This window comes from Glycine max, chromosome 9 (assembly GCF_000004515.6).
Source record: "Glycine max cultivar Williams 82 chromosome 9, Glycine_max_v4.0, whole genome shotgun sequence".
NCBI classification, from domain to species: Eukaryota; Viridiplantae; Streptophyta; class Magnoliopsida; order Fabales; family Fabaceae; genus Glycine; species Glycine max.
Genome location: NC_038245.2, coordinates 33,447,133 through 33,519,221, shown reverse-complemented (window position 1 = coordinate 33,519,221; position 72,089 = coordinate 33,447,133). Strand labels below are relative to the sequence as shown.

General features: G+C 36.9%; 1 protein-coding gene and 1 pseudogene across 4 annotated transcripts; one reads left to right on the top strand and one right to left on the bottom strand.

Annotated features, from left to right (window-relative positions):
• Nucleotides 1–28,766: 28,766 nt before the first annotated feature.
• On the bottom strand, nucleotides 28,767–35,277 carry LOC102663853 (ABC transporter G family member 40). 4 transcript variants are annotated; one of them, XM_041004857.1, is made up of 10 exons: nucleotides 34,784–35,277; nucleotides 33,959–34,072; nucleotides 33,651–33,851; nucleotides 32,854–32,978; nucleotides 32,299–32,399; nucleotides 30,515–30,568; nucleotides 30,329–30,419; nucleotides 29,891–30,244; nucleotides 29,623–29,721; nucleotides 28,767–29,495 (listed from the first exon to the last, which is right to left on the bottom strand). In XM_041004857.1, the coding sequence occupies exons 4-8, from the start codon at nucleotides 32,912–32,914 to the stop codon at nucleotides 30,024–30,026; spliced, it is 528 nt and encodes a 175-aa protein (XP_040860791.1). In that variant the 5' UTR covers nucleotides 32,915–32,978; nucleotides 33,651–33,851; nucleotides 33,959–34,072; nucleotides 34,784–35,277; the 3' UTR covers nucleotides 28,767–29,495; nucleotides 29,623–29,721; nucleotides 29,891–30,023. The 4 variants fall into 4 exon arrangements, with proteins under 4 accessions (XP_040860791.1, XP_040860793.1, XP_040860794.1 ...); XM_041004859.1 differs by having other exon boundaries at nucleotides 32,854–32,959; XM_041004858.1 differs by having other exon boundaries at nucleotides 28,768–29,495; nucleotides 29,936–30,244.
• Nucleotides 35,278–45,196: 9,919 nt separating this feature from the next.
• On the top strand, nucleotides 45,197–55,916 carry LOC112997874 (heavy metal-associated isoprenylated plant protein 12-like; annotated as a pseudogene).
• The last annotated feature ends 16,173 nt before the right edge of the window (nucleotides 55,917–72,089 follow it).

Here is a 72,089-nt window from a genome sequence, read left to right as displayed (position 1 = left end):
TGTTGAACTCCCTATCACAATCAAGCTTAGAACATGGATATATTGACATTTTTATGCAAGACTCTATTGCATCCTTGAGATATTAATTTATTGTTCATTGATAATTTACTATCTAGTCAAAGTTTTGTGACTTGAAACTTATGGGAAAGTAATCAACATGTATTTTGTGTTTGCATATGAGTTCCATATCCATTTCAATGAGGAGCACCTACATTTGATGCAGGTGAAGCCTTTGCCTTGATGATGACATCCTTTGTTGCTCTTATAGAGGTAATTTCTTTCTTTAGACCTTTCCTATCAATTTTGAATTTGGAACAAGAGTTCTCTTTTATTTATTAATTAATTGGTATCGTCCTTCATATGTAATACATCCTTTGTTTTTCTAATGCAAAAAGTCTAATTTTTACTTATTTTATGGTAGGATATGTGTGAGTAAGTTGAAAATGAGTAATATTTATACCTTACAGTTTCATAACTATCATTTTAATTGGTTTCTAGAATAATATTATGTATGAGATTGTAAGTAATGTGATATTGTAATGAAAATTATATTTTTAAATATTTTAATTTAAAATTAATATATTCTTTTGTAAATTGGTTCTGGTTAGTTTATTCTAAAAATAAACAAAATGTTAAAAAATTGCAAAAGACAACATCGGTTGGTCTAAAATCGATGTAGAAAGTAGTCTTACAACATCGATTTTGCCAAAACCGATGTTGTAAGACTATTTTCTAGATCGGTTTTGGCCAAAACCGATGCCATAAGCACATTCAACATTGGTTTTGCCAAAAACCAATGTAAGAGCACTTTCTACAATTTTTTTAAAACCAATGTAGAAAGTGCTTTAGAATACACAATTCTACGTTGGTTTTTTAAGAATCGATGTCGTGTAATGTATGTTAACATCAGTTTTTAACATTGATAATGTGGCGTCCCTAAATTAATGACTGGTTTAATAGTAATAATTTAAATAACAAAAACCATGGTAAATTTTTTTTTCTTCTTTTCCCTTTTCATATCTTTCTCTTTTTCACAATAACTAGGTGTAGAAGGAAAATCCTCACTATAAAGTCCTGAATGGCCAGTTCACAACTCTATTCGGAGTCAGTTCTTTCTTACCGTTCATAATTCTCTAAATTATTTTGCTGTTTCAAAAGGAAGAATATACCAGCCATTACTTTAGGTCGTCACGTGAAAATAAAAGGATAAAATACAGTCGATAAACTCTTTTACAAATAAAGTTGCTAATGCTTTCTTTTCAAATAACAAGATTGATCATAAATACATTCATCATTTTAAAGCTGTCCAAAATATGGGAGTTTTACAAAATATATAGTGTCATCCAGAGCAAAGGTATCCACAGTGGTGGCTTCAACCACATGTATACAATCATCAAATTCCTATACATCAGGTCTACCCATACAAAAACAAAAGAGTAAACCTAACAGTTAGTCCTAGATACACCCACCCTCAAAAGGTATACAAAACTAGTCCGAAGAGCTGTCCACTAGGATGAAGAGCCTCCGCTGATCGCCATCTCCCCCGGGCCACTATCCTCCGTAGAATCTGCCTCAGATGCCGACATGACTTCCTCGGGAGAATCCACCTCAAGAAGTGGATCCTCATCACCCTCTAGAAAGTCAAGAGCATCCACAGCAGGCTCAGGAGGTAGCTCCTCGGGATCCTCCTCAAGGTCTTCCTCGGACGACGTTACCTCAATCAATTGGACTGGCTCCACTAGACGATATGGTGTAGGCGTGGGTAGTATCCACTCCACCGTGCGCTGAAGCGTCCGTGCAGGTTCATCTGGATGCACCAAAGAAGTAGCCGTGAATCGAATGGTGCCCCGAAATCGGCACCTCGTGTTGCCTTCGAGGGTCTCCCAAGCTCCCTCTAGGCACTCCATCTCCACTCGATCATGGATTAGCTGTGCCGCCATCACGATCTACAAGAAGGAAAAGAAAGGGGTAGACTCTTTCACAAGAATCTAACTATGCCGCAACACAATGCGTCTCATAACCACTACATGCAATTAAAAGGGGTATCTTAAGGCTTTTCATCTCTGGTAATCGATTACACAGCCTTGGTAATCGATTACCAGAGGCTAAACTCGAATTACACAGCCTCAGGACATGAAATATGCAAAAATGCACTGTGTAATCGATTACACATACCTGGTAATCGATTACCAGTGACCCATTCCTCTGTGTAATCGATTACACAGGCTGGTAATCGATTACTAGAGGCCTCCACCATCTCCCAGTTCCCTTTTTAAGCCTGGTAATCGATTACACCCCTTGGTAATCGATTACCAGAGGCTTCCCTAGCTTCCTGACCTCGTTTTCAAGCCTGGTAATCGATTACACCCCGTGGTAATCGATTACCAGAGACCATCTTAGCCTCCTATCTTCATTTTTAAGCCTTGTAATCGATTACCCACCCTTGGTAATCGATTACCAGAGGCCACAACCCATATATCACACAAAATTCACAGTTGGCCAACCACCACAAGCCTCCTTGCTTTGTGGTCTTTGTTCCTTTTATCTGTTGACTGCCAGGAGCTCGCCTGTTTAGGTACATCACAGGTTCTCACTGACTAACTATGCCCGGGTTGGGTCGGGATTGGTCAAGCTTGGTTTTGGGCAATAGCACCCCACCTGACGTCCCCAAGGTCTCCTGACCCCCGCGACATATCTCCAGGTACCACTCTGTGGTCAACGAATAAAAGCAGGAAGTTTCACCCTTCTACACTTCCTCATCTCAAGCTTGTAGGATTATGGGGTACCCATCACATGTGGTACTAGGTGGCAGTCGGGCGATGGTGCACAACAAGTTTTCCACATCCACAAAGCGCGCATAAACCCACCATCCCCTGTTGCCCACCTCCAACTGAGCTCACGTACTCCCACGTAGCCCATATCCTCGTTTCTCTCAACACTGGGTCCCCATCAATCCTCCCAAGTTTCCCCAACATCAAAGTAATACAACATTCAAACAGCACAAGCTATCACAGCCAAACAAAACAGGGCAAAGGCAGAAAACTCTGCCCAAAACACCAACCAAATCACATCTTTTCTCACTTAAAGACCCCAGTAACAATTCATTTGTTCCGGTTCATTAACCGTTGGATCGACTCGAAAATTTTACTGGAAGTCTCTAGTACATAAGCCTACATTTTGACCGTTGGGATCTACTAGCAAACATCCAGAACTCATTCCGCACTACTCTTTCCACAGCCAATCACACACAAGCATTTTTCTGCACTTGTGCAAAATTCTGCTGCACAATTTCACAGCAAAAATCTGCACAAAGTGCAGATTTCGAAAACCACACTTCCCCTCATCCAATCTTGCCCAAATCAAATCCTACAAGTCCCAAATCATGTATCAATCCTGTCTAAACCAAAGCCAAGCTTCAAACCACAGCAACACAAAATCTAGGTGTCCAAAACCCCTCAATTTAATGGATTTTCTAGGCTTGAGAAGTGAAATTTAGAATGAGGTAAATTTGAAGCAAACTCTCACCTCAAACAAGTCCATAACATCAATCTAAACTTGCTCAAACTGGATTTACACCTAAAATTCCACCGAATCAAAATTTGACTCCTCAACGCCCAATTTTGCCCTAGAAATGGCTCTTGGTTCACTTTGGTCATTTGTTTTTCTCCCTAGCACAGTCCAAGCTTTCTCGTAAGTCCTAAATGACATTTCAAGCTAGAATTAACTCACTTTAACCTCCATTTACCACAGAATTCAGACTTAACCTTCCAACTCTCAAAGCCTCACTTTTTTTCCACTCATAACATCACATTCTCACTTTCTAACCCTAGGTTAACTCTACCCTTCACCTCTATCAGTTTTCCATAAGCAATTTCAGCATATAAACATCACAAACATCATCACAAAAACCCTAAAACATAATGGGTATGTCTAACTCATCCAAACATGGCAAGTTCAACAAGCTTTCAACAAGAGTCTTCACAAATAACTATCATGAAGCAGAAAACTAACAAAACTACCCATCATATCTCCCAAAACCCATACCCACAAAAATCAAAGGAGAAAGAAGTCCACCCAAACCTGAAATTTCGAAGTCCCACTCGTAGACACGCACTTCACGACTCCGAAAATGCCCTCCTTTCGCGATTTGGAGCAGAAATGGGCACCAAAGGTTGAAGCTTTGTTTGGAGCTTCAATGGAGAATGAGGGAGAAAGAAAGGCAACGTGAGGGAGAGGGAGAGAGAAGGCTTCTGCAATTTTTTCTGCTAAGTGAAGAGAGAGAGAGTTGCTTTTTGGTTTTTAAAAGGCTTTTTCCTCTTTTCTTATTATTTTATTTAAGCTATGCCACATGTCTCCATTTGAGTGGAGCAAGAAGGGCCCACTTTTCCTTTTGATTGTGACTCATACTCAGCCACAAACAGTGAGAAAAATCTGACCTTGATACGCTAAAATCCTGCCTTGGTTTGCGTGCCATTTCTCTGGTTCCAGTTCCTCGCGTTTCTTTGCGTCCGTCGGGGCCAGTTTTCGAAAGTAAGCAATATATATATATCAAAACGCTCAGAATAAAACCCCGAGCGTGGTTCAGAGATTGGTTTTGTTAAATTTTAAGTTGCACGCAAAACGATGATTTTTAACTAATTAATTAAGAATTAACCCATAACCTCCCAGTTATGGATTTCTCTTCCTTAATTAGCCTAACCTGCGTATCTTGCCCCCACTATTCCTACCCTTACCAAGAACATATATGCATATACACTGAATAATACTTATATATATATAATCATTCAAAATACATCGTTTTCAAAAATTCCAGGGAGAAATTTCCAGGATGTTACAGATAATGTTAACATCGATTTAACCAATGTTGAAAGTCGAAAACAATCGATGTTAAAAGTCTATTTTCTAGTAGTGACAATATTATCAAATGTCTAAAAGTAGTAAAATTGATTCATTTAGCACCATCAACATAATATTCTAAAATAGACTAATACAAATTAAAACAAAATATTCTACAACAAAATTTACTATAATAGTCTGAAACACAATTGTTTCCTACAAATTAATTTCTTGCAACCAGATTTGCTACACCCACATTTGTTGCAACCAAATTTCCTGAAACAAATGAACAAAATATGATCCATTAATATTATAAACATGATAAAAAAATGAATAAGAAAAAAAGGTGAAACAAATAATAATGTACTTGAAAATAATACTTTAAGAAGTTCCAACACTAGTAATTCTAACACTTGGAGTCCCAATACTCGCACTATTTAAAGTCAAACCAAACAACTCTAAAAATTTAAGCACAACCCTGTTAGCACAAAAATTAATTGATATTTTATATAAATATAAAAAATGAAATAGGAGATTGCACACCTGATTCAATCTTTTCCGCTACATTTATTTCAACTTGCAAGTCATTAACATTTTGCTTAGTAGACTAAGCCAATTTTGGCATAAATGAAAGCTTTAATAGTAGTAGAACTCAAGGAACTACGAAATGAATTTAGAATTCTACCCCCTATACTAAATGCAGACTCAAATGAGACAGTAGATAAGGAATAACCAATATATCCCTAGCCATACAGGAAATAATATAAATATTTAGATGCTTTCAATTTCCACCAATTCAAAATGTTAGATTCAGTGTGGTCATCTTCAATATCATCCTCCAAATACCTATCTAACTCTTTTTTTTACACCTCACTCTTTTTTTTCTTCATTTTCATTCTAAATTCATTATCCGAATCATCACCTTTATCATCTTTGTCATCATTATGTTGTGAGGCCATGCTTGAAGCCAATGTACTAGAATTGGTTGAATTGCTACCATAATGAGAAATGGGATGCTCTAGTACATATTGCTGAATCAATTTATAAATGAGGCCTTTCAATTTTTTCATCATGTCCATGCTCTTCTAAACACCATACATATGATTATAACAAAATTTAATGCACTCACATTTATAATGAGGAGTAAGAAAAACAACAAGCAAAAGGTGGTTAGTTCCACCACTTTCCCAATATTTGTTAAACTTTAACTGCATATTTGTTATCATCCTTTGTATTACTAAGTCATCACTATGCCTCCACTTATTTAGTGATTTTTGAATACTAACCAACTTCTTAAAAAAATGTGTTAGTAGTAACATGCAATGCCCAGAAAAAGAAAGAGTTGCATCATAGAAAGTCTTCAAAAAGCTAATAAAAACACAAGCATGTTGCCAATCAATCTCTTTGGGACATCCTTCCCCTTCACTAGGTATAAGATTCAACACATATGCAGCCTTAACATACTTATAGCGATAAAATGCATGCTCATATTTTTCAGCAATATCTAACATCAAATAAGTAAAGTTCCACCTAGTTGGTACATCAAGTATTAACATGGCCTTAGTGGATACACTTACTTCTTGAGCACACCTCTTAAAACTTGCAAATTTACTTGGAGAAGACTTCACAAACTTACATGCGACTCTTATTTTTCTAATGGATAGGTCAATTTCTTTCAATCCATCACTAACAATTAAATTCAAAATATGAGTAGAACATCGCATATGCATGAACTTTCCACTCAACAAAGTATGTCCATTCCAAACACTCAATGCTCTAGCTAAATATGATATAATCAAGTTATTAGCACTTGCATTATCCACTGTTACACAACAAACTTTTGAAATTCCTCATTCTTTTAAACAATTCTCTAGGGTTATCCATATGGTTTCACCTTTGCAGTTAGAAATCAAACAAAATTTTAATATTTTTTTTATTCAACTTCCACCCTTCATCAATGTAATGAGTTGTCACACACATGCTTCAACTTCTCCTTTTCATCATTAAACACATGCAGGCAATATCTAACAATAGTGACACAAGAAGGAATCACTACTAAAAAAGTAACTTTTTACAATGCACTTTCCAAGACGGTTCCCGAAAACCATCTTAATATATAAAGTAGTGGTATTTTTGTAAATAACAAAATACATATGATGATGGTTTTATCAAAACCGTGTTAAAAATGATTTTTGAAAGACGATTTTAATAAAAACATCTTAAAAATCAAGTATTCAAAGACAGTTTTAAGAAAACCCTATTTGAAATTAGTGTCATTCTCGCGCATCGGCTCTATTCTCGTTGTGACGCTTAGTTCTTAAGTATTTAAAGACTATTTACACTCACTACTTCTACTTCCATAGGATCTTCTCCTTCACTCCGTTATCGTCTTCCTTTTCCTTCTCTTCCACCTCACTTTCCCTCTTCCTCCTTGTCATTTAGGTTACACTCCATCAGAGCCTCCTCCCAAAACAACCCCATGTTGCACCCCAAGAAACACCCATTCTCCTCCAAACCCTAACCTCCTTCATTGTCGCTGCTACCTTCTTCTTCATGCACTTTGTTAACTTGATTGGCAAGTATACCAATTTGCACAAGTAGTAATTAAAACGGTAAGTCTGAGTATTGTGTCCACAGGGAATTTGTTGTACTTAGATACCGTATATTCAGTTTGTAAACATTTTCAATTTCAGAAATATAAAGTAAAGATACTCATTCATGTTTCAAATTCTTTAATTAATTCTTATAGACTTAAACATATGATAGAATAAACACAAAGCTGTATAACAAAACAAATATCAAGATATAAACGTTGGGGAGTATTCTACTGAACTTTCTCTTGTCGTAACTAAATAGACAATGTCCTCGCTGGGCAGGTTGGCTACGTGCTAAGCGTGCTGCTCTCTGGCTCAACATTCTCTAGGGTTTTGTTCTCGCTTAGCGGACAAGCTTCCTCACTAAGCGGATGAGCCTCGCTTAGCCAATCTGGCTCGCTGAGCGAGCCCTTCAGTAGCATTTCAAAATCTTCTTTTCTTTAGCCTAAAAACCCAATTAAATCCAACATTAATCAACAAAATCGAGTTTCCACTGTATAAATTCACATAAGACTAAATTATTTACAAAAAGAAACCATAAATTAGAGGTACATTGCTACTCTTTCTCCTATTTTTAATGCAATTAAAGTTCATGAATAGCAATTAACAAGCTTCAACCACACAACCCTTGTTCTTTGCCTCGCACCGAAACGTGTGGCTGGTGGAGGAGAAGTGCCTCCAGCACCAAATCAATGCCACGATGGAGGAGATTACATGCCTACATGGCTGCTTGGTGGAGCTCGATGACTGAGGAGAAGCATTTTTAGGAACAATAATGGCTTGAATTCAAAGTTTATGGCCTCCGCTTCTAAGTTTTGGGCTGAGAAAGCCTCGCTGTGGCAGGTTTGTGTGAATGTGCTTCACTTCTATCTGTTTCTTTGTATGATTTAATTGTATTTTAGTTTAAATTGCAATCTTTAACTCTGACCCTGTATCAAATAGAGCCCTCTAGTGTATTCTTTGTAGTTAACATCCCTTGGGTTTTTAGTTTCGCCAAAACCTGCTTAAATTTAAGCATATGGCTTATTCTCTACTAACTAGATCAATTATTATTCGTAACTATTAACATATAAAATGAATTTCTTTTGATAGAATATGCTTTAGTTGGAATTGACTTCACCAAATATGGTTACAAGTAGGTAGTTGAGTTTCTTGCACAACAAATGGGTTTGAACTTTGAAGGGTTGTTAGTATGGGAGTTGATAATAAATTGGTGCACGGACCAAGTATGCTTCCATATGTGTAATATTATGGTGGTTGGGTAGTTCTTTTCTATTATCCAAGTAAGTCGTTGTTATTCAATTATTAAATTTTACAAAATTCAAATTATTTCTTATAACAAGTTGTGTGTAATACTTTTTATTTTCTATTAATCATGTGGTAACTAATATACTTGTCATTGTTTGAGTTATTTTCTTTCTTGAGTTTTTTTGACAAAAAATGCTACCATATCATACTAGAAAAACATTAAGAGGAGGGCGAATTAAGTCTTACAAAATTTCCCACTAACAAACTTTTAACCCCCTTTTAAATGATAGACTCAGAATGTAGAAGAAGAAGCAACTATCAATTTAATAATGTTCGTTAAACGTGCAAGACAAAATTGATTGCAATAAAATAAACAAGATAAGGAAAGAGAGAATTGCAAACTTGATTTATATTGGTTCGGCCACTTCCCGTGCCTACGTCTAGTTCTCAAGCAACCCACTTGAGATTTTTCCACTATCTCTATAAATTCTTTATAGACTTTGAACACACCTTGGGATCCCTCACCCTTGTGTTCAAGATTCTCCAAGAGATAACCGGTCTCTTGATTACAATTCTCACAATCTAAGAGACAACTAGTCTCTTGATTACAACTGAATTTCTTAGATGAACAAAAAATATTTCTCTCTTTTAGAGTAGATCATACAAATTGAAGATCCTAGAGGAATTTCTCTCTTTTAGAGATGATAATAAAAATTGAAGTTCCAAGATGAATTCTCAACAGATTTGCAAGTGTTTTCCCAACAGTTGTTGAGAGAGCATTTGACAATTAAGTTCTCTTAGAGCATCTTTCTCTTGCTTTTCAAAGTCAGACACAATATATATAGGCCCATTGTGCCTTTTCAAAATGGTTTGAAGAGATGTATTTTTTCAAAAATCTTTTCTGAAATTTTCTCACCGGTAATTGATTACACAATTATATTTTGAAGGGTCGTGACTTTTCAAATTGAATTTCAGGAGTTCCATTACTTGATCGATTACACACCAATGGTAATCGATTATAGCTTTTAAATTCAATTTTCAAAACCCTTTTAAAAAGCTGATTTTCAAAATTGTCTTCTAGTAATCAATTACATTGCCTGGTAATCGATTACCAAAGCCTTTTCTCTCTTGGAAACATTTTGTTTTAAGCGCTACAAGAAAAATGACATATACCTACTGTCACAACCTACCCTTCGGCGGGAGGGCGACGTGTGACTCGCGGGATGCGTGTTCCACGAAAGGAATACGCGCGGAGTCGCCACCAACGTTTATTTGAGGAAAACGTCGGAAAAACCGGAAAAGACGTGATCTACGAACTTTTAAGTGAAAGGTTCGGGAGTTGTATTTACGCACAGGGAAGGTATTAGCATCCCACACGTCCGTCCCAAGGGACGGCAGCCTTTAATCGAATGTGCAAACATGACCTTGATTTTTATGTTCCCTTTTTATGTCTTTATATCCATTATACCTTTTTTATATTTTTTCTCTTTTTGTGGTCGACAAGGGTGTTTCCCTTTGCTCCTACGTATTCCTCAATTGCGATGAGGAAATCAGACCTACGTAGTTCTTTCTTATCAAGTGATTCTTTTTTACTTAAAAGGTGATCATTTTAAGGCGTTGGACCTTGAAAATGATCCATTTTACTTAGTAAGAAATTGAAAGGATAAACTTGAAAAACCTATTTTTATGGACGAGCTTGACTAGGCGAGTTGATTTTAGCCTTAGTTTCACTTTAGTTATTAGTCAATTCAATTAAGAATGAGAAATCCCAAAGAGAAAATGTCCGATTGATTTTTCGCTTTATTTTACTAAAAGACGTTTTTTGATTATTATATTATTATTTTACTTCTTTTTTTGATTTCCAACGTGGTTACGGCACGACCGAACGGTCGGAATTCATTTTAACCGAAGTTAACGGATAATACAATTCAAACGATCGGTGGAAATTTATTTTATTTTTAGGTTAAGCGAGAAATGAGTTAAATAAAATGGCTTAAGCACGTCAAAAGGGGGTATAAAAAGTAAATGAAACAAGAATAAAAATACACGAAACACAATGTGGACCACCACGGGTACATAGAATGAATCGAAAAGCTTGGTTCGAGGTACTTACCCGTTGAAGATCGAAGAACGATGAAGAACGAATGAAGAACGTCGAAGAACGGTCGAAACCTTCGCGAAATTCCTCACGGAAACGTTACGGAAACGTTTCGGAAGCGCCTCGGCTTGGATTTTCTTCACGGAAACAATTTTTCCAAGCAAATTCGAAAGAGAGAGAAGTGCCTAAGGGGCTGAACCCTTTTTCACTTCACTTATCCCCCTATTTATAGAAAATTGGGGGAGAAGCTTGCCACCCAGCTCGCCCAGGCGAGCTCAGCTCGCCCAGGCGAGCAGGGTTGCTTCCTCCAGAAGGTTGTTGCTTCTGGAGGAATCTTCTGGAGGGCCCAAGTGGGCCTGGTTGCTATTTGCACCCCCATTTTTACTAAGTACACCCCTCTGCCTTTTTTTGGTGATTCTTTTTTCGTAAAGTTACGGAAACTTACGAATTTCGTAACGATACTGGTTTTCTTTCCGTAATGTTACGGAACCTTGTGGATTACATAATCATCCCCTTTTTGACTTACGGAATATTACGGAACCTCACTAATTGTGCAACGATGCTTCCATTTGATTTCCGATGTGTCACGGAACCTTACGGATTGTGCATCAATATTTTCTTTTGTTTTCCGGCATGTCCCGGAATTTCACAAATTGCCTAATGATGGGTGCCAAGCACCTCACAAGGACCAAACAAAAGTTGCATGTTATCAAGCAAAGGTCCCTGGACGAAATTAGGGTATGACAGTTGCCCCTCTTTACTTGTCTTTTATTGGAGATAAAAGGAAAGTAAAGATAAGACACTAATTTCGTTCCTCTCGGTTGACGAGAGTCGCGGGTGACCATAAAATTTCCGGATGCAAATGACTTGTTGTTCCTAGGGGAACAAAAGGTGCACAAGACGATGCCAGTCTCTGCATGCTATCAAGCGTTCTGTCTTACAGATAGCAAAAGAATGTTTATACGGATAACCACTCGGGTATTTCCGCCCGTCAGCGTGACTCAAAAGTCAGTATGACAGATCTTGTAAGTGCGGAAGATCATGTAAATCTCCGCGTGTCAACGGGCTTGTCAGTCGCGATTGACGAAGGGCGCAGAATGACCATAATTTGTCTCTGCGTGCCATCGGACACGACTGTGTCTGAATGGCAAAAGGGGTGCGGAATGACCATAATTTGTCTCCGCATGTCATCGGGCCTGCCGCCTCTGGATGACAAAAGGGTGCAGAATGACCATAATTTGTCTCTGCGTGCCATCGGACACGACTGTGTCTAAATGGCAAAAAGTGTGTGGAATGACCATAATTTGTCTCCGCATGTCATCGGGCCCGCCGCCTCTGGATGACAAAAGGGTGCAGAATGACCATAATTTGTCTCTGCGTGCCATCGGACACGACTGTGTCTGAATGGCAAAAGGTGTGCGGAATGACCATAATTTGTCTCCGCATGTCATATGACCTCAGGGTCAGTATGACAGAAATTGTGGGGCGGCCGACAAAAGCAAGGCTCTTGCTCCTACGTATCCTCCAATGAGGAACTCAGACCTACGTAGTTCTGGATAACTTTGTGAGACTTGAAAAAGTTTCCACCGGAAGATGCTGACACCTCCGGAAAGGGCGCAGATGACCACATTGGCCTCTGCTCGTCAATCACACTTGGGGTCACTGAATGATGAGGTGCGGATAACCGTAAGGTGTCTCCGCGGGCTACCAGTTCTTGGGTCATGGCAACAAAAGGTGGTGTGGTCGACAAAAGCGAGGCTCTTGCTCCTACGTATCCTCCAATGAGGAACTCAGACCTACGTAGTTCTGGATAACTTGTGAGACTTGAAAAAGTCTCGGTGTTTTCTCCACTAAAATGCAAACATGCTTTAGCAAAGAGACAAATATTCCAACTGATTAGAGCAGCATATGCCTTTTTGAGTGAAAAACAATGCGTCTACCGGGGAAGGAGAGTATGCTGATGAAATTTTCTCATAACCATAAATGAGATTTTGGATGTTTAGCATTTCGTTTCTAAATGACCATTTAGAGGAAACACTGGGTTCGACAAAAATAGAAGAAATCCACTCAAAGTGTATCAATCTCGCACAGGTAAGTGTTTTATCCTAATTCCGAACCATAGATATGTCATGACTTGATTTTACAAATCATTTCCTATCAAATCAAAAATTACATGTATGATCATGGATCAATAGGACTTCCCTTGGGAATGGGTTCTTTTGGTGGGTTTTTTTTTTCCGGCTTTTGTGTGTTTTTTTTGGCTTTTTTTCCTTTTCTGTTTTTGTTTAGTGTGGGGCGAAAAAGTCGTCGGCGCAAAGGATTTTGGTTGGTAATTAAAGGGAGAATACCACTTTAGGTCGTGGTTTCCTTTCCTTCTTTTTGTTCATTTGGTGACAATTCTGTATTGTTCAGATATTGTCTGGTCCAAAGACCTTTCTGCACATTTCTTCTGTTTTCTTTCGATCCTTGATCAGGAGCTTTCTTTCCTTCCTTTTTACTTTCTCCCATTCTATGGTTGGGAATTTTCTTTCTTTTCTTTTCGCTTTCTCCCACTCTTTGATTGGGAATTTCCTTTCCTCTCTTTTTTCTTTGATTGGAAATTTTCCTTCTCTCCTTTTTTGCTTTCTCTTTGATTGGAAATTTTCCTTCTCTTTTTTTCTCTTTGATTGGAAATTTTCCTTCTCTTTTTCTTCTCTTCCGAGGGTAAGGATTGACATTCTCACCCTGGGTCAAGGTTTATGGTGAGTTAGGATTTTGGCTCAAGGCTTGTAGAATGGCTAGTCATGATACATGTCAGGGTTTGGGTTTGGTTCAAGGATAAAAAGGGATGCCCCACATTATTTCCATGACACAAATGCAAAAATGATGATTTGGAAACTTTATGCAAAACTGGTCATGCATGCACCTATGTGGACACTCAAGTGTTAAATTTTTATGGTCATGTGATGCTAGGGCTCAGGATTCATTTCCTCTATTTTAGTCAACCCAATGTTTCTGGGGGCGCCTCTCCTGCTTGGGCCTCGGGCCAATCCCCGGGCCATGCGACCTCTGCCCTGAATTGGTCTGGAGTAGGGCATGAAAAAGAAGCGAAGCCCTGGCTCTGCATGCTGAGGCTCAGCTGGTACAGACAATCATGGGTCTGTACATGTGCCCGGTGGTTGGCCGCCTGCTGGCAAACCAAATGCAGTAAATACTGCTCCATGTCAAATGACCCAGCCGGGCTAGCCTGATGAGGTGGTGGTGGCGCGCCCGTGGCCTGTGGAGCATTCCCCTGAGCCTGTCTCTGGGTGCAGTACTTCTCAATAAAAGCCCGGGTGATGGGCGGCCGAATCACCTTGGTAGGTGCCACGGGGACTCCGAACGACTGGCAGAGTCCTGTGATCAGCGCGGGAAATCCCAGGGCCCTGTTGGACTTATCTGGATCCAAAGGGTGCCTGGTAGGCGCCATACCTGCAAAAATATAGATGGCATCAGCGATTAACTGAGCCACATGGATGCTCATCCGCGTCAGGATGGCGTACACCAGCTGACACTTCGGCAGGGGGAGGTCGGAATTATGGTCGGTGGGCAGGATGTTGCTGAGCAGCAAAGTCATCCATATCTGAGTCAGGGTGGTCATGTTGGTGCGCATAATTCGCACTCGCCTCCCTGCAGCAGTCCGGGCAAAATCCTGCCCCGGTATACATAGCAACTGGGCGATGGCCTCCTCATCGAACCCATCAGACCGGTTCCTCCTCTGGCCATACTCGCACTCTTGGCCCTCTTCCAGCACCAACGGATATCCCAGGAGCTGGCCGATAGCATCTGCATCAAACGGGATCCACTGACCCCTCACCCAGGACCTCATGTCACGCACGCCCTCCTCTGTTGGCCAAGCATTGGCATAAAACTCAAGGACTACTTCTGGATCGAACTTGGCCATAGGGGTAACCAGTGATGCCCACCGCCGGCGACCTATCTCCTCCTGGAAATCAGTATACTCGTCATCCCTGAGTTGGACGCGTCGCTCCCGGAGAAATGACCATCCCTTGATGGCCTCGAAGCGCTGCTGGTGTACAGCGCTCCTAAAGCGGTGACTGTCATACTCAGGAGCGGAACTAGTTCCTTCGGCCGCCTTGTCCTTCCTGGACCTCTTTGAGGCAAGCTTCCTCGGGGCCATTTTCTGCGAAGGCAAACATTTGGAAAGTTAGTTTTACCAAGAAATGCTACTCTTAAAACAAAAATGGCATACAACCTCCTCCAATAAACACAAACATCAATGTAAATTTAGAGCAAACTCATGCACATACTTCCTTACGAACATTCACTCGCACAAGATATTCTTCTAACTAAGAAAAATGCACCCATGCACAATCAAGGCACCTTCGTTACCTAGATTATTTATATGTACTTCCAAGGTGTATTTGCTACCTACATCACATGCATTTCCTTGGCTAAATTTACATACATGCATACTCAAAGCATCTTGGCTACCAAAAATTGCACACGTGCACATTCCCACAATTTAGAGCACCAAAAGGAGATCAAAATACACCAAGGAAAAGCTAGAAAGCTTAAGGATGGAATACTTACTTGTTGGTGATGAATAAAAGCGCAAAACGGAATCGAAGAATGCGAAAAGTAGAGATCCTAGGGCTGCAAACTCGTAAATTCCGTGGGTATGGCTTTTGAAAGGGGGGAAAAGAAGTTTTTGAATGCAAAAACGTCCCCCCTTTCGTCACTTTTATATTTTGGTGCAGGGGTTGCTCGCCCAGGCGAGCTAACCTGCACTTTTTTTTTTTTTTTGAGAGGAACATTAACCATGTCCCCTCCTTCCTTATGGGTCAGTGTTTTGCCTATTTGAGCCTACTCAAGTTAGAATTAGGCATTAATTACTAAAAACAAACAATGGTAGTAAAATACTGCGAATCCAAAGGATACTGGGCTGCCTTGCGCGGCGTTCTCTGCTTGTTTAGCACAGAGAAGGGGAAACGATCGGTCGGTTGTGACCCCATCCCCACTTGCATCCGTTCCTAAGTACCTGCAAGTAATAAACAACCAGGTATGGCCAATCTTGACCACGTCGTTGTCTTACCTTGATTGGTTTCTGCTGTTCATGTTTTGTCCCCACCCCAGAAGGTAGCTCAAGATGATCCTGCCCCTGTTTTACCACAACAACATGCATGCGTATGCGTATGCATGAATGTTTTCAATCGCAGCAAATTTTAGTGAAAGTTGGTTTAGGTTCAATTTTAATTAAGCGCTTGGGGCATCCCATGAACTGAGCGGAAGGGCTCAGGTGATCACAAATTAACGCAAGGTTTGAAACCAACGTGAGGACTAAAGCCTCGAATCCACGTTCATTTCTTTGAAAGATTGTAACGAGAGATACAGTAGACGGGGAATCCCTGGGGGAAATCCAGAAAACACATAAAGATAAAGAACATGCAGTGACATCCTTAATTGCCCCAGATTCTAAGCATAATATCGCTTGACGACATCAGAATTCACGGGTGAAGGTAGCTCTTCGCCATCCATGTTGGTAAGCACCAGGGCTCCTCCGGAAAAAGCCCTCTTCACAACAAAAGGCCCTTCGTAGTTTGGGGCCCATTTTCCTCGATTGTCCTTGACAGCATGGGACATTTTCTTTAGCACAAGGTCTCCCTCATAGAACTTGCGCAAGCGTACCTTCTTGTCAAATGCACTCTTCATTCTTTGCTGGTACAAGCGCCTATGACTCATGGCCGTTAAGCGCTTACCCTCAATGAGGTTGAGCTGGTCATAGCGCATTTGAGCCCACTCTGACTCCTTTAATCCGGATTCTGCCAAGATCCTTAATTACGGGACTTCTACCTCAAACGGTAACACAGCCTCCATCCCATATACCAATGAGAACGGCGTTGCCCCAGTTGACGTTCGTACTGAAGTTCGGTAACCGTGTAACGCGAATGGGAGCATTTCGTGCCAATCTCTGTATGACACGGTCATCTTTTGGATAATCTTTTTGATATTCTTATTGGCCGCTTCCACGGCTCCATTCATCTTTGGCCGGTAGGGTGTGGAATTGTGATGCTGGATTTTAAACTCCTCGCACATTTCCCCCATCATCTTGTTATTCAGGTTGGTGCCGTTGTCCGTGATAATCTTCCTTGGCAAACCATATCGGCAGATGATCTCTTTCTTAATGAACCTGACCACCACACCCCTCGTGACATTGGTATAGGAGGCCGCCTCGACCCACTTGGTAAAATAATCTATCGCTACGAGGATGAAGCGATGACCATTCGAGGCCTTGGGCTCAATGGCCCCGATGACATCTATTCCCCACATGGAGAAAGGCCAAGGGGCGGACATGACATTCAGAGGATGTGGTGGAGCATTGACATTATCTGCGAACGCTTGACATTTGTGGCATTTCCTCACATGGACACAACAATCACTTTCCATGGTAAGCCAGTAATAACCTGCTCTTAGGATCTTCCTGGCCATAGCATGCCCGTTGGCATGCGTTCCAAACGAGCCCTCATGGACTTCCTCGATCATGTGATTTGCCTCCCTGGCATCCACACACCGCAGGAGTGTCATGTCGTGATTTCTCTTATACAGTATGCTTCCGCTCATGAAGAAACCGGCTGCCAACCTTCTCAATGTCCTCTTATCATTGTCGGCAATCTCTGGCGGGTATTCTTTGCTTACGACATATCGCTTGATGTTGAAATACCAAGGCTTTCCGTCTCGTTCCTCTTCTACTTGGCAACAATGCGCGGGTTTGCCACGACACCAAAATTCAATGTAGGGTAGATCCCCGTGCGGCGTTAGCTGGAACATAGACGCCAAAGTAGCAAGCGCATCCGCCATTTGATTTTCCTCGCGGGGAACATGATGGAAGGAGATCTCATCAAAGGTCTTAGCCAATTCCTTGATATAGGCTTTGTAGGGTATCAGCTTGGGATCTCTAGTTTCCCATTCCCCTCTCAGCTGATGGATTACCAACGCTGAGTCGCCGTACACCTTGAGTAGTTTGACATTGGAGTCAATTGCTGCCTGGACGGCTAGGGCACATGCTTCAGATTCGGCCATGTTGTTGGTGCAGTCGAATCCTAGCCTGGCTGTGAAAGGTACACATTGATTGTCCGGAGAGACCAATACTGCCCCAACGTCGTGGCCTAGAATGTTTGACGCTCCGTCAAACCATACGGTCCATTTGTCCCGATCTTCGTCCAATTTTTCCTCAAACAAGGCCATGATGTCCTCATCCGGGAATTCATGATGCATGGGCTGATAGTCGTTAAGAGGCTGTTGAGCCAAATAATCTGCTAAGGCGCTTCCTTTTATCGCCTTTTGGGTGACGTAAACTATATCAAACTCGGATAGCAGGACTTGCCACCGGGCGATTCGTCCCGTGAGAGCTGGCTTTTCAAAGATGTACTTAACCGGGTCCATCTTGGATATCAACCAGGTAGTATGGCTCAGCATGTACTGCCTTAGGCGATGGGATGCCCATACTAAAGCACAACACATTCTTTCGAGCAAGGAGTAATTCATTTCACAGGTCGTGAACTTCTTACTTAGGTAGTAAACAGCGCGCTCTTTCTTTCCGGATTCGTCATGTTGCCCCAGCATACACCCCATTGACTCGTCTAAGATTGTCATGTACAAGATGAGAGGCCTTCCAGGTACTGGTGGCATAAGCACGGGAGGATTCATAAGGCACTTCTTGATCCTTCCAAAAGCCTCTTGGCAATCCTCATTCCAGCGATCAGTTTGGTTTTTGCGTAAGAGCTTGAACAACGACTCACAAATGGCGGTGAGCTGCGATATGAATCTGGCAATATAATTCAAGCGTCCCAGGAAGCCTCGGACTTGCCTCTCAGTACGGGGTTATGGCATCTCAAGGATGGCCTTCACCTTTTCAGGGTCTACCTCTATCCCTTTCTGGCTCACGATGAAACCAAGCAATTTCCCTGATTTGACCCCAAAGGTACACTTGGCGTGGTTCAACCTTAATTGATATTTCTTAAGCCTTTCGATCAACTTCCGCAGGTTGACAAGGTGCTCTTCCTCGGATTTAGATTTAGCAATTATGTCGTCCATGTAGACCTCGTTCTCTTGATGCATCATATCATGGAACAAAGCTACCATGGCCCGTTGATAAGTTGCCCCGGCATTCTTGAGTCCAAAGGACATCACCTTGTAACAGAACGTCCCCCACAGGGTGACGAAGGTAGTCTTTTCCATATCCTCTGGCGCCATCTTTATCTGATTGTAATCGGAGAAACCGTCCATGAAGGAAAATAAAGCGAAATTAGTCGTGTTATCCACGAGGATATCGATGTGTGGCAAAAGGAAAATGTCCTTGGGACTGGCCCGATTCAGGTCCCGATAATCCACACACATTCGTACTTTCCCATCTTTCTTAGGGACCAGTACAATGTTGGCAACCTATTCTGGATACCGAGCGACGGCCAGAAAACCAGCGTCAAATTGCTTCTTCACTTCTTCTTTTATCTTCAAGGATGTTTCGGGCTTCATCCTTCTCAATTTCTGCTTTACCGGGGAACACTCGGGATTTAGAGGTAATCGGTGCTGTACAATGTCAGAACTCAAACCGGGCATATCTTGGTATGACCAAGCAAAGATGTCTTGGTAGTCCCTTAGCAGGATTATTAATTCTTCACGGATAGGTGCGGTAGTACCTGTGCCTATCTTTACTTCCCTTTTTCCACTGCCAATTCCCAAGTCTACTAGTTCTGTTTCTTCTTGATGAGGCCCCATTTCTTGGTCCTCATGGGCGACCATCCTTTCTAATTCTGGGGGAAGTCCCACATCCTCGTTCCCTTCATCTTCCGTTTGATTCGTTTCTTGCTCGAAGTTGATAGGCGGGTCCCAGGTATTAGTACCTTCGGGGGACTCGTCATCGGATCTGCCGTTTCAGAAAAGAAGTAAACATGCAAATGGATGAGAATGGGTAGAGACGTAGGAACAGATGAAGAAAGATCCTTGTATTATAAATTTAAAAAACAAAATACACAAAGCCTTAACCAAAAGAAAAACTCTAAAGCCTAGGCCCAACTATAGAGCTTTTAAAACCGTAAAGGTTTACATTATGCTCGCTGCGTAAATGTCGGGGCGTTCCTCCACTCGCCAATTTCCCAGCTGGAAATCAGGAGGGCATGGTCGTACCAAATCCAATATACTCGGAACATCATCCTCGTATATCGCGACCACTTGACCTTCGTCTCCCAGACCCGCGCTTATAAAGCTTCTACTTATGTGGCAGGGCGGGCTTCCTTCACTTTCTTGTCTCAACCATGAGCTTTGACCCCCACTCTTCCTTCCTGCGATGCTTCTCTTTACATCTGCCTGAGTGGGCTTATAGCCTAAACCATACTTCCCACGATTTCCTTTGGCATTTATCAGGCTAGTTATGCCGCCGTTGTCTTTGCCTAAACCCATTCCGGGTTCGTAACCGTTCCCCAACATAACTCGGGCCATCATTACTATTGCATCGGACAGGCAAGCTTGCCTAGAGAAGGAATCCATGGAGGAAATGCTTACCACCTCGAAAGACTGGAAAGCGGTTTCTAATGACTCCTCTGCGGCCTCCACATAAGGCATAGAGGATGGGCAGCTCACCAAGATGTCTTCCTTGCCTGATACGATGACCAGATGCCCTTCCACTATGAATTTCAACTTTTGGTGGAGTGTAGAGGGAACAACTCCCACTGAGTGGATCCACGGGCGCCCCAACAGACAGCTGTAGGGGGGGTTAATATCCATTATTTGGAAAGTAACTTGACAAGTGTGAGGGCCTATCTGTACTGGGAGATCGATCTCTCCCCTAACCTCTCGGCGGGTGCCGTCGAAGGCACGAACCACCATTGAACTTGGCTTTAAGTGGGAGGCATTGAATGATAATTTCTCCAAAGTGCTCTTAGGCATCACGTTTAAACTGGAACCATTATCGATGAGCACTTTGGCTACGATATGGTCCATACACTTGACTGATACGTGCAAAGCTTTATTGTGCCCTCTCCCCTCGGCGGGGATTTCTTCTTCGGCGAAGGCGAGATAGTTGTTGGCAGTGATATTATTGACCAGCCCTCCGAAACCTTCTACCGAGATGTCTTAGGCCACATGGGCCTCGTTCAGAACTTTTATTAGCAGAGCTCGATGAGGCTCGGAGCTCATGAGTAACTCCAACAGCAAGACCCTGGCCGGAGTTTTGTTGAGCTGTTCTATAACCTTGAATTTGCTCTGCTGAATTATACGGAGGAACTCACTGGCTTCTTCTAGCGACACCTCCTTTTTACCATCCTTTTTCTTCGGAAGACCTTTCGCCGGAATATCTTTATTCGAAGCGTGGGGTGCTTCACCATCTTGTTCCTCCACCACTTTTCCTTTCCCCTTGACGTTCGCGGGTTGGACTGGTAGGTCCGGAGGCGCAAACACACGACCGCTACGGGTCACACCACTCAGTCCCGTGATATTTGTTACCTTAGCCGACAACGAGCTGACATCGGTGGCTTCTTCTTCCTTCTCCCTCGGAGGTGTATATCTCCATGGGACTGCGTGGCTATTTTGGTATGGGAAAGGAACAGGTTTAGCTGCTAAGGGGTGTCCGGGTTTTTGCGAAGCTGTGCCCTTGGTGAAGTATATCACCAAGGGTTTGGGCTTCGCAACACTGCTCCCATCCGTGGACTGCATGCATATATGCTGCTCTTCTCTTCCTTCACTGCCAACTTCCAGTCGACCTTGATCTATCATCCGCTGTAACAATTCCTCTACTCCCAAACACATTTCCATGTCATGCAGCTCGCCAGAATGCAGCAAACAGGAATCCTCCTTACGCCCACTATGGGGAATCACACCTCCCTTTTGTAGGGCCTCAAATATAAACCTCCTAGGGGTTGCCACATCCTTTAAAGGTTTAGACCTGCGCGGCCTATCGGACTCAACGGCGTTAACCGCTCCCCCTCCATGATTGGCGAGCGGGTTGGTTCTCACATTGGGCCGATCCTCTTGGAAAGTCAGCCATCCAGCATCTATCAAATGTTGGACCTTGTATTTAAGGGCCAAGCATTTTTCAATGGAATGCCCCAGGACACCCCCATGGTACTTGCAAGTTGCGTTAGGGTCATACCACTTTGGGAAAGGGGGTTGGAGGACCTTTCCGGGAATTACCACGGCCAAATGGTTGGCGATGAGGGACGGCAAGAGGTCTTCGTACGTCATTGGGAGTGGGGTGAATTCTTGAAATGGCCTCGGAGGGAAGTTCCTTGTTGCGTTGGAATTACCGGCCGGGCGAGTTGTGTTCGGAGTTGGAACTTGGGGAGCTTCCCTCTGGGTGGGTGCCTTAGGCTGCACAGGTGCGGAACTAGAGGCGTTCCCGGTATGAGCCGAGAAGCTTGGGTGATGTTGCGCGTACTGATGGGTACCATGAGGTGTCTGCAGGGGTTTGACCCACGCGGGTGTTGAAGAGACGGCATGGGCATCTCCTTCCTTCCTTTTTGCCCCCGTTGTCCCGATTCTTTTGGCATTCGCACTCGTGGAGGAAACGTAATTGAACTTTCCTCTTTTCAACCCTACCTCGATTCTTTCCCCGGCAAACACTAGGTCTGCGAAGCTGGATGGCATGTAACCTACTAGCTTCTCATAGTAGAACACTGGCAGAGTGTCTACCATCATGGTGATCATCTCTCTTTCTACCATGGGAGGAGCCACTTGTGCCGCTAGGTCTCTCCACCATTGTGCGTATTCTTTAAAGGTTTCGTCCTCTTTCTTGAACATATTCTGTAGCTGAGTGCGATCGGGAGCCATATCGGAATTATACTGGTATTGCTTTAGGAAGGCAGTAATCAGATCCTTCCAAGTACGGATACGGGAAGCTTCCAAATTAGTCTACCAAACTACCGCGGCTCCGGCCAAGCTATCTTGAAAAAAGTGTATTAATAGCTTCTCATCCTTAGAGTGTGCGCCCATCTTGCGACAGTACATCTTGAGATGGTTTTTTGGACAAGTTGTCCCTTTATACTTGTCGAAGTCTGGTACCTTGAACTTCGGGGGGATAACAACATCGGGTACTAAGCAAAGATCCGTCATGTCAGCGAACGGATAGTCCCCAAATCCTTCCACGGCTCTCAATCTCTCCTCGAGGAGATCGAGCTTCCTCCTTTCTTCAGTTACCGGGGGCGGTCCTTCCGTGGACAAAACTATTGGTTGTGTCGTGATGTTGGGCTGAGGCAACGTGCTGGGTGCCGACCCTTCGGGGATCGGGGGATAGAACTCGACATCCCTTCGAGCATAGTCTTGAGGGTCTTTGTGGACCTCGTTGGGCTGTTGAGGAGGTTCTCTTTCAAGGACGGGAGAAGCAATATGGCCCGCATCGTCTTGCAGGACGGGTGGTGAGTAGTTGGGCGGCAATCCATAAGGGTAAGCCGCTCGGTTGTATCCCAGATGAGGGTTGCCATCGTGCCCCAGTGTGTCCCTTCCCCGTCCTACTATGTTTGAGGGAAGATGGTGCGCAGTTGCCAAGAGAGTTGGGTCTGCTTCGGCAGCCAAACTGACAGCGGCAGCGGTGGCCACGTTTTTCTCCATGAGCTGCCTCATTCCTAACATGGCCTCCATCATGGAAGCCATCTGTTCTTTCAGAGCCGACATGTCGGCTTTCATCTGTTCCCGTGTCTCCTCTTGATCACCCATCGTTCTAGATTTGGATCTGGTGCGATAGGGATGCCTTGTGGCGCGTTTAGTTATGGTGTTTTTCCCTAAAAAACCAAACGTGAGGAGTGGGTAAAGAAAGAAAGAATGCATGCTAGAGATAAAATGCGGGAGTGATTTGATTCGCACAAGCTTTTTTTTTTGGAGTAGAAACATGGGACCAACTCATTTTATTTCAAAAAGTCGTATCTAGTCAAGGTCTGAGAGACCATACAAGTTTCCTAGCGATTTCTAATTATGTGGGTCATTAAGTCTATCATATGCTGACAATAGCCGAGAAGCCCATGAATTTCTTCGGGGGTGGAGTAGGTGTCCGCCATCGCCTTGGCCTTGGCTAACAATCGGGGAAGTTCTTGACTCCCGTTCAAGGTAAGAGCAAACCGATCCATCCACATGGTTGCCTCTTGGTGTAAAGAGTCGATCACCCTTCCTCTAGCCTCTTTTTCCGCGTATACTTGGGCATACTCGTCCGCGACCCTATGCTCGTGGGCCGTGGCTAGACCTAACTCTTCTTGGTACTTGGCGATAATAGCTAGCATGTTGGTCTCTGTCTCGCATAAATGATGAGACAAACTCCTTTTGGACCTTGAACAGGCAACTAACTCCTCTTTCAAGACCATGCTATGTGCTCGCGACTGGTCCCTCTCTTCCCTTCGCAGCTTGAGTTCACTGTTGCTACCCCACAGAGCTCCGCGAAATTTGTTACGGCCATACTCTTCCTTGCGAGCCCTCTTGGTCTCTTGTTCAAGGGCTCTTGCGGTAGTTGCATTCTCTTCCCGTAATCCGGCACACTCCTTCCGAATATGTGTAGCGGCCAACTTGAACTTCTCCTTGGCAAGTTTCGCCTTTCCTAACTCGCTTTTGAGAGCTTGGACTTCTTCGTCCTCTTCCAGTGCTTCAAAACTCTCTTCGCCGACGACTTTTAACTTGGCGAGCCAATCTAAACCTCGTATATGAACTTTCAGCCATTCATGGTAACCACCAATGATGCCATTACGAATGCCCCTAAGTTCTTGATCTTTCCTTAACGGGGTTTCCCATGCCTTATGGATTCTTTGTATAGCCTTGAAATTTTGCGCGCCGAAATCCCTCACAAGGAAAGGAGACATGCTTTCTTCCGTCGGTGCTCCCCTCATGGGGTACCCTAGTTGTCTTATAGCGAGCGCGGGATTGTAGTTAATACAACCCCTCGTTCCTATCAGCGGAATGTTTGGGTACCCTCCACATGAGAAAAGGACTCCCTCATTTCCTTCCTTCCATTGGGGGAACCAATTGATTGTTCTACCTCCTATCCCAGCCAAAAGCTGGTCCCAATCTATTCTTCTTTTTTCAGTACACGAGCGATGGCTCTGGAGCGGACATGGATGCCTCGTGTCTTGCTGGAACAGGTGTGAAACCAACCAAACACAGAGGGCGGGCAAGCAACAGATGATCCTTGCGCTACTCTTTTCGCACCTTCGGTTAAATGTGTCAAATAAATCTGCCAAGACAGCTACCACCGGACTTTCCTTACTATGGTGGTATGCAAGGAAAGCGTCAATTGCTGCTAGGTCCACCAAACCATCTACGTTTGGAAAGAGGACGACCCCAAAAATTAGCAAAGCTAACACATCCATAAACTGGACCCAATCTCCTTGATTGGCCATACCCCTCACCTTGTCTTCTAGGTACTTCCGTGGTAGGCCCGCTATGCCGTTTCGAGTCTGTTTTATGCGGTCCAAACCTCTTGCTGAATCCTTGACCACAGTTGCAATTCTGCTCAAAGAGGGGAGACACCCGGAGGAAAGGTATGGTTTTCTTCCCCCGAGAGGACATCCTAGAATTTCCTCAAATTCTTCAATGGTTGGTACCAATTGGAAGTCTCCGAACGTGAAGCATCTCAAAGGCTGGTCGTAGTATTGGGTTAGTGATGCAATGGCTTCTATGGATACCTCTGCTATGGTCAACTCTAAGATCTTTCCGTAAGTCTTGCGGAAGGCTTGCATTTGGAGAGGTTCCATCAACCGCCCTAATTCCTTGATGCTGGTGGTATCTAGGCCTTTAACCTTGACTTGGTAAAACCTCTTGCCGGTTTGATTTGTTCCCATGCTTACTAAGGTGAGACAAAAAGCTGGTGCAAATCAAAACTCCGATATCTCATGGGTGGAATGGATGAATCCATGAAGGAATGCATATGACACAGATGTAATTTAAGAATGCGGGTGCCCGGGACATTGTCTCCTTCTTAGACACAACGTCTAGGGTAGCAAAGTGCCCCAACGTATGTATTTAAAACGGTGACCCGGACCCTCCGTTGATTTGTCTATAGAGGGGATCAAGACAGAACCCATATGTGATGCATATGCAAAAGGCGTAATGCGGGAATGTACATAGTATGACAATATTCACTGAACATAAGCAAAAGGGTATATGATACTTATGCATGGCAGTGTGAAAAATGGCACGCAGCGTATTTGCTCCGTGCCCCTATTTAAGGGACCTATAAGGGAGAGAACTAACTAGGCATTTAGTGATAACCCCCAAGGTAGTCATATCTCTCTTGATGGTTTCTAGAGGTATTATTCCCTTCGAAGAACATACAGCAGCAGTAGGGACTACTAGCAACAATATGTTTTCAAAGAGGAAAACTCTAGATGAGGGTTCACTGTAATCAAGCAAGTCGGAAACCTAGCATGATCACAGATTCACCTCCACTCCTTATGTTCCTATGAACCCGGGTATAGGGCCCTTTTTCAACTCACAGTGTGTGCAAATAGTGTTGGTGTTTGTGTGCATCAAATGAATAAATATTTACCTCATGCATACATTTTAAAACGCACTAAAAGCAACAAAGAGTTTATATACACAAGAACATAATGAAGGGAAACCAACAAAGGGGTAAGTCACGGTAAAACATTGCACAAGATTAAATGGCCTAACTCTCTAAAAACAGTCCCCAGTGGAGTCGCCAACTGTCGCAACCTACCCTTCGGCGGGAGGGCGACGCGTGACTCGCGGGATGCGTGTTCCATGAAAGGAATACGCGCGGAGTCGCCACCAACGTTTATTTGAGGAAAACGTCGGAAAAACCGGAAAAGACGTGATCTACGAACTTTTAAGTGAAAGGTTCGGGAGTTGTATTTACGCACGGGGAAGGTATTAGCACCCCACACGTCCGTCCCAAGGGACTGCAGCCTTTAATCGAATGTGCAAACATGACCTTGATTTTTATGTTCCCTTTTTATGTCTTTATATCCTTTATACCTTTTTTTATATTTTTTTTCTCTTTTTGTGGTCGACAAGGGTGTTTCCCTTTGCTCCTACGTATTCCTCAATTGCGATGAGGAAATCAGACCTACGTAGTTCTTTCTTATCAAGTGATTCTTTTTTACTTAAAAGGTGATCATTTTAAGGCGTTGGACCTTGAAAATGATCCATTTTACTTAGTAAGAAATTGAAATGATAAACTTCAAAAACCTATTTTTATGGACGAGCTTGACTAGGCGAGTTGATTTTAGCCTTAGTTTCACTTTAGTTATTAGTCAATTCAATTAAGAATGAGAAATCCCAAAGAGAAAATGTCCGATTGATTTTTCGCTATATTTTACTAAAAGACGTTTTTTTATTATTATATTATTATTTTACCTCTTTTTTTTATTTCCAACGTGGTTATGGCACGACCGAACGGTCGGAATTCATTTTAACCGAAGTTAACGGATAATACAATTCAAACGATCGGTGGAAATTTATTTTATTTTTAGGTTAAGCGAGAAATGACTTAAATAAAATGGCTTAAGCACGTCAAAAGGGGGTATAAAAAGTAAATGAAACAAGAATAAAAATACACGAAACACAATGTGGACCACCACGGGTACATAGAATGAATCGAAAAGCTTGGTTCGAGGTACTTACCCATTGAAGATCGAAGAACGATGAAGAACGAATGAAGACCGTCGAAGAACGGTCGAAACCTTCGCAAAATTCCTCACGGAAACGTTTCGGAAGCGCCTCGGCTTGGATTTTCTTCACGGAAACAATTTTTCCAAGCAAATTCGAAAGAGAGAGAAGTGCCTAAGGGGTTGAACCCTTTTTCACTTCACTTCTCCCCCTATTTATAGAAAATTGGGGGAGAAGCTTGCCACCCAGCTCGCCCAGGCGAGCAGGGTTGCTTCCTCCAGAAGCAACAGCCTTCTGGAGGAATCTTCTGGAGGGCCCAAGTGGGCCTGGTTGCTATTTGCACCCCCATTTTTACTAAGTACACCCCCTGCCTTTTTTTGGTGATTCTTTTTTCGTAAAGTTACGGAAACTTACGAATTTCGTAACGATACTGGTTTTCTTTTCGTAATGTTACGGAACCTTGTGGATTACATAATCATCCCCTTTTTGACTTACGGAATATTACGGAACCTCACTAATTGTGCAACGATGCTTCCATTTGATTTCCGGTGTGTCACGGAACCTTACGGATTGTGCATCAATATTTTCTTTTGTTTTCCGGCATGTCCCGGAATTTCACAAATTGCCTAATGATGGGTGCCAAGCACCTCACAAGGACCAAACAAAAGTTGCATGTTATCAAGCAAAGGTCCCCGGACGAAATTAGGGTATGACACCTACGAACAAAAACTGTCACTATAAATAAAAAATCCGTAGGTAAATGTATGATAGACTTTGTTCTACGGACGTTTCTTCTGTCAACTTTGAGGGGGGGTATAATGACGATTAATTGTCTGTCACTATAGGTTTTACCTACTATGTATAGTGTGTAGGTAAAAGTCATTAACTTCTACTTACATTTCCTAACTGTAGGTAAAAAGTCTTTAATATGTATCTATCATCTTCAATTGTAGGTAAAAGTCATTAACTTCTACTTACATTTCCTAACTGTAGGTAAAAGTCTTTAATATGAACATCATTTGAGACCGCAAGAACCTTCTTTCCCATTAACCGATGCCACAAAATTGCACTATTTAGAAACAAGGCCAGAACCTAGGATTAGATATGTTCAAACATGATGTAATAATCACTAGAAATCTTCAAGTAACCTTCAAGGAAAAAAAAGTATTTGTACTTGGTGGTGAGACATATAATTTAAGGTAACAGAGAAAAGGGGGATAAAGTATGAGATTCATTAATTAAAAGACAATAAAAATTTGGGGCTGAATTAGTTTATTTAAGGTAATTATTGTGTCTATTAAATTATAGTTTTCTGAAGAAACAAATTGTTATTTTTTCTATAAAAAAAAACTACATCATTATGTTAAGTGTGATAAAATTACAAAAATATTGACAGGATTAACACGAGGGTTTTTTATTTTAATTTCAAGGTACAAGTATATATGTTCAATAATGAAGACTACTAAAATAATTTTTAAATTTTTTATAATCTCAAAAAAGGAAAATAAAAACTTTGAAGGAAAAATATACTCCCATCAATTCCATTAAGGAACGGGTGATCCCAACAAAGTCATGTCTCATTAAGTGTATATGTTGGAGCTCTGGATATATTTTAAAAATAACCCTTTTGAAAAATAAATTATTTTTTTAAAATTACAAAACAAAAGAATCCAAACACTCGTCAATATTTTTTATGTGCAATTCATAAAGAATTCTTTTTTTTTTATCAAGTTCACAAAGAATTATGTTATCTATATAACGAATCATTTAATAATGTATACAATAATTTTTTTATCTCATAAAGTAACCTTCATAAAGAACCCTTTTGATGTAATAATTACCACTATTAAATTTAAACGAAAGGAATCCTTCAAAAAGAAATTATATGTGTACCTGATGGCTCACGGGAACAGCGATGCGGCAATCGCAGGAGCGGCTTCCCATGTAGTCAAAAGTGTTTGTAGGCAAATGTCATTTTTCTTGTAGTGTATCAATGTTTACTCCTGCTGCACTCACTTCCTGACCTTCTGGTTTGTGATTCTTGACATCAAGAAAAATTAAATGCTTGATTACAATCAGCATCCCTGTAATTTAAGTGTGAAAGAACTACTCCTGCAGCACTCACTTCCTGTCTCCTTGTCTGCCTATCATAACATACAAGAAAAAAGGTAAAATTTTGTTTGGAGTTATGATGGATTTGAAGATGCAATAAGCTCTTGAGGACAAATGCAACAAGTGGTCAAGTCAAGTCAACCAGCACCCAATACTCACATGAAGTGTGACATTTTGAACTAGACATAGCAACTAATATGGAAGATTGGGGTAGTTTGGAATCTGTGATGTTGTTGTTCTTCTAGTAGAAGCTGCCACCTGTTCATATTCAAATAAAAGGAAACAATATGCTTCAGCAAACCAAAACAAACAAAGTCATCACCTCAGAATCTTGGCTAAATATTGAAAAGAAACTAATGATTATAGATTAAAAGAAGCAATATAAGAAAAATTATTACTTTGAAAAGAGAACAACAGATTCATTCACCTACTCACTATGTCCCTAAGGGAAGTAAAACACAAGGCTCCCAACCTGGGGTAATGACACAAGAGGCCCTGCACAAGCATGCCATAACTCTGAATTCAAAGTCTTTCTGACCCTTGAAAATGTTTTAGTAGCATCACACAAGCATATCATTAAAATGCAAGAGGGAACAGTAAGTTGTCGAGCTATCCAAACTAGTAGATATTTCATTAAAATTCAAAGAGATGGCTGTTGTTCCTTTGAGAATGTGAACACATTGCTTGAGCGAGTTTAGAATTTGGTAAGTTGTCGAGCTATCCAAACCAGTAGATATTTCATCCATGAATAAATCATTAGCTGGTCCAACCAGCATCTCCCCTGCATTTAAAAATTTATAATTATTAAAGTTCACACAGATAATCATTTTATTGGGTTTCAGGATTGAAATCAGATTTGTTTTACCTGTTGTAACACGTTTCCTTTGTCCACCAGATATCCCCCTTAACATTGCATTTCCTACAATAGTATCAGCACAGACCTCCAGTCCTAAAATCTGCAAATGTAAAGCAAATAAATATGAGACATTAAGACCAAATGTTGTAATGGATTCATGATGATTGGGGAAGGTTTAGAAAGTACAGATTTTACCCTTAAGACATAATCTGTCATAAAATTTTCCTTCTCTCCTTCCGTTGCTAAAGCCTGAGCATTAAGAGTCAAAAGGACAACCACTTAATCTCGGTATGGAAAAATGAAATGGCTGATGCACCTATAACTACATGCTAATGTAACTGTTAGAATTGATGGCCCAAATTTTTGGCTTGGCCTGAAAGCTTGCCGTCCAACCAATTTGGTGATTAAATATTTTTGAGAATTTTTTTTTGTGATCGTGCTATGATTTATATGAAATAATATAACAGGGTTGCTACAAATACTCTCTGTGTATATATCTGATACCAATTTTTAACAAAGTGAATTGTTTCTCCTCTACCCTTTATGTTTTTGCCTGCAAAGAGTTTTCCACGTTAAATATGTGTGTTCATTCTTCTACTTTCTAGATCTCTTCTGCTTATTATTTCTAAAATATAGTAACTGAAATTTTTATTCACTGCTTTTGTTTGTGATTACAACTAAATATTACTTACTTTTTCTTCATAACAAATTTCTTTTGGATGAGAAACTTTGACATGAATAGAAAGAAGTTGAAGAAGAAAGGAATATCCATAATTGAACAGGTATACTATTATAATTGTCAAGCTGTCATATTTTTCTGTTTTTGGTTTGAATGGTTTGAACAGGTATACTAAAAAAATAAATTTCAGAAGAAAGTCACTTCACCCTTCTCAGTAGAATTTGGAGTTCCAACCCGTGTCCAAGTTACAACTAGTACCAAGTTTTAGCTTTGAAGTTACACTTATTTCCAGCACAAGGGAAAAAAAGCAAATTAATGGAAATTGCTAATTAAGTCTGAGATTCTTTTACTTACATGGATACCTGAAACTTATTAAACTTAATTAGAATCCACTGGAACTTAATTACAATATTGTGAATATTTTTATAATATCATCAAATATATAAAAATAAAATAAACTTGAGATGCAAAAAGTTAGTTTTCCATATAAAGAAACGGAGTGGAGGGAAATTATTGTTATTTTACAAGTTCCAGTTTCAAATCCCAGACAAGATTTTGGTGGCAATAGATACCATTGTTGATTTTATTTTTGTTTCATAATTGTTTATGTATCAACTGCTTATGGATCATCTAACTGAGTACATGTTTACGTCTCAGACTTAGCACTTAAAAAATTGTGGATTAATTACTGGCGAGCAAGCACACCTTTCATGCAAGCTTAATGATTAAGGGGTTGTGAAGCATTCAATAATTAAGGATGGGTGAGCCTTTGATTCTTAATCAGCGCAATATAATAACTTTGAGAAACCATGACACACTCAATAAATTGCTAGCCAAGAGCTTACTGTTCAATGCATATATTCTATGTCGTGAACAACTTCATTTTCTTTTATCAAACCAAAATGTACTTTGTATAGATCCCAAAGGAACGGATGGTCCATAGCTTATACTTTTTGTATTTGGACAGTATGATACACCATTATGAAATTGTAACTTTTTATTAGCATCACGAATTGCAATACAAAATAGCAGGGGTACATAAATCGAATTGGTAATTTGTGAATAAATATCGGCTTAGTTCATGGCCATCACAGTGTACGTAGTGACTAAGTGATGAGAAATGTAAATGACAACCTTGGAATGTTAGAAACTAAACTTATTGACAGTTATAAATTCAACTTCAAGAAGCAACTAAGTGTTTTATAGCTTTTATTAGAATGACTATTAGTACCGTAGCTTCCAACCAAACCTTTTCTAATTCACTAGTATCCAAAACAGAGTCATCACAATTATTACTCACCTTGCTACCAAATGTGGATGAAAGAGAACCTGAGTAGTTAACATGACTAAATGTGGACCATTGCGGCCGATCAACTCCTTTCGACTTTTGTTGACATAAACCTGCAGGGGGAATAAAGAATCAGGTTCTAATAGATTTATTACCTCTTGCTAGTTGAGAATTTATCATGTATCAAATCTAACAAATACAAAATTTTGTCCTTGGGCTCGAATGCATAACAAGACCAATGCTCCTCAAACAAAGTTGGTACATGATGTTTGACTAGAAATCATTTCTAATAAAATTGTAGTTCTAAAATCATGTTTTAAGACATGATTTACCTATAACTTGTAATATTTTTAAAAAATTATATTTTTTTAATCGGGTTGAAAAATTGTTCATCCCATTTATAATTATTACTAGTTGCTAGTTAACATGCATATTAATATACTTTAATATATAGAGACGTGAAAGAGGACACTCAAATGCATTAAATATCTTACCAAAGTAGTAATAAAAAAAGAAGCTACATCATCAGCTCTTGAAAAACTATTTGATTAGCAATGAGATTCTTACCTTGCAGACATGAAAGCCATCCCCAAACCTGATCCATTGTGACATCTACATGCCGTATCATTGCAAACCTGATCTTAGTAAACCTTCTAGAATCTCAGGACTTAAGCTGCTAGGGAATAGATAGGCTACAGTGAGAGATAAAAAAATCATCACACTAAGCTCGACTTCGTAATTCACACATATCTAAGAAATCTTGAGTGTCAAAAAAATAATGAATCTACATAATTAAACCATAAACTAGGACACATCCAAAATAAAAAGGTTATTATTATGTAACAAAAGAATGACATCAAGTATCAAAATTTGCAAATGTATGCATCATTACATCTTGTAACTAGATTTTCATAAGCATTTATTTTTATTTGTATAGGTACCAACATTCTAACCCAAAACAGGATCAAGATTCTTTTCTTTAGTGTTAATCTCTTTTTCTGTTACAGCAGAAGTGAACAAAAAGAATAGTAATTTCTTATTACAAAAAGAACAGTCAGCAACAAACCTACTCAATGAAGCTGCCATGGTTACAAAAAGAACAGTCAGCAACAAACCTTAAGGAAGAATAATAAGCTAGACAGAAAAAATAATTTCTTATTATCACCTATAAGCAATTATAAATTCTAGGTGGAAATTGAAACAAACTGGCTTGGCATGAGCTATACATTTTAATAATTATCTAATTCTACAAAGTATTGGTCATCTCTGTTGTGTGCTACTGCTAGTATCAGCTTTAATCCCCAAAAGAGCCTTTAACAGGGAATTTTGCTGTATGAGTATATATCTACAAGCTATTTGATTACCTTCATGTGAGTATATATAGATATATGCTATAACCTCAGTATTTATCAGGTATTGTGGGCATCTAGTTAGCTTCAGATTCTATAGCTGCAGGACCCTTCACACTCATAACCAGCACATATAAAACAATCCTTCAAGTGATCCAAGCCATGCACCCTGAGATGAGTCACGCTTGTATTGGTTTTCCTCTTCTGCTTTAAAACCTATACAACCAAATAATACACTTTAAGATTAGCAACAATCTGAAAACCAAAATATAGGAGAATTTTTAAAATTGAAAGCAGAAAGGCTGAGAGGATATCATGCTTACTATGTCCATATGTTTTATAGCACACAATGAAGATAACTGAATCAGAGAACTTGTCCTCAAAAAGCAGTTCACCAGACTTGATACTCCATAACCTTAGCTTGCAATCCTCTCCACCTGAGATGACAAAGACAAATTTTTTTTACGAGGGGATAAGGATGAAATGAAATTATTTTCTAAAGAGAGCAATGATCTACTAGGTGGATGCAAGTTGGAACCCGAATTGCAATCATCATATCTGAACCAATTAGACAAGACATTAGCTTCTTTCAACAAGGATGAAGAAACACTATAGGCTCAGAACCTAATCATCAAAAACTTATCTAAGTCATCTTATCGACATTTTACGTGTTCCATAATCCATATGACCAACATTAGACTCAAGAAGCCAGCAATGCAACTAAGTTCACACCTCCTAAGTCTCAAACCATAATTACATTAAACATTTCAAGCCACACGACATAAAATCACACTTAAACACAAGATCAGTTAGCACGAACTGTTGAACATAAAAGATCCAATATCCGAATCAACGAAACTGTCTCGTCAACAAATCCGCGCACCAACAATGGATTCCTTCAAATCTGCATTCAGCATTGAATCCTGCAGTGCTGTATTTTCGTCATTCCTAGACGCCCGCACTCAATTCAACTAACACTTGAATGAAATAACAAACTAATACAAGGTACGCAGTAATGCAGGCATGCACAAACGCGAAAACTCCACACTTAGCTCAAAGAACACCTCGGACACGAAATCGAAGAAGAAAAGAAGTGAAGGAAAATTGGAATCTAGAGGAAGCGAGGTTGGATCTGAAAGGAAACTTACGTCGCGGAATTGGAGAAGGTCGAGTTTGCCTAAATAGGAGATGGCGCGGTGCGTGGACTCGACGGGGATGATGAGTTGAACGAAGGTCATCTTCTCCGATCGCATCAGATCCATCGGCGGCAAGTTATCAATGAACTGCTCCATTTTCTCGATCAAGAAAATGGATCTTTCTCTAGATCTGAACGCATTTTTTTTAGCCACGAGGGAATAAGGATGAAATGAATTATTATTTTTTAACTTTTACCTACACTATGACAAACAATTGTAGGAATAAGTATTTTTTTTTTACTTTTACCTACACTAATTTATGTGTGTAGGCAAAAGTTTCTGTAGGTATATGTCATTTTTTTGTAGTTCAAAAATCAATCAACCAATGAGATTGTTTGAGGCCTTATCTTTTTCTTGATCTTGTTTGCTTGACCTTGAATTAATCTTGAAGCAATGAATGTTTGTTGAAGCAACCTTGTATTAATCTTGAAGCAATGCTTAAACTTTGAATGTTTGTTGAAGCAACCTTGTTTGATTCTACTTTGGCATCACCAAAACCCTATATTCATACATTCACATTCTCCCCTTTTTTATGATGACAATCATTATCAAGCAAATTCTTTTGACATCATCAAAACCTGCATGATTCGCATTCTCCCCCTTTTTGATGATGACAACCATCTGTAGGTTAGGAGTAAAAATAAAAGAACATCTATCTGTATAGTTTACTCCCCCTTGATTTTGCAATGATTGCTTATATGAAACAGTTGAAGATTGCATAGATTTCATATATAAAAAGCTGTCTCATAAACTCTTACTATCTTATCTTTTATCTATCTCTCCCACTTTATCAACATCAAAAACAAATCATGAGTAGAGAGGAGAAAAATATTCAGCAATTTATAATGAATTAAAAGAGTAGAGAATATCATACCGTTCAAGTATCATTTCATGGCTTAAAAGAAAATGTTGTCGCTTGTTGGAATATACGAGAATCAAATGATACCAAAAGACCTTTATCACATAATTGATAAATACTTAAAAAACTATGCTTAAGATCATTAATAAGTAAAACATTTTTTGTGGAGGTAGAGAGATTCGTATCTATTTTTCCAACTCCAACAATTTTATCTTTGTTGTTGTCTCCATAGATCACATGTTCACTATTTTTGGAAGAAATATGAATAAACTTTGATGCATCTCCTACCATGTGTTTGGAGCAACCGCTATTAATGTACCAACTTTTCTTCAAGGAGTCCATCATTCATATAATCATATTTTGATTTTGGTACCCAAATTTTCTCTTCTCCGCTTTCATAGTCTTTGGCCATGAGACCCAGATTTATGATTTCATTTTCTGAATCACTTGAAGAATCCATGTCATTATCTTCCCAAGTGATGTATGTTTTCTTTTCTTTCTTTTCTTTGAAATTTCTCTTGTCATATTTTTCCATTCTTCTTTTAAAGACAAGATAATCGAATCTCATGTGCCCAGGTTGATTACTTTCATAGCATGTTGGGGCTAAGGAGGAATTTTCTCCTTTCTTCTTTGGATTGATATTTGATCTTCTTTGATTTCCTTTGTTTCTCAGGAATTTATTGAATCTCTTCATAAAAAAAAATCTGAAATCATCATCTTCTTCTATTTCATTCAAGTCCTCTTTGTCACTTTCTTCTTGAATAGAAGATGATGAGGCTCTGAGTGCAATTCCTTTATTCTTTTTGTCATTCTCTTCATTTTGATGGAGTCTTATAAGTTCCATTTCATGTTCCTGAAGCTTTCCAAAAAGAGTTGCAAGAAACATGATAGTAAGATCTCTTGATTCTGCAATTGTTGTTACTTTTGGTTGCCATTGCCTGATTAAACATCTCAGCACTTTATTAATGAGATCTTCATTAGGAAATATTTTTCCTAATGATGCAAGATGATTAACTATATGTGTAAATATTTTTTGCATATCTTGTATGGTTTCATTTTGATTCATTCTAAACAGTTCATATTTATGTGAGAGAGTGTTTATTCTAGATCTCTTGACATCAGTTGTGCCTTCATGGGTTACTTGTAATATATCCCACATTTCTTTTGCATTTTTACAATTTGAGACTCTAAAATATTCATCCATGCTTAATGCAGAAGTGATTATATTTTTGGACTTTAAATTGTATTGAACCCTTCTTCTTTCATTATCATCCCATTCTTCTCTAGGTTTTTCTATAGTTGCATTTCCCACTACCATTGTAGGAATGAAGGAACCAATTTCAATGGCTTCCCATATATTTAAATTTATGGCTTCTATAAAGATCTGCATTCGGGTTTTCCAATAGTGATAACCCTCGCCATTGAAAACAACAGGCTTATTAATAGAATTTCCCTCAGGAAATGGAAAGTTAGATGATGCCATAATTATTTTTGAAGTTTTTAAACTTTAGACAAGAATCCTGCTCTGATACCACTTGTTGGACAAGTGGCCTCAATAACTTAAGAGGGGGGTGAATTAAGTCTTACAAAATTTCCCACTAACAAACTTTTAACCTCCTTTTAAATGATACTCAGAATGCAGAAGAAGAAGCAACAATCAATTTAATAATGTTCGTTAAACGTGCATGAAAAAATTGATTGCAATAAAATAATTAAGATAAGGGAAGAAAGAATTGCAAACTCAATTTATACTAGTTCGGCCACTTCCCGTGCCTACGTCTAGTCCTCAAGCAACCCACTTGAGATTTTTCCACTATCTCTATAAATCCTTTACAGACTTTGAACACACCTTAGGATCCCTCACTCTTGTGTTCAAGATTCTCCAAGAGACAACCGGTCTCTTGATTACAATTCTCACAATCCAAGAGACAACCAGTCTCTTGATTACAACTGAATTTCTTACATAAACAAAAATATTTCTCTCCTTTAGAGTAGATGATACAAATTGAAGATCCTAGAGGAATTTCTCTCTTTTAGAGATGATAATAAAAGTTGAAGTTCCAAGATGAATTCTCAACAGATTTGCAAGTGTTTCCCCAACAGTTGTTGAGAGAGCATTTGACAATTAAGTTCTCTTAGAACATTTTTCTCTTGCTTATCGAAGTCAAACACACATATATATCGGCCCATTGTGCCTTTTCAAAATGGTTTGAAGAGACGTGTCTTTTCAAAAAGCTTTTTTGAAATTTTCTCACTGGTAATCGATTACACAGTTATATTTTGAAGGGTCGTGACTTTTCAAATTGAATTTTAGGAGTTCCGTCACTGGTAATTGATTACACACCAATGGTAATCGATTACAGCTTTTAAATTCAATTTTCAAAACCCTTTTAAAAAACTGATTTTCAAAATTGTCTTCTGATAATCAATTACACTGCCTGGCAATCGATTACCAAAGCCTTTGCTCTCTTGGAAACATTTTGTTTTAAGCCAAAAATCAATCAACCAATGAGATTGTTCGAGGCCTTATCTTTTTCTTGATCTTGTTTGCTTGACCTTGAATTAATTTTGAAGCAATGAATGTTTGTTGAAGCAACCTTGTATTAATCTTGAATCAATGCTTAACCTTTGAATGTTTGTTAAAGCAACATTGTTTGATTCTACTTTGGCATCATCAAAATCCTGTATTCATACATTCACAATATTGCTAAAAGAATTTAAACATTTAGGGAAAAAGAAATCAAAGATTAATTGAATCTATCCTTGAGTGGATTACAAAAAGAACCTAGGTGAATTGGTTTGTTTTTATATTTGTTCTATCACTTATGTGTTCAATTAGTTTGAAAAAATATTAGCGGGTGGGTGTGTATTGCACTCCTGGATAAATAAGAATAAAATAGAAGTGGTAGATCACACTCATCATTTTGTTCACATGTTAGTAGAAATTAAATTATTATGTACTAAACTCTTTATACATAGAGCAGAGGCAATGCACTTGAGACCAATTTAAATGTTCTATCTTCTGTGAAAGGGAGGTAACATGACTAACTCACAAACACTTGTTATCTTTCTCTCCAGGCACACAAAAATGAACTATACATTTTCCCTTGTTCTTAAAAGTACAAGTATTATCTTAATTAAACCATGTGAAACAATTTTTGTTTTCTTTTTTTGAATTTTTTTTTTGGATTAAGCCATTTGGATTTTGATTTGTGCTTACTTAGATACCTTGAAGCCAAAGAATCCCTGGTATATAGGTACATACTCAAAGAACTTCAATGCATTTGGTGCAACACTGTCAGAGGATGAAACCAAGAAGTTATTTGGTATGGATTTTTTTTCTCTAGGTCCTCCACGTTTCTTTAAATAATTTTATATTGTTATGTTATTAACCCTTGTATGTGTAGCCATGGATGAAGTGCTTTTAGTGTTTAAAATCAATCTTTCCAACTACATACCCCAAGATCATTGAACTTCATTGGATTATCTCTGACTTCCAAGAGAAGAGTGAAATTAGAGTGACATAGTTGTTGGTCTTCTCAATACAAGTTCATGTTATCTTTGTTCCCATTCTCATTTTCTTATTTATGTATTATTGTACTTAATTTTCATTTTCTTCTTTGAGTATTATTGTACTTAATGTGAGATATCATATTATATAAATGGTTCTTCTTAGTTTAATTGTAAAAACTATGTCTCAATTTTGTGAGGTAGAGATTGAGCTTGAGTCTAAAAGCTTCAAGGACGATGCATTTGGTCTTTCAAAAGCAAGATAAAAAGGATCTTGCCACATCAAAAATTTTTGTAATATTGTGTTGTAAGTGATTTTTTAATATATACTATTATCGGGAAGTTTTGATCACTTCGATTTTGAGGATTGTCTAAATGGTAATATGATTGTCTTTCTTTTTGTGGGAATTTTTTTTATCTACTTTGGAATATTTGATTTCTTCTTAAGTTGTGGTTCTTGAATGTTATATTGAAATCAGTCATGAATTAATTTTTCTTAGTTGTTTTCTATGTACAACCCACAAGCACTGATACAAAAACTGGAATATTTGTGATAAAGTGACAAATAGAAAAAGATATGAATAAATTTTTCATGTTGACTCACACGTCACAGGAATGGGTACGTAGTAACTTTTGTGAGGTTTTAATCCTATAACACTGCTGGCATTTTGTTTTTGTTGGTTCAATTTTGTTCCGTACTTTATTGATGATGGCCCTTCAGAGGTATGAGAATAAAAAATTTAGTGTCTTATCTATACATTTTTATTATTTTATTTTTTTCATAAAAACAATACATTCTAAGATAGCTATTAGAAAAACCATCTTAGAATAATACCCTTCTAAGATGGTTTTTATCTAAAAACCGTCATAAAAACCGTCTTAGAAGGGTACCTTTTTCTAAGATGATTTTTTTATGGAACCGTCGTTGAAAGTCTTGACTTTCGATGATGTTGACTTCAAAGACAATTTTGAACCGTCTTTGAAAGTGCTTTAGAACCGTCGTTATAAGGTGTTTTTGTAGTAGTGAATTTTAAATTTAGGTTGAGCATCTTCCATGAACTTCCTAAACCCTATATTTTCAACATATTTAAAGGCAAGTTCATCAATAATTATCATCTTAGCAAGTGTTATCAGAGTCTGCTACATTAAAATCATCAAGTTTCATACTAACTTTATTAGGGCCACTCTCACTATCACTTCCAAAAACAATTGTCTTTTGTTTTTTAGGAAGCTCATCAATAATTATCATCCTTGCCCTTGTTGTGGTGGAGTTTCATGTCCTTGTGGTTGTGAAGGAGCTTTTGTCCCTTTTTGTGAATGGACTTTGAGTATGATATGGAGAGGGAGTGCTAATTGGTCGAATTGGAGATTAATCATTAACACTCTCTGTACCACTTTTCTTTTCCAATTGTCTCATTTTCAAATTCTAAATAACCTATCCACAATAAATAAATAAAAAAGAATTAAGTGAAAGTAACATGGACCTGTGGTGGTATTAGGAAGAAAATGAACAACATAAGCAGCTTAAATTAACAACTCTTAACTTGGACATGAAATATTGATTATAGTAGTTTGTTATTTCAAAAAATTAAACATTTAATGGTTTACAAAATTGTAGTAAATTTTCAATAGAGTAATCAAAATACAAAAGACTCAATCACGAGTAAATAATCAATTACAATGAAGGCATGATTAGTCGATAATCATGAGTAATGTCAATTTACATTATTCTTCTCTATTTCATCCCTTTTCAACAACGAACCTTTGGGGGGGGGGGGGTGGGGTCTCATTTTGCCATTAACTAAACTTTATCAAAACTCGCTCAAATAATTATATGAAGATGACAGTGTTTATCAATATGAAATTAGTATTTGTGATGCGCATGACACAATAAAAAATAAGTGGTATATAAAAAGAGTTGTTAATTATGTTGGTTGGTGAAGAAAATTCGAGAGTCGCAAGTGAATATAAAGAAGCATCAAACATGGTTTTTTGTGAAGGGAAGGAATTGTTTCCTGTTGACTGAGAAACAAAGCGGCAACCCTAAAGCGCACAATACAACACAACAAAGCATGGGTTCTCCTTTCCGTCCGGGTTTGGATGATTTTTATAACTATTCAAAAATTAGGTTAAATTCAAATTTTAGCCATATATAAGAAAAAAAGTGTTTTTGATTTTATCCCAAACACGAGAAAATATTTTATAATTAGTACTTGTTCTCTCTCTCTCTCTCTCTCTCTCTCTCTCTCTCTCTCTCTATATATATATATATATATATATATATATATATATATAAATTAGGATAATAATTAGACCAATTTTGAGTTATTTTTTAATGAGTATTTTTATTTTTAAAAAAATCATCCACTAATTTTTTATGCATTTTTCTTATCTCTTTTAACCTATCATTTCCATCTTTTTAAAGTTTAATTTCAATATTTTTTTAAATTTTTTTTATCAATTGTTAAAACTAATCTTATATCATAAGATTTATCATAAATTTTAATTATATAAATAAATTTATCACAACATGTTCTTGACTTGTTAGTTTCTAATATATATATATATATATATATAATAAAATTTATATTTTAATTATGGGTTCACGAATCGATTTAACGGGTCAACGAATCTATAAATCTAGATCCGTGACCTAACTCGTACATGAACGATTTTTATCGATTCTGTTTTGTTTTAACCCAAATATATAAATGACTCAACTCAAACTATTTGAATCGGCTTGGATCAGTTTGGGTTTGCGGGTGACCTATACCCGTGAACACCCCTACTCAAAATTTTGTTTATTAGTCAATAATGCAATTTGATTGCTTTGACAACTTTGTCAAAACTTTATTGGTGATAATTTGAGTTATTTGGTATTTCGTTACAAATGGAAAATATTGGTGTAGGGTCCATAAAGTGGACATGGCAAGTGATGTGACACTTCAATACACACATTAGTACAGGAGCATGGGCATATCAGCTTTGGTAGTCAAGCTCCCAAACCGGTTGGTTATCTTTAAGCACTTCATTAGTCAAATATTAATGATAATGTTGTAACTTTCCTATCAACTGGCAGGTACCCAACTATCTATAAGCCACAATTATCTATTAGCTAGCAATTATCTGCAAGGGTTGTTATACCACCGTAACAGTCCTACAAACAAGGACCCATAATTCTCACTCCACTATATAAGTACCAGGTTCTATCCCACCCTTTCATCTCTCATTTTCACCTAACTCACGTACTTACTTGAGCGTTAGAGTCTTTTATTTTGCAGATCCCCCCTTGATGTAAGCTCCCTTGGAGCTTGTAGGCCTAGGATCTTCTTCATCAATGGATTCCTTTGCTTCTTGGAAGATGAATGGCAGCGGAATGGAGAAGGAAGAGAGAGAGGAGATGCCACTTCAAGGAAAAGATGAGTCTAGAAGAAGCTCACCACCATAGGAGGCCATGGATAAGAGCTTGGAGGAAGAAGGAGATGAATGAAGGGAGAGGAAGAGAAGAACACGAAATTTTATGCTCTAAAAGAGCTCTGAAATCTGAAGTTAATATTCAAATGATCAAAGTTGAAAAAATGCACACACACGACCTCTATTTATAGCCTAAGTGTCACACAAAATTGGAGGGAAATTTGAACTTCAATTCAAATTTCACTTGAATTTGAAATTGAATTTGTGGAGCCAAAATTTCACTAATTATGATTAGAGAATTTTAGTTATGGTTTAGCCCACTAATCCAAGATCAATTTCAAGATTCTCCACTAAGTGTGCTTAGGTGTCATGAGGCATGTAAAGCACGAAGGACATGCATAAAGTGTGACTATATGATGTGACAATGGGGTGTAGTAAGCAAATGATCACCTCCCCCTCTAAAATTTAATTGGATTGGGCTTCTACCAATTCAATTAAATTTATTTCCCAACACCCACATCAAATATTCACTTAGTGCATATGAAATTACAAAACTACTCCTAATACAAAAACTAGTCTAGGTGTCCGAAAATACAAGGGTTGAAAAATCCTATATTTCTAGGGTACCCTACCTACATTATGGAGCTCTAAATACAAGGACCAAATATAATGACATCCTAGTCTAATATGTAAAAAGATAATTGGACCCAACCTTGGCCCATGGGCTCAGAAATCTATCATGAGGTTCATGAAAATCCTAGGACCTTCTTTTGCAACTCTAGCCCAATCCTCTTGGACCCTCTTGCTCATGGCTCTAGTGACTGGTCCCTTTCTAGGGAGGATTGCATCACCCATCTTATTCTCTTTACAAAGGGTATTCATTGTCTAACGTGCGAGATCATATGGAGCACACCTTGGTCATGTTCACCCTGATGTTGGTCAGCTCCGAATTTTGCTAAGTACAATTGGTAGAATAGGTATGTATGTGTATATAGTCAACTATATATAGGTAGCACAGGTAGTTGGAAATATTTTGTTCCTTTGTTGGAGATTAATATACGATAGTGAATGCTTAGCTTTAAATGAACAAATATGAGAGAAAAGTGAGAATAACAAATACGAGAATATGTTTTAAATATATTTTTTATGATATTTTATCAAATGTTACATAAAAAAATGAGAATACAAAATTATTATATATTAGAAAAGATTAATATTTCATCCATTGAGTAAAAAATGATAGAAAATTGATCAAGATAGTTCGGGTATATACAAAGACTATTATTTGAGGCATCAATTAGAATAGTAGATTGTATGATTTTTTTAAGTTAAAAAAAGGAGAGACTAAAAGAGGTGTTTGAGAAAATCGTCAAGAAAATCTCATTAAATAATATTTCTAAAACTTTAATTTTTAATCATGTTAAATGATATTGTGTGATTTATATAATGGATTTTATAAGGTGGGAAGTCTTGGGTTGTTGTCGGAGGTTGATATAAAGGGGGTATTTTGTGTATAAAGCCACTTCCAATTAGAGGTTTTTTGGGTACTGCATATATTCTAGTATAAAAATACTGTCTACTTATTGAAAATGGGTATCGCTGCTCCATTTTTTATAAATTCTGTTATTTTCCAAGAAAAAAATAGACAGAAACAAAACATGAGTGAGAATATTTTTTATGAGTTCAACAAGGGGAAAAAAAAGAGAGATCATTTTTAGTGGCGGAGAGAGGAACTTGTAGTAAGCCATATTGAGGTCATTGCAGCCCCCAAAACAATCTCCAAAATTTACCAAGTGCATGCATCAGTGCATCAACCATTATTTAATATTTATCTTTTCGGGATGTTACTACGAAGCACATGTATCAGTTTCCCAACCAGACCCGTGCGTTATGATTTAGGGAAAAGAAAAAAAAGGCCTTCAATGATTACACTACCCTTTATAAGATATGAAGATTTAATTGATTAATTCACTTTCTGTGAGGGAACACTGTAGAGTAGATAGAGGATGCAAAATTTAAAGATTATTACACGGGTTCCACTTTTCACTACACCGTGTGTAGCCAAACAAATTAATTGTTAGAAGTTTAATTTGAAGACCATATAAAATACGATTTGACTTGGGTTGACTCCTATTGACTTTGTTTCTCACCATATGCTACTAAAAATATTGCTCAATCTCAGCCATACTTATCACTACAACTTCATTAATTTCAAAAATAAAAACCATCTCCTAATTAATATTCCAACAAACCAAGTTACCTGTTGACCCTCCTCAGCCAAACAACTCTTGCTTATAGCTTTCACAAACAAGCTTTAACAACAATGAAGGTTAAAAATAAACCCTCATGGGATGAGAAAAATATATATCATTTATTAATTTCCCCTCCTTCCCTTAATGAATGTTTCTTGTGTTTTCCCAGAGCTTTACACTATTTTGGTTCCACTAGGCCATGTAATTAACTATTATTGGTTTAATGTTTAGAAGTAATCGTTGGATCATAACAGCTCATTGATTTGTTCTAATTAACAGAAAGTAGTGTTAAAGGTGGACTTACATGGGGATAGAATCAAGCAAAAAGCTATGAAGACAGCATCTGGCCTTTCTGGTAAATCAAAATTTTCACCAAAGTACATATCATGCAGCATCAAGGAATCAATTAATGATTCATTCATTAACAAAATTGTGTTTGTAATTACTTTGCAGGGGTTGAATCAGTTTATGTTGACATCAAAGATATGAAAATGATCGTGTTGGGGGACATCGATCCAGTGAGTGCAGTGTCCAAGCTACGAAAGTGTTGTCACACTGAATTAGTTTCAGTAGGACCAGCAAAAGAGGATAAGGAGAAAGAAAAGGACAAGCCAGCAAAAGTACTTGTTCCTTTCAAGCACTATGAATCGTATCCCCTTTATTATCAGATGACACCACAGTATAATCAAAGTTACTATGTCACAAGTTATGAAGAGAATCCTAGCGGCTGTGTCATCTGCTAAAGTTGAGAATATAGAAAATATATGGTATATAAAAAAGACACTCATTTTGTTGTTTCGATTAGAATTTTTCATTATCTAATAGATAAAAGCGAGTAAAAATATATGTACTTTATTTTGTGTGGTGTACGATTAGACTTTGTCATTTTGTAAAATGTATTAGAAAAAAATTTAATGGGTTATTCATAAATAATAATAACCAAGATTTGAGTGGGAAACGTTCTCTTCCTAATTACTATTTATGTATTTCAAATCTTAAATTTATTTCACATCAATACAATATTATTAGAAAAGACCACTTAGGTTGATATTGATATGAATAATTTTACTCAAAACAGGTTGATATAAATAGTAATAGCTAGAATCTCATCTCTTAAATAAGTAATAGATGTTTGATTTGTAGTTAAGAATATTGGAATGTAAATCTAGTAAATAAAAGTAAAATAAATACAAAACAAAAGATTTTAATCTATTGATAAAATTATTTTTTCACGAACATAATTTTACAACAAATTCTCAAACATGCTCATAGTTGGGGACTCTAATCCCAACTCTTGTGGTAGAATATCTAGTTGTGAGGGTGCATATTGACGAGAAAGTGGTCTTTCTCAAATCCTTCGAGATAAATTTTTGTTATTGATAGGCTTGTACAAATAATTTAAACAAATATACTAAGAAACTCTAAAATTATTTATTTTATTAAAATAAAAACTTTTTAAAATAAATAAGTTTAATCAAACTAATATCATCATGTCTACACCTAAAGATGGAAAAAAATATTAAAACTTGATTATGATATATAAAGTGACAAAAAAATAAAAGTGTTAAATAGAATGTTTGTATTATTTGAACATTTAGGAGGTATAAAGTAGGTTGGATATGATTAAGAGAAAAGAAAAAAAAATCAATTTTGATCTCTTATATTAATAAAATTAATATTTTAACAAAAATTAATATTTACTGATAATAAAAAAAGTTTAAACACGATAAATCAAAAAAAATCTGGTGACTAATGGACGAAGGTGTGGTAAGCCATGTTAACGTCACTGTCTCTGTCATAGTAAAACAATCATAACCAAGCATACATGCATGATTAAAAAAGAATAGGAAAAGCCTTCAATAATGATTACACTTTTTTGTAAAATTTCATTGATTCACTTTCTGTGAAGGAACTGTAGGGTATAGTTAGAGGATGCAAAATTTAATGATGACACGATTTCTAAATTCCACCGCGTAAACTTGTGTAACAAAAAGTTTTGAAGACTATATAGTAGTACGTTATGAGTGGACTTGCCTTGACTTAACTTGACGCGATTCGACTATGTCTCTCACCACATGCTACTATAAATATTGCTCAATCTCAGCTATACTTGTCATCACAACTTCATTTCCAAAATAAAAGCCATATTGCCTTCCTTTGCAATTGTCATTTGTCACCAAACAATTGTTGTTTAGCTCTCACATGCAAGCTTTAACAACAATGAAGGTCAGAACTAGATAATGAAAACAAATCTCTTTTATAATTTCCTCTCCTTCGTCCCCTAATCAGTATATTTGTAATTGATAGTTTAATTTTCTCATAGTTTTACACTATTTTGTTTCCACTAGGTCTTGTATTTAACTATTTCCTTTCATGTTTTATATGTAGGAATGTAGGAGTAATTAATTGTTGGGTCTTAACAGCTATTTCATTTGTTGTGTAATAGAAAGTAGTGCTAAAGGTGGACTTCCATGGCGATAGAATCAAGCAAAAAGCTATGAAGACAATATTTGGGCTTTTAGCACAACTACAAAAGTTGTTTACTACGACGCGTAAATAACATCAGTTGGTAGAACCCGTCTTTGAAGATAATGGAATGACAATATCCTAATTAAATTGTAAGTTTAAGGACGGTTATTAAAAAACCGTCGTAGGTGAACTTTGTACAAAGACGGTTTTACACAGGTTTGTAGAAGCAAAGTTTCATTGTGAATCAAGAATGATTCAAAGATGTTTTGATGATAACAATGATGATAACAAAAGATGATGACAAAGGTGATGACAAAAAGCGCAAAGATCAATCAAAGAACAACTCAAGTGAATCAAGAACAATTCAAGAGTTCAAGATAAGAATCAAGAAGAATTCAAGACTCAAGAAGAAAGTTTAGAGTCAAGAATCAATCTCAAGAATCAAGATCAAGATTCAAGACTCAAGATTCAAGAATCAAGAGAAGACTTAATCAAGATAAGTATGAAAAGTTTTTCTCAAAAATTGAGTAGCACATGATTTTTCTCAAAACATGTTTACCAAAGAGTTTTTACTCTCTGGTTGTAATCGATTACCACTAGCAAAATTGTTTTGAAAAAGTTTTCAAATTGAATTTACAACGTTCCAATTAATTTCAAAAAGCTGTAATTGATTACAATGTTTTGGAAATCGATTACCAGTGCCTTTGAACGTTGAAATTCAAATTCAAATGTGAAGAGTCACATCCTTTCACATAAAAGCTTTGCGTAATCGATTACACTGATTTGGTAATCAATTATCAGTGATTGTTTCTGAATTAAATCAAAAGATGTAACTCTTCAAATGGTTTTTGACTTTTTCAAATTGGTTTTAAGTTTTTCTAAAAGTTATAACTCTTCTAAATGGTCCTCTTGACCAGACATGAAGAGTCTATAAAAGCAAGGCTTTGTTTTGTATTTTCAATAAATCTTTCTAACACTTATTCATACAATCCTTTACAAGCCTTGAATCTCTTTGAACTTCTTCTTCTTCTTTGTACCAAAAGCTTTCCAAAGTTTTCTGGTTTTCTAAACCTTGAAAACTTGTGCTATTCATTCTTTTCATTTCTTCTCCCTTTGCCAAAAAGAATTCGCCAAGGACTAACCGCCTGAATTCTTTTTGTGTCTCTCTTCTCCCTTTTCCAAAAGAACAAAGGACTAATTTCCTGAATTCCTTTGTGTCTCCCTTCTCCCTTGTCAAAGAATTCAAAACGACACAGTCTGAGAATTCTTTTGATTTTTCCCTTTCCCTAATACAAAAGTGTTCAAAGGACTAACCGCCTGAGAATTCTTTTGTACCCCCATTCACAAAGTATCAAAGGTTTAACCGCCTGAGATATTTGTCTTAACACATTGGAGGGTACATCCTTTGTGGTACAAGTGACACCCTCTACCCCTCACATGTATATTAATAAAGGAATAAAAATTCAAATATTAATTAAAAGTATTTTTAAAACATTTTTAAATACAAGCCTTTCAAATGGGTAAAAGGCTCACATTCACTTTCTTCTACATCATATTCAAACTTGTCCAAATAAATAATAAAGTCATATCGGCTCAAACAAGGTCATCTAAGTTTCATACAATTAATATAGAACATATATCCTAATGTCACATCCTATCAGAGCGTGGTGTTCCCGTGTCCTCTAGCATGAGGTTCTTCATAGTCATCTACCTATTCATCTGCTCCCCCGAACACAAAGTTCAAGATCATCACAGGATCCAAACACAAACAGCAAACCGGGAGTGAGTTATCACATTGCTAACTACTAGAGAGAAACAACACAACATATAGTAGCCAAATACAATTTACTTAGCATATCTCACATTATTTCATCACTTTGTCATTCATCAATCACACTTTTCATCCATCAATCACACCTTTCCATCATCAATCATTATACACAGGAATCACACACTCCGATCAAAACATAATAACACATCAATTTCATAATAAACAATTAGCAAGCGTATGCGACAGTTATGCTAAGACTCAAGCCTATATGCAATGTGGTACCATGTCAGTGAAAAACCACCCTGGGGCGCTTAGGAGTACATAACAAGACACACCATACAATGAGTTTGCCAGGTCACTCTCACTAAGTAAGATCATAGGGAGACCAGTCATGGTCACGATGTTTTGCGAGAATGCTCCAACCATATGGGATCAACATAGGCTTAAAGGAGCACTCAAACCCGGTGACCCCCAAGGCCTACACTCCGAAGAGTCCGTCAGGGCCTCTCCCTCCTGATTCAGGTCCAACCCCTAAAATTATTTTAGCACATAGACTCTATCTATGAACTGTACAAAACACGACTCCTCAATTGTTCTCAAAATAATTTTAACTCGTCGCCCTTTAAGGGTCTTATCATTAACTCGTCGCCCAAAAAGGGACTTAGCATCAACTCGTCGCCCTAAAAGGGACTTAGCATTAACTAGTCGCCCTTGAAGGGACTTATGATCGTGTGATTGTACAATTCATAGTTCACAACTCAATGCACACATATATATATCAATCATATACATACTCAATTTATCACATACACTTAATCCCAATCACAATGGTATAATCTCAATTTAACATGTTATCACACCTCATGAATCATGTACACTTTACCTATGAACTATGCAATATACACATCTACTCAATTGTTTTCAAAATCATTTTAACTCGTTGGGTTCCCACAGTGGATCCCATCACAATACTCATCGCCCTTAAAGGGTCTTACAATTGTGTGATTGCACAGTTCATAGTTCATAACTCAATACACACATCTCATCTCAATACACATGTATTTCATCATCCGTCACATGTTCAATTTATCACATACTCACAGTTTGAATCATCATTTCATAACCTCAACATAACAATTTATACAAAAGATTTCATCACGACATGGGGTGTAAAATCGCTGAAATAGTTTCTCACAATTATATCAAAATCAATTAATCAAATTCATGGGTTAAACACAAAGACATCAAGAGCACTCAAGTTTATCAATCAATTCTCATCAGGACATCAATTGGTACATAGAACACAATAATATTATATTTATAATCATAAAGAGAAAATTATAATTCAATAAACATCCAAAAATAAACCCAAATTTAGTTCCCTAAGGATCCCTACACATGTTCATTCTAATCCTCAATTGCGATAAACTCATCCCTTAACTCTGAGCGGACTCACGTGTCTTCAGCCAATGATAGTAACATCTCTAGTGGTTCCCTGAGATTCCTTCAATTATTCCTCTGACTGCTCCGATAGAGTTCCCAAACGTCAGAGAGACGGAGAAGAGATTGAAACCTCTACTTGTACTGTCTTCATGCGATCCCTTTTTCTCCCTCCACGAATATTATCTCGAAAATCCCAACGGTGAAAGTGTGTGCAATTGAATTTCGAACAAAATATCCAAATTTTACGACAATCCAACGGTTAACGAAACCGGGATCATAGTTGTACCGAGACAGCTTTGGGTTTCTACGGGAAAGGAAAGGCTACAATGCGAGGAGTATTTCTCTTAGCTCAGACATGATATCGAAATTCCCAACGGTGAGAATGCTCGGAATTGGGTTTCGAACGTGATACTAAAGTTTCACGACGATCCCACGGTGAACAAGTCCAAAATCGTCGTTTTTCTGAGACAGGTTTGGTGGGCTGCGGGAAAAAGAAAGGGTTTTGAGAGGAGAAGGAGAAAAACGAAAATGAGGGAAAGAAGAGGCACCGTTAGTGTGAAAACTGACCTAACGCTATTTATAGCTAAGTTTACTCTATTTATTTACTTATTATTTTATAAAAGCAAACTTTATTTTATTCTCTATCAAACAAATAAATAAAATACCCTTTTTATTTTCTCTCAAATCATTATTTTAATTAATAATTATATCTCCTTATTTATTTATTTACAAAATCTCATCATTTTTTTTAAAACTCTATTTATTTATAAATAACAATCCTTTTTAATCTAGTTTACGAAAATTGGGATGTTACAGTACAAGTAGAGGGTACATCTATTTGGGTTTGACTGAGAACAAGAGAGGGTACATCTCTTGTGGATCAATTCTAGTGGAGGGTACATCCACTAGGGTTTCAAAGAGAACAAGGGAGGGTACATCCCTTATGGATCTTTGCTTGTAAAAGGATTTTTACAAGGTTGAAAGAAATCTCAAGGACCGCAGGTCACTTGGGGACTGGATGGAGACACGGGTTGTTGCCGAACTAGTATAAAAACTCTTGTGTGTTTGTTTCCTTCTTCCCTACTCTTTTACTTTCCGCTGTGCATTTTAATTTCCGCTTTTACTTTTGGTTAAGTTTCTCTTCTACTCCTTATTCACTTAACAACATAGTAAAAGCCTTAGAAGAGTAAATTTTTAATTAGTAAAGGTTTAGGAATAATTAATTCAACCCCCCTTCTTAATTATTCTGAGGCCACTCGATCCAACAAGATTTTACACAACCGTCTTTGAATGGTTATACTTTTTCTCTTTCTCTTATCTTATCAGACAACACACTGACCCTTTATTTCTCTCTTATTCTCGTTTTCTCCCTCTCTCTCTCTCTGGTAGAGGACAACGTGGGTCTATGCCATCAAAGGCGATGACATCGCCGTCGTGGGGAACTGACCCGTGGTACTTAGAGCGATGGTGGTGTTTGAGGGCAAGGTTATGTGGTTGGGGTTTTTTGCGGGGAGAGGGGTATTTGTGGATTGGGATTTGTGGTTGTAGAGTGGTGGAGACGGTGGTGACAGGATCTAGGGGTGGTGACGTTTGTTCTGGAATAGGGTATTTGGGGTTTGGACTTGGAAGGAGAACGTCCAAGAAAAGGACGACGTTGGAGACGAAGAAGAAGAAGCGGAAGAGAAAGAGAAGGGTAAGTGTAATTTGTCCCCATCGAAGAGCTTACTTGACCTCGCATCACTAAATCATTCCCTACTGATTCAACTAAACAAGACTATCATCACCATTCAATAGTTAGGTCAGTTTCTCTCTCTCTCTCTCAACACTTCACAAAACCCTATTTGATTTTCCCTTTTTGCATTGATTTCGTTCTTCAATTTGAACCCAATTGACGTTATAGTCGCAATCACAATTGCAAAAATCATCTATCGCAATTGCAAAAACATGCGTTCCAATGTTAGACCCTGCCAAAACCTTTTTGTATTTATCATCCCAATAAATACCAAGTTCCTCATGTATTCTTCTTTCTCTATCTTTGTGCTAATTCAATAATTCATTTTGGTTTGCAATTTCTTCATTCATTTTGTTTTCTTTTATTACCAGATGAAGGATATTGCTACGAAGAACTTTCAACAAATATGCGAAGCATATGAGATTCTCTCAAATCCAAACAAAAGGCAAATATATGATATCTATGGCATGGAAGGGTTGACCTCTGGTTTGGAACTTGGTCCAAAGCTTAATGGAGCTAAAGAGATCAATGCAGAGCTCGAGAGATTGAAGAGGATGAAGGAACAAGAGAAAGTGGCAACGTATTTTCTATCCTTCAATATAATTCTAAAGTAATATTCTATCTAAAAATGGTTATAGTGATGGTTTTAATGATGTTGAAGCTCAATGTTAATGTAAGCAATGGTGAGCAGAAACTAGAATGTACTAGAGTTATGGAAGTAACATTCCATCTAAAAATGTCTAACCACACTTCCTTAATTTCTATTACTACCCGGTTAATTTATGAGGTGAGAATGTTTTACTTTGGCAGCGACTAATGTGATGGCTTGAGTTGGCATTCTGTCTACACCTTATACATTGAAAGAAACTGGGTGGATGAGCATGGTGTTGATGGTTCTTTTTGCAATCATTTGTTGCTACACAACCATCCTTATGAGATACTGCTTTGAAAGTAGAGAAAGAATCACTAGCTACCCAGATATAGGAGAAGCTACATTCGGAAAATATGGTCGTATTATTGTTTCAGTGAGTTTATCTATATCTTTATTTAAATTAATTGAAAATTGTTGTGCAATGCTTCTTAGAAAAGTGTTTATTAGGATTTACTCCAATCTGCTGACTATTAATTGTCTGGCTTAAATTTCTCCTTTCTAGATCTAGAATTGGATTTTCTTTGGACCTCATCAAAGTCAATTTATTTCTCTTGCTAGATGATTGTTTTGATTCTGTTATGTACCACGATTTTATCTTATTTTAGTAATTTTTTCTTTTATCTCTTCATTTTTAACTTATAGCCCTATCAGAATGCTTCTAAAGATGATTCACAGTTTATCTTTATTTGTTTTATAATCCAAACTCATGTCATAGTAGTGAGAAAGAATGTTGAGATATAATGTTTCTCACTGATGCAAAATTTAGTGGTTATACTAATCAATGTATACTTATGGAATGATTGTAGATCACACTGTACACTGAATTATATGAAAGTTATGTAATCATTTCTTATATTTCCTTCAATAACACCTGAATTTTGTTAGTTTGCATTGTACTTATAAGAAATATTTTTATGAGTGTAATCATGTTGTGTGGAATTCATCACCTTGGAAGGAGATAACCTCATCGAGCTATTTCTTGGCACCTCCTTAGATTTGGATAGTTTCTAATTAGACTCTATGCACTTGTTTAGAATTTTGGTTGCACTTATTATTATCCCCACTATTTGGCTGAAGGATATTCGTATAATCTATATTCTGTCAAGTACTCCAAATTGTAAAAAGAGATCCCTTTTGTTTTCAGCTTTACAACATAGCATGTCCTTAATGAAATTTTTGTTATGATATGCAACTGGAGGAGTTTTTGCCACACTGTTGATTGTTATCTGTGTGTTTTGTGTTGGGATGATAAATAGTGTTGGATTCCATCACCTTGGTGAATTGGTCAATTGGAGTGACATCCCATTAGCTATTGGTATCCATGGGTTTTGCTTTGTAGGTCATTTAGTTTTTCCAAATATATACCAATCTATGGCTGACAAAGACAATTTACTAAAGCATTGTTCCAAACACTTGTTGTATCTACAGTTTGTGCTGCTTTTCTGACTCTTTTTTTTGTGAGTCTTAAACTTTGTCTCTATAATATTAGTTTTCATGTGACTACTGAATCATTCAAGGACGGTGAAGAAAGTAATTTATCTTTTTGTCCATATACACATATATTATGATAGCATAGGATCATATAAGTTGTGTTTTTCAGTTGCCTTTTTGAAGTGCTGAATACTCTTAAATTTATGTCCGCTGTACTATTTCTACTTCTAGCCTAAGTTCATTGATTACTCATTATATCTTTATTTATTCCATTGAAAAAATTGATAAAAACATTTAAAAAAATCTATATTCAATATAAAAAATGGGAACTCATGTGAACCTAAACGAATCATATCATTTTTATTATAACTTCAGGGTTTGTGATAGCTTTAATTGGCTCTTTCTTCAGTATACTTATGGTAAGAAAACACTTGGATACACTTACAATTACTCTCACATACACAGAGGAACACACACTTATTTCCTTCTCAACATCTTTGATGTCTAAATTACATACTGTTCATTTTCATGAAGGAAATTAGGAAGTCATGATTTTGTCGTGATTTTTTTAATGAAAAGATCTAATTCTTGGTTGTAACTTAAGGTTATGCACTTGTCATAGACCAAAAGTCAAAATACTTCGATTGATATATAAAGCATTGAGTTTACTGCATTTTTATGATGTGTTTTCTCAAACACAAGACTAGTCTAGAAAATTATGTTAAGCATTGAGTTTACTGCATTTTTAAGATGTCAAAATATCTCGGTTGATGTATTTTGCTTTATATAATTACCACCTATCTTTATTATAGTTTGTTGGCATCAACTTTACATGAGTTTATTTCATCTATACAGTCCACTGACATTGTGCTTTCCTTTATTGTTATTGTTGCACTTTCACACACACACACACAACCAATATAGTTATCTAAAAAACCATCTTTGAAAGTGTACCATTTTAAGACGGTTTTTAACTAAAAACCATCTTAAAAAAATATTCTTCTAAGACGGTTTTTGGCTAAAAACTATCTTAGAATGATACATTTTTCTAAGACGGTTTTTTATGGAACCGTTGTAGAAAGTAAAGACTTTCTATGACGATGGTTAATAACTGTTGTAAAAAGTGTATTTTAACCAACGTCGAATAACCTTTTTTCTAGTAATGTAGGTAAATCAAAATTTTCACCCCCTTACATCAAAATACATATCATGAAACATCAAGGAATCAATGTTTTATTTATTAACAAAACTGTGTTAATAACTACTTTGCGGGGGTTGAATCAGTTTCTGTTGACATGAAAGATATGAAAATGATCTTGTTGGGGGATATTGATTCAGTGAGTGTAGTGTCCAAGCTACGAAAGTGTTGTCACACTGAATTAGTTTCAATTTGACCACCAAAAGACGAGAAGGAGAATGCGGAGCCAACAAAAGTAGTTGTTCCTATGAAGTACTACCCTATCTCCTTTATTATCAAATGACATCACAGTATACTCAAAGTTATTATGTCACAAGTTATGAAGAGGATCCTAGCGGATATGTCATCTGCTAATTTTGAGAATATTGAAATGTTTGATAAAAAAAAGGACAAAGTAGTAGTCATTTTGTTGCTATTATTTGTATTTTCACTACTAGGAAACAACGTTGCAACAACAGTTATTTTAAGCATTCTACGACCGTTTTTTATCGTCGTCACATCCAATATCGTGGAATGTCCCTCCATTTTTATGACGGTTCCGGAAAAACCATCTAAGAGAAGTTACTATTCTAAAATGATTTTTAGGCTAATAATTGTCTTAGAATGGTACCCTTCCAAGACGATTTTATGTTAAAAATCATCTTAAAATATATTTTTTTAAAAACAAAACAAAAAAAAACACGAGGATTTTAAGATGGTTTTTCATAAACCTCTTAGAAAATAAACTTTCTATGATGGTTATCTAGAAAATAGTCTTAGAATTCTCATTTTTCTAAAAAAATAAAAAAAGTTTAAGGATTCTAAGAAGGTTTTTCATAGAACTGTTTTAGACTATCTTTTTTCTTTAAAAAAATTAAAAATATGTAGAGCTTCATAGAATCAGATCACTAATTCCAAAATATATGTAAATTCAGTTTTGTGACATGTTTAACTACCAAAAGAATACATTTGTACATTAAAAATTTACCTGAATACTTAAAAGACTTAAGTCATTTTTACACTACTAGAATTATTGTTTTTAACATCGCTATCTTAACATCAGTTTTAGAAAAAAAAAACAATGTTAACAAATATACGGTGGCATACTCGTAAATAACATGAGCTTGTTAACATCGATTTTAAAAAAAAAACTTGATGTTGTGTTTTAACTTAATTAAAAACCTCAAACTCTTTTTGCGTCATGCTCACTCTCCCAAACCCCCTTTTTCACTAGAGCATCTGACGATTCTCACCATTGTGACTCATGACTGTCGCCACTCACGACTTCCACCACTCTCACGCCGTTACTTTCACCGTCGTCTCTCGGTTTCGTCCTTATTGTTCACCGACATCAATACGTGTTTGTGATGCTTGTTCTGCAACGCCGTCATCGTCGTGTTTCATTAGCCATCGTCACTCGTGACTGTCCTCCAAGGTTTGTTCTTCTTTTACTTAGGTTATAACTCATTTGGATGTTGTCATTATTGTGTTTTACTTTTGTTGATGAAACACCGTCTTACATTGAAGTTAGTTTGAATGAAGAAATTAGTTCTTCACACACACAGAAGAATCTAATGCTCAAAAATAGTTTGGAATTACTGTTGAAACCACTTGAACACGAAATATATATTCTACATTCTTGTAATGTTTATCTATGGGCAATTGTAGGTGACCACGAACCATTGCGTGAGCAATTGCCAAAGATTGGGCTCGACAGGCTTTGCTTCTACACTTGTGAGTTAGTCTTCTATTTACTACATTCTATCTCTTTTTTTGTGTGTGTCATACCTTAAACTTGGTAAAAATTGAGTTTCTAGAGTTACTTCTCTTGTTGTGTTTAAGTAATAATGGTCAGTAAAATGGGCAAGGCATTCTAACCCAGGTTTTTTATGTTTTATTTTATAGTTATTAAATTCTGAAAAATGATGAAAAGAAATATAATGCTAACCCAACCTCCTATATATAAAATCCTAAAACAAGAATGTGTATGAAGCAAGCTAATTGTCTTTATTTAAAATTATTATAGCAACTTCAATAAAGTTTCTCTTCTAACTGTCTACTTTGGCCGATCAGTTATCATAAAAAATTGTGAGTCATCTAAACTCCTATAATATCGCAATCCTTGAATTAATCATTGTAAGCAATCTTTGTTTGGAGACAAGAGAGTTAAGTTTCTACTACTATTTGCCTATTGGGTTGCTACTCCATGTTTGACCTGTGCTTTCACTGTTGTAGACCTTTGTGAAGGTTCTTATGACTTGTGATTTGGAAAGACATGTTGTCTATAACTATTGGTGTAATATGGAATATTTTTCATGTACACTGCCTAAATCATAACGCAACTTATGATGCTTCCTAGGCCTATATTTGTCATGCCACCAATAAACATGCTCCAACATGTATTTCTCAGGATTCAGAATAGAATGTTGTTTCCCAAATGAACTTGGTAAAATATTCTATCATTAGATTTGGATGCTTATGCCCAAGAATTCAAAGACTTGAATATCAAGAATGAATCAAATCAAATATAGTCTAGTAATATGATTGTTCCCATCAAACATAACATAATACAATGCCAAAAGTAAAGTCAGGCAGACTCAAGCCTAACTGCATATGTAATTTTGTAGGCACTTTCCATTTTGTTGTTTGCATCTTGATCATTCCAAAAGCTTTCTTATTTACCGTGAAATCTTCTCTTCTTCAAGCAATGTTGCCTCTTTTGACTGTGAGTTGTTCCAAAAGTTTTCTTATATTCTTCTAGTGATGCAATTTGAGTACAAAATAAAGCTAATAGTAACAAATAATAAAATATACCAACCATTGACATTGTTTATCATCAAGGGGGCAGAACAGGAACATTTACTGAAACCCAGAGTAGTTACTTCAATCTGATCTTAGAGGTTAAAAAAATGTTGAACCCCAAAAATGAAGAAAAATTCCATTTTAAAAAACCCACAAATAACAAAAAAAAAGAAAGAGCGAGAGACATGTATGGCAACAAAGCAAAACCAATGAAAGAGAAAGCAAAAAATAAAAAATCAAATTACCTCCATTACCTTCACACACTCTATTTGAAGATTGTTAGTCTAAAAGCATGGGCAAGAGAGGAGCATATTACAAGGCAATGACATTCTTAAAGAAATTAAAAAGCTAATAGCAATAAAAACTTAATAAAGCATTGAATCTATCTCCAGAATTATATGACGATACTTTAGTAGATATAATTTTAGTATCAATAGTTTCCAAAACCATAAGTGGCATGTTGAATCGCCAAACCAACCTTTAGAACTGGCCTGCCTTTGTTGGTGTTTGCAGATTGCTTTGCCATTGCTAGTTGCTATGCAGGAGTAGCTCGTTCTGCTGCAGAATTCTCAAATTGTTCTTCCCATAATTCCAATCAAAACCTATAAGTTTGTCTTCAGTTACTTTACCTATGCATTCATTAACCAATAAAAAACCTTTATAACTACATTCAAATGTCTCTGGTCGTTTCATGCTTCACCCCCATTTCTAAAAGTAGACTTCATCTCATTATCTATTGTTAATTGCAATGAGCCTTGCACGCATTTTCTATTATGACTACTTCCACAAACACATTTCAGAACATGTAGTAGTACCTAACAGTGACATGAAGAAAATAATCCCCCTGGACATTAAAGTTGAATTTTCTCTAATGATTGTGATTTGTGATAGTTATATAATGTCAGTAGTGTATGGAATGAATTACTTAGCATCAATGAGCTCTAAAAACAAAATTAAGGCCTTGAAACTGTAAAATAAAATAGTATACTGAATTGAAGTTTAGATAATAGTTAGCAAAATTCACTTTTGTTTAATTTATTTAAAATTGGGGTTCACTAATGTTATGAAGGGATAAAATAAAACACCAAAAAGTGTGACTGGCTAGAAATAAAAGCAAAAGGGAAATCAAAAGCAAATACATATTTCAGGAAAGAATAACTTAGTTTGGTGTCACAATGGAATGAGTATGTTTGACAACTTACTTTATTGTAATAAGGCTCGGTCCAGAAAAGCCTAAACCTATAAAGAATAAATTTGGTTTAAATTCTTGATGCTCAAACTCAATGAGTACTATGAATTCCTACTAAGGGAGTTTGTATAGAATTATAGATGATTCACTTACTACAATGAAACCATTTCGTAGAGTGAAGAAATCATCTTTTGATACTGATCCGTAGACCTGCGGAAACCTACATAGAACATAATATGAATTTAATTAGTTTAGGTAAATAATTAGGTGGTTTTCTAGCAACTTTTATCATCAGAATTGAAACACTGGTATCTTTTAAGAATTCTCTAACTTCTAACATCATGAAGTCAGATGAAAAGAAAGACAATAGATAAGAAAGTAAACTAAGAATATTTATTCAACATAAGTTTAGACTGACTTGCTAATAAGCACGTATAATACTTATAAGCCAAACTACTTGCCTTGATGTTTATAAAGATAAAATCAATGATTTGTTTTGAATTCAATTGGAATAAACTGTAAATATTTGTTATCCTGTGATCCAATCGTGAATTACCAAATTATTAAATTATTAGCTTTTGTAATAACTACCCTCAAAGCCATATGACTCATATTTAGGGTGATTTCTAAATAATTGCAATGTTAAAACTAAAAGTTCAAAACTAAACTATTAGTGGTTAGTAAATTGTCTTTTCCAGTTCAAAATTTTCATTCACATTCACTTACCATCCAAAGCAAAGGAGAATGATAGCAACAGAATTTCAAATGATGGTTCCCAATCAATGTTTGACCTGCATACTGGAACCTTCTTGGATCTATAAAAGGAAAGTTGTTTACATTGGAACAAAACTGAGTAATTGTAAGTGTTAAGGTTGATTTTTATTACAAAATCTCATGAATACTATCTCTCTACTATGACAAATAATTGTAAGTGATGTCATATTATACTTTAGAGAATCACCCATCAGCGAGACTCAGAGCTTCCATCTCCATCTATAGAACCGAGGAAACATAGGTTCTTCAAAGATTAGAGTGCCACCACAGTGGTCTTCCAAAAGATTTGTCACAAACTAATCCCTCAAAAGATTCCTAACAACTATCAAATTTATCCATTTGGGACCACCACTTTAGTACTTCATAAAAATGAATGTGGTGACATTTTTTAGATCTTTCATGAACTAATTTGGTGACATAATCTTTGAAGGATTAAGATATTAGTCTTTTTAAGGGACTAATTTGGTGACATAATCTTTGAAAGATAAATATAAAAGTCTTTGAAGGACTAAAGTGGCGGCAGGCGAGCACCATAATCTTTGGGTTTTCATTTTCAAGTCTATATTATACTAATAATATCCCCAAAATATTGACACTTGAATACATGAAGTAGAGATGGCACCTGAAATAGGTATGTCAAGAAATTTTGTTCAAGCACATCAATTTCTTTAGAAGATAACTTCTGTTGTTCCAACTTTTGTGCCCCGTGTACAGGATCAAAGAGGGAGTAAAGTTGCTAAAAACTTAAAGGAATCAAGCTCCACAACAACCTAAAGGTAACTATGATTATGTTAGAAAAATCAAGAAATAGATGATACCATCAAGTCCTCAAATTGTAGAAGGTACCAAGCTCAAATTGTGTACTTTATTCTCTTGGAGAGCTTCAAGAACTTAATCCGGTCAGAACTATGTTCTGCATATAATACCCAAAATTTCACACCAAAGAATATAATAACATTGAAGGGAAAAAAATTAGTCAAATTTCTTCATCTAAATTTAAAAATATATACATAATCTGAAATCCATAACAGCACACAAAAACTAATTTGGTGACATAATCTTTGAAGGATTAATGTAAAAGTCTTTGAAGGACTAAAGTGGCAGCAAGCCAGCACCATAATCTTTGGGTTTTCATTTTCGAGTCTATATTATACTAATAATATCCCCAGAATATTGACACTTGAATGCATGAAGTAGAGATGGCACCTGAGATAGGTATGTCAATAAATTTTGTTCGAGCACATCAATTTCTTCGAAAGATAACTTCTATCGTTCCAACTTTTGTGCCCCGTGTACAAGATCAAAGAGGGAGTAAAGTTGCTGAAAGCTTAAAGGAATCAAGCTCCACAACAACCTAAAGGTAACTATAATTATGTCAGAAAAATCAAGTTAGCCAAAGCATAAAAGGATAATTTTCTGACTTAACAAAGTTGTAAAACACTTGCTATCATATTTTTCTCCTAATCCAACATACCTGGTTTAAGAACAATAATGTCTCAGATTTTGTATCAAAATTCTCTCTTTCTTTATTACTATGGTATAAGAAACCAAACCGGGGAATGTCACGAATTTTTCTATACCCCAGATGTCGATCATGTAAGCTATCAAATTAACCACAACAGAATAAGTAAGTCATGTTAAACGATAAAGGAAAAAGAATATGACATGTATAAGTCGCAACGACATGTGCTTGCACAATGCAGAGTACCTAAACCAAAAGGAAAAAGATAACCGTGAGCATGGACTAATCATAGCTAGACCCACAACATGAAAGCCAAAAAATAAAAACCAAAAAGACCAATGCCACTCGCTCTCTCTCTCCCACCGCCACTGCATCCGCCTGCAACCGAGACTCGAAGCTTCCATCTCCATCTAGAGAACCGAGTTGCTTTTGTGACTTATACAATATTCACACTATAGAGCTTATGATTCGATGATTTTCACTTCTTCTCCTGTAAACTAAGCCAGTTTCAACTTAATTTTGTTAAATAAAATTTAGAATTTAAACTTTGTAAATAAAAAAGCATGATTAAAATTGAAATGAGAGAATTTCTAATAAAGATAATTAACTAAATTATTTAATAAAGATTAGTCATTGTAAAAAAAATTGATAAAATTTTCATACTAATATGATAATGTATCCTAAAAGTTAAGCCAGTTCAAACAATGCTCTCCAAAATATAATTTAGTTGTGTAGTAATGCACATACTATAAATTTATAGTATTTTAACATATTGATTGACCATCTCACTGACACCATATAATTCACTAATATCAATTCAATAGAAGGCCAGAGAAAGAGAGGGAGAGAGAGAGAGAGACAATTGTGCAATAGCACTCAATCACATATAGAGATTGCACACACAACTCATTGTTAATTTTCAGCAAGCAGCAAATACGTGTCAGCATGAGTAGTCTCTTTTTCTCCCAAGAAAATGTCGTCTCTGCATGTGAATTAAACCATGAATCATTCCTTGGACCTCCCCTTTAGCAATTACCTACAATTTACAATTATTTTCAGAGAGAAAGCGGAATGTAGCTATAAGTGTCAAATGAATACTCATGAATCATTATCATGCCACTTAATACTCAATATTTAATAAAGAAGAAAGAATCTAATTTCCACCTCAGCAAAATTCGTAAGACTTCCCCTCTTTGCAAATGATAACATCAAATATTATTAAACGAAAATGAAAGATCTAAAGATATTGATCATAACATGTATTTTGTGACAAAATCCAAATACATATGCAAACACAATAAGTGATTCATGTCAGCAAACGTCATATAGAAAGGACAAAAATTGTAAGAAGGATCACAAACTCCATGAAAAACAAAAACAGCTATCTAACATAGAATAATCACAAAAAAATGGAAGAAAAGAACCCAAATCAACTTGTTTACTAGTACACAGTTCCGCAATATAAATTAAAAGGGAAAAACCTAACAAATGCATCAAACAAAACATAAAAAATCATCACATCAACCCTGCGAGGCAAAAAAACATGTAACCTGAACCAAACATACCCAATCTACACAGATTCCACCAGATCTACAAACAGAAAAGATAAAAGCGTAAGAAAAAGAAGAAAAAATATCATATCTGAGATTTTAGGATCAAAAACTTACCTTGGGAACTTCAGGGATGTCCTAGCCCAATCTCGCTCTCTTTCTCGAGCGACGATCCATATAAGTGTGAGGAAATTTGAAGACGCGTTCCATCTCAATGATTCGGAGAACTATGAAAACTTCAAAGAGATTTGAAGGAAAAGATTCAGATGAAAGAGAAATATATTAAGTGAAATGAAGGAAGAAACAGAAAGATAAAAGATAAAAGAAAAAAAGGAGAAGATTGAGGAAGAGAAAGAGAAAGACGGAGAAAGAGAAGATTGAGGAAGAGGGAGAGTAACGTCTTTGAAATTGAAAATGAAATTGAAATGCAGAGAATTATTAAGTGGAATTAAATGGGGAGTTGGAAATCCGCCAATCAGGGAGTGGCATATGTTAGAGCGATAAGGACTAACAAGTACGACACTGCATCTGCAATACGAAACTGCATGTCCACTTTGAAATGAATGATAGGACGACACTGGATGGGACGACACGTGGCCTTGGCCAAGAAAAGAAAACAGGGTTAAAAATGGAGGGGCGAAAAGACCATAAAACCAAGAAATGTGCCACGTGTCAACAATTTAAGCATGGACAAAATAGGATTTTCATTGGACTACTCTTTTATTATAGTTATATTAGATATGAATGAATACTTACAAAAGATCAATGTACAAGATCCATAAGCTAGTGGGAGTTCGCCCCCTAAATTAGAATAGTCAAGAGACTATTGTTTTAATTTAATGATCACTTGCAAACAAAGATCCATGTACTCCCTTAAATTAAGCATGTACTAAGTGCATTATATGTCTGTCACTTTCCATAGAAATATAGGCAAAGATTAAATAATAAAAATAGATTGATCACATGCATCCTCTTAGATTATTTTTTAAGTAAATTATTAGAGGAAAAGGTACTTAATGTGACTTTACCAATAAAGAGAGAGAACAAGAATATCAATAGGCCTAATGCATAAATGCCCCACACAACCTTCTCTACAAAGAAAAATAGGGCACGCTGTTTCCATATTTTTGGGAGTGGGGAGGTTAATTTCAGCACAGAAAGTGTACACAACACAACATTCATAATGATGGAGCAGCCAGAATATGTGAACCAAGAGTTGGACAGTGATGGGGGCACACACATTTCCTAGTGATAAGATCCTAAATATATTGAATGATCACTATCATGAATAATGAAGATATATACTACAAGAAAATACTTGTTTTTTTTTCAAAATACTATTTAACTTTGAGCATTATTACAAGGGATAAGAGGCAAGTAATATATGGAATTAATGAAATATCTGACCCACATAGATAGAGTACCTTGGAGGGTCCAACTTGTGAGAGATCCTTGGTCCACTAACCCTAGCTATGGGTGATTAGTCCTACTAAAGCCAAAGCCTTCACCATGGAACTAAGGCATGTCCATTATATGTCTATGTTCATGTATATCCATGTTCCCAAGCCACTTTCAATTCTTAATAATCTGCACAGTTTCTGAAATGCAAACCAACTCAGAAAAAATATCCACTACTAAAGACGCACACACTTAGTTCTTGTGTATATTTCCTAATATACATTAATTAATAAGGCCAAATCTTGTGGGAATGGGACCCCAAAAGAAAACTAGTTATTTGGCTAGAAGAAACAAAATCACAAGGGTGATAATCAACAAATTAAAATCATTCCTATCTTATTTTCACTCACTTTATATGCACGAAACTGCATGCTTTGATGAATTTTTTGAATATCATCACATAAAAAAGTATTTAAGTTAGCTATATAGCATTCTAGATATGAAATAGCTAGATCTGATGCAAGGCAAATGCTCATCAAAAGTAAAAGTTACCATCACAATACCAGCATCAAACATTGGCTAGTCACTCATAAGTACCCTAAAATTCCAAATATTACTAATTTTAACTTTCTCTCTTTGCTTGTCTCTCTAACATTCTTCTCTCCAGATTTGGATAAAGTCATATATTTGCATCTATATATAGAAATTGAAAAGATCGACACCATTTACATCCCAGTATTTCTCTGTTGAAAAGGAATATTCATCATAGATCTAGGAAGTAGTCAGCACATAAAGGGCCAAATAGCCGCTCCTCTCGGCCTCCAAAATAGCCTATATATACTTGAAAATTGTTAGTCGTCTTTTACGACTAATTTTTGGTATAGAAAAGTTTCCAAAATGTAAATAAATCTCCCAATTTAAGGTTATTTTTTGGTAGGATTGTAAATATTTCTAGTTTAGTTTTCATTTGTGCTCAGTAGAAGCCTTCCTATTGAATTTAATGTAAATTTCACTTCAATTTCAGGTAAAAAGGAGAAAATTATGAAGGTTCAAAAAGTGTTGTCTCGCTAAGCCTGAACCATGTGCTTAGCGAGACCAAACCGCTAAGCGAGGCAGCAGTGGCTTAGCGCATGAGGATAAGCCTGAAGAGAGTTCTTCCACGCCAGCACGCACTTAGCGCATATGCAGCTCGCTAAGCGAGGCGGCTGTCTCTTCTGTGCTAAGCGCAAGATTGGCGCTAAGCCAAATATCACTTACTCGTGCTAAGTGCGAGAATGGCGCTAAGCATGCCTTCAAGGTCAAAAAGCCTTTTTTTAAGCTTGATTTGCACAGAAAAAAGGGGTGAGCCTGACAACGTGAAAAAGGTCTGAATTGACTGTGAATTGTGTGCAGAGAACAGAGGAAAAGCTGAACAAGGAAGCAAAGGTCCTAACTTTTAGGTAGATTCTAGGTTTTAGAGTTATTTTCTCGGTTCTTAGAGGTGGAGGAGACATCCCCACTGCTTTGTAATCTGGTATTTTCTCTGAAACCCTTCTCCTATTTGTGAAAGCTGCTACCTTGTAATGGAGGGCTAAAATCCTTTGTTGGGAGTTTCTATTGAGTACTTGATGTAAATATTTTTATTATCTATTTGAGGTTATTTTCATGTGTTCAATGTTTTTATCTAAGCTTACTGTATGTGTGCTTGTGGTTTGATCACCCATTGGTGTGTGCTGTTAGAAACTTTAGCATTGACAAATGTATTGTTTCCTTGGAACTTGATAGAGCAGGACTAGATAACTGTAGTGCTAGACAGAGTGTGAAGGGTTCTAGTTTTTATTATGTTGTGCTTATAATACTGTTTAAATTAGGCTGAGTTCAACAAGAGATTTGCGAACGAAGCTTAGTTTGAATTAGTCCAAACTTACGAGACATCGATGTTGGTATTTTTGTCCTCAGCATAGAATACAGGAATAATTTCAAATAGAGAAAACCCTAATTGCATCAAGTATCTTGGTGGAAGGACCCAACGCTTTTACTTATTTGTTTTCACACTCAATTGTTCATGTTTACTATTTCTTTGATTATAATAGAATATACCTCTGTTTTCAATTCATGATACTTAATTCTTTTTACAAACAGTTGTATTTTGAATGACGCTTTTCCAAGAAAAACAGGTTCCCTGAGTTCGATACTCGGATCATTTCGTTTGAATTATTTACTTGACGATCTGGTGCACTTGCCGGTAGATTTCACACCTACACAAACAAGTAGTATTCCTAGGGGTGGAACATCAATAACCTAGGATTGTCTCTGCAAAATACTGAAGAGCTAATTAATGTAGTTACAACTAACTAGTAATATTGTAATAATAAATAGTAACAACAATGATAAATAAATAAATTAAAAAGACAAAAACAGAAACACTGCAAGGCCATACCTATATCCATTAATGTACCAATAAAAAATTAGTACACCATAAATTGAAAAAACAAAGGGCAGAAAAACACAAAAACCCACCTAACACCAACAAAACGCAAAGTGGGAAAGGTAACCACCTCTCTTGGTTTAAATGCATAGATCAGATCATGTCTTATGGTTTTGGTTGTGCCATGGTCATGTTTGTATCCCCCAACAACTTTATGTGTGGTTTTGGTACACGAGACTACTTTAGTAAAGGAATCTACCCAGATAAGAACCAAAAGAAGAAAAATAAAAAATTCATGTGTTGTATATTACCTCTCAAAGGCATCCTTCCAGTGAATCCTATATTTGTTTCTACCTATCCAAATTTTTCCTATTCAATTTTTAATATTCTTGTATTCTGCATTTTCATTATCAAGACAAAGATCTTTTATGCTTCAAAATCGGTAATGGCCATTCACATCTTACAATAGAATTTCAATTGGAAATTTAAAATAAAAAGCAATTTTATTAATAAAAGACAAGCAAATAGTAAAACAAAAGCATGACAATACAAAACAAAATATGGCAAAAGTACAGTAGTTTAATAAAGCTTCCCAATACAGACATTGGACAAGAATCCTCCATGAGATAACCATTAGCTTAGAATAGCAAAGAAGCAAAAAGTGAACTGTTAGGCCAAATATACAAATAAAAAAATAACTTCAATTATCATACCATGTAATATTTTTGAAAGCTTCCTCCAAATTGGAAAAAACAGGCAACTGCAAAAACAAGGTCTTCATCTTTATTTATGAGACAATCTTTCTCCCCACTGTGTATACCTTTAAATGTCAATTGGAAGCAATCAAAATATTCATCACCACAACTAAATAACAAATAGACTCTCAGAACATTATTTCTCTTATCTTCTATTTCTTATCAATAGTTCAACAGAAATAGGTTTATTTAATAACACACATAAGTACAAAACACAAATATGTTGGCTATCCTGAAAGGTTTATGAACAAAAAAGCTGAATAAAAATTTACATGTCAAAAGCAACATTATTGGCATCAACCCCTCAGTCACCAACCTTAACCCCTTCTTTGTCAGTGGCGGCCTTGCCTTTGTCATGTAGCTGGACTCCTCCACCATCAGCGACCCCGACAGCTTCCTCGGCCTTTGAAAGGTTGTGCATTTGGGTCTTGTACTCAAATGCTTGACCAAAAGATCCGATTTGAAGGTGGATCTCGATGTGGGTATGTACATTTAGGATTTCAAGTATGTGAGGTTTTTTGGGTCTACCCAAGGTAGCACCGAGGTTCACAATGTTAAATGGTTCATGGCTACGGAGGCAACGAGGTCGATGAGGGTTACACGGCGGCCCCGTGATTCGGGCATGGCTGAAGGGATGGGAAAGCGAGAGAATGTGGTGGTGTCGTGGTTAGGGTTTGTGAGTGTGTAAGTGTGTGAGTATGGACAAGTACTATTGGGTCTTGCAAGTGCGAAAGGAAAAAGGGGTTTAAAGCCCGAAATGACAACCATTCACTTCTAAGACAGTTTTGTAAAAATCATCTTAGAATGTCAGTCTTCTAAGACGGTTTTTATAAAATCGTCTTCATTGAATATTCAAGAATTTACAAAATTGTCACTGCATGACATTCTAAAACGGTTTCGCATAACCATCATAAAATGTGCATTGTAAAAAAATACTTTTTTAGTAGTGTTTGTATGATCTAGTAGATTGAAGACTATGGCGTGTCCAAGGAATTGAAGTAAATATGTTGTGCATAGTGTGGTGTAGGCTTTATCATTATGTAAAATGCATGTAGGCAAAAATTTCAGGCGTTATTGATAAGCATTACTACCTAGATTTTGAGTGGGAAATTAATGTTTTCTTCTTGATACTTCTTTCTCTTATATTGGGATTTTAAAATTGTCTCTAATTTGTCAAGTTATATAAGCATTACTGCAATTACTATCCCATCCCCCAAACGAACATAAATGTTTCCTAGTCACCCACAACATGCCAAAGACCTCCAATATAAGTTCAATCCTCCCAATATACTGATAATAAGCCTCATCTGAATATGTAATATGCCCATAAGCTACCTGCATCAATGTATAATTTTCAGCTGCAACCAAAACAATTTGTCGCATCAAAGCACTTCCTGCATCAAATCTTATTCCTCTTCAATAACTTTCCTAAAAGATTATCCTAGCCAACAACCAAAAAACCATCTTGTTAAATTATAAGTGTTTCGTAAATTAAATATTAAAGTAGTTGAAAAACATAAAATAACATAAAAGTAACGTATTATTCAGGTCTGCAAAATACATATGACACCCAACGTGACACTCCGAGACACGTGTCAACCCTCCATGTCAGCCTTGGAATAGGAGCACAGACACTCGACCCTTAACAGTCGGGCTCCATAACTAACAAGTTATCTCTAACCTATTAATATTTGAATATATTTGAATATCTTTATCCCTTGACAAGTAAGTAGTTATCTACAAATCCACACATTATCTACAAGGTACAATTATCTACTAGTTTTTATCTCTAAGCTACATTTTATCTCTAACATTATCTGTAAGTTATCGGCTATTATGTATAAGCCGAGAATTATCTGCAAAGGCTATAACAGTCCCTACAAACAAGGACCTACAGCTACGCTCCACTCCTATAAATATCAAGTTTCATCGAACCCTCAACACAATCCCATACAACAACACACGAGCAACAAGCCTATGCACATCTCTCTCTCTATTGCTCACTCGAGCTTATATTTAAGCATATACTTGTTTTATCTCTAACTTATATACTTACTTGAGTGTCAGAGTCTTTTTTTTTTCAAGTCTCCCCTCTTGTCCTCTTGACAAATGCCACTCTCAAAGCCAACGTATGAAGTCCAAGAGCTCACTTTGGCCACATCCACCCTTACATGTCCTAGCTCCAAATATTGTCAAGTACAAGTAATTAAAATGTGATGATCTCGTACCTGATGTACTTGGCGAACCAAATGGTTTCTAGGTTGGATATTCTACTTGGAGGCGTAGTAGATGGAACGAGCATGAGACTCAAAGTTGTGTCATTCTTTTCCTTTTCCTTGGTTTAGTTTTGTATAAAAATGACCATTTTAGGTTGTAAATGCACAGGTTGTATCTTAAGGGTTAAGTTTATCTGTTGGTTTTAGGGGGAAAATGTTCACATAGTATTTTCATGAATAAATTAATGATAGAATTTCCAAATTAAATAAAATTCAAACCTTAATTGGGTTAGTTATGTAACGAAGGTGGATTATTACAGTTTCTTCCATGACCGATGTCGAATTTAGATTTTAACATTGGTTTGAAAATCAATGTTGAAAGTATCCAACTTTCAACATCGCTCATTTCAACATTGGTTCAAGACCGATGTTAATGGTTTTTTTGTAACAGTGATGGCATACCTATTGTTATCATTTGAAAATAGAGACATGGATGCTGAGTCACAGTCTGATATCGCATAAGACATAATTTTTATCATTTGTATTTATTTGCATTTAATCAAAATAATTAAAGGTTGTTTTTCATCTTAAGACATAAATATCTTTTTACTTAAAAAAAATATAGGAATTGGAGGTGGGTGTTTGGTATATAGTATATGTCGTGTGGTATGAATTGCCAAAATATATGAAGAGATAGTAACCATGGTGGTTTTTGGCTTTTTATTAGGTGGGATATTTGTGGGGGGAGTAATATGTATTTTGCTTTGTTGTCTATGTACTTGTTTGCTTCGGTACAACTTGTACCTTTTAATAAAAGTTATTTTTTGTTGACAAAAAAAATTAGTGCTCAGACCTCCCACTATTTAATTGTGTAATTTTAGTTTATTTATCAACTTAACATTCAATATTTAACAAAAATTTTAATGTTACACTTTCCTGCATATTAACGATAAGTTTAGAGAAAAATTAAAATTAAATTACAAAATTAATAGAAGTTTGTTCATCTGCTTGGATTTGGACTGAGAACTCAACCCTATGTTTGAATTCTTATGCATGAACACATTCATAGAGGTTTGCTCATCCATTTTATAATTAACACATGTGCTTTCTATGTTTAAAACAATGATGTTGATGATAATTTTTAATAGTGTTATACATAAAATTAAAGTGTAAATTTGATTCACTGTGAAATTTTTTTTTATTCAATCATTCAATCTTGACATATCAATAAAGGTGCTTGATTTTTCAGGTAGTATCTGGTTGCAAGCAAAATGACGGGCTCAAGTACATAGTAGTGAAGGGTCTTCGCTAAAGGCATTGGGATAAATAATTAGACTATGGCAAGGAATATATAAGGTAGTTGTAATCATGGGCTATATAGTTTCTGGTTTTGAGAGTTAATACACATTGTTTACATGAAATATTTGTGGCTGCCTCTGAGGTGGTGACTAGCAATTGTTGGTAAATATTTGTGTTATAATTTAAAATGTATAAATATATTACTTATATTAATTCTATTTTAAAATATTTATTTTAGATTTTCTTAAGATTTTGTTTTAATGAGTCAATAATTTGTTAAGTTTGTTTTGATACCTCTAAGTTGTTGTCCAACGGTCATATTTTGTTGTTGCATAAGGGGGTCTATGCCTATATATATCTCTTTCCTCTTCTCTAAAAAACACACTGACAGAGCTACAGTCTCATTCCTTTCTCCCTAAAATTTTCTATTTCTTCTCTTATAAAAACTTATTTCTTGAGAGTAAGAGCATTGGTGCTCATAAGGTTCGAGGATCCTTTCGCTGCACACAATCGAAACCAACGAGTTGTCGTATCTTGGGAGAGAAGCGCAATCAAAATTTCTTCTTACCCATGCAGTGGGGGCATTTTCTCTCTAAGGATAGCATTTACGCGCTTCAACCCAGGCTATTTAATTCTTTCCCTTGATTTAATTTTTCCTTGTGCTTATTATATGTTATAATGCATTATTCATGTGCT

Bases quoted from the DNA above. Each gene is read 5' to 3' on its own strand.
- LOC102663853 (XM_041004857.1), bottom strand. From the start codon at position 32,914: ATGATACGGCATGTAGATGTCACAATGGATCAGGTTTGGGGATGGCTT. The intron at 30,420-30,514 runs GTAAAATCTGTA...TTACATTTGCAG, and splicing joins TGACAGATTATGTCTTAAGG to ATTTTAGGACTGGAGGTCTG. The intron at 30,245-30,328 runs GTAAAACAAATC...TTTTAAATGCAG, and splicing joins AAGGAAACGTGTTACAACAG to GGGAGATGCTGGTTGGACCA.